Here is a 70,655-nt window from a genome sequence, read left to right as displayed (position 1 = left end):
GGAAGAAAAATCAAAAAAACAAATGTTTCACTTTCACAGGATAAATTCCCAAAAGGGTAAGGAGAAAATCTTAGCAAATAATGCAACCATTTCTAAATACAAACCCCACCAGAGCAAAGGGTAGGATTGCATGACAGATGATTTAGGGCTATTAATGTTTAATTTATACCATTTGTGCATAAGATATTCCTGCAAATCTTCCCTCCATATTTTAAGACAAATGCATAAATGTCTCCTTGTCATTGCCTATATGCATTTCCAGTTAAGTGACTAACCCCTTCATGCTTTATTCATGCCATGGGAGGGTATGGAACCAACTACTTTTTAAGTTAGATTTTAGGTCCTGTAGAAGTGTAGAATTGGGTTATATTTTTAGGCAGTCACATACTAATTTTGAAAAAAAAACAGTAATAATGTTTCTAAATCATTTGTTTTAAAAAAAAAGAAGATGTAGCTTATGATGGACTCATACATACCTTCAAAGTTATGTACCAGGTATGTCACCTTCTGGGTTCCATCACTTGGTGTGTAGGTTATCTCTACTTTTCCAGGCCCAGGAACGACAAAATCAGTTGCTCTGTACTATATAAGTAGGAAAAAGGTATTAAGAAAAGAAAAATATCCCAATAGGAATTATAAGGAAATATATATATATATCTGAGAGAGAGAGAGAGAGACAGAGAAACACACATGAGCACAAGAAGACACCAAGATAAACAAGAGAATATAGCTTGTCCTTTTTTTGTTATTAGGGATTGAATTCAGGGGTGCATAACCACTGAACTACATTCCAAGTCTTTTTTATTTAATTAATCTGAGACAGGGTCTCCCCAGTTGCTGAGGCTGGCCTTGAAGTTGGGATCCTCCTGCCTTAGCCTCCTGAGTTGCTGGGATTACAGGCTACCACATCTGGCAGATCTTTAAAGAGATAGAAACCAAGATAGTCCAGAGTTCCTCTAGTTAGTGGTAATGCACATTAAAAAGTCAGTCAGTATTTATTAGAAGGCTACCATGTATGTGACAGTTTTATGGGCACTGATACAGAGAATACAGAGAATAACACAAGATACTTTCTTTAGGAAGCTTACCAACCTAATAAAGACAATACTAAGTGAGAAGTGACAGAGAGTTTTCAAATGTCAGAAAGAGTCATAAGCCAATAAATCAATAAAAATGCTGCAAGGTGATGAAGAGATACAACCTGGCCCATGGGCTGAGAAAGCTGTCCTGCAGGGAGGATTATAATACTACTTGTGCTGAAAATTATGATAGAGCTGATGCTTTGTCCTTACTATGTATCAAATGCTTTAAGATGATCTCATTTGATTCTCACATCAATCTTACAAAGATATCAGTGTGATATAATGAAAATAATGCATCCTGAGTCCAGAGACTTGGGATCATTACTTAGACTTTCAGGGGTCAGTCGTTCCAGTTATCACTTGTCCACATGAAAAAAATCATCTGGAAGCTGCTGTGACAGTTGATGAACCCCCCCCCCCCAAATCCTGCTCACCTCCCTCATGAGCATAAGCCATTCCAGTGGAGAAATGTGCCTGGTACACATGAGGTATTCACAAGTCATTCGTGCACTGAAACTTACTCAAAGACTTGGGTTAATTGGGAGACTTGGAGTTAGGAATTAACAAGCACCAGCCACACCTATTGGTTGATAGTAATACTAACAGTAGGTAAAAGAGTATTCAGATAACAAAAAAGATTAAATATCTACTCTACAAAGAACACTTATGACATATAAAGTCATTAACTATGGGTTGCTGATTTGTTTCCATTTCTCAAAAGGAAGAACTGAGACATCAAGGCACTGTAAATGCTTTGCATAGGGTTTATGCACATTTACACAGCAAATCAACCTGGCATTTGAAAATTTTAATCTTGACTTTAAACAACAGAATGTCCATTATTACAAATGACTGATGCTACAATTAAAAAAAAAAAGACAGACTGAATTGGTAAGAACTGCCACCTATGCATCCTTGCCTGGGACTCTGGTACCTGTGAGGGTTCTGGCCAGGATGAAGGGACAGTATGAACCACAGGGTGGAACAAAGTTAACCAACTTCTTGGGGACTGAGCTGGCAACCCTGTCCCCAGAAACATCTTCCCTGGCCACACCATTTAAAGGGATGACTACATAGAAGTGCAGATTTTGGATTTTAGCATTAGGGAATTCCTGTTTTTAAGGTTCTTGTAAGACATAAGCTTCTTTCTATGAAAATCTGAAACCTGCCTCAACACAATTTGGAATTTGTTTAATTGGCAGCTTTTCTGCTTAACTTGGCAATGAGTCTATTTGTATAGAAATACAGAATCCATTTTTGGTTTTCAAGTAGGAAAAAATGTTCTAACTAGATTGCTTTTAAATACTAAGCCAGTTATCATGTTTAATATCATATTTTGTGGTTTTCAACCCTATCTGTACATTAGAATCACTTGTGGAACTGATTCAAAAGCCTGAATTCAGATTTCAGCTGGTGGAGATGGGACTCAGATATTAGACAAAAACCAAAAAGGTAAAGCTAAACCTAACCAAACCAATGAATCATTCATAAGTGGATCTTATTATGCAGCCAGCATTGAAAACCACTGACCTGGTTGGATCATATGATACTACTAAAAAATAAAAAAAAATAAAAAATAATTGGGCATTTGTGTGATATAACTAACAAAAGGATAAAGAAAGAAAAAAACATGTTTGGCAAAAATCATGTGTTGAGATGGGTATCTACAGTAAGTTTATCTGTATTTACCTCTACCTAAATGTGGGTAAATATACAGCTATACATACTAGAATTTCTAAATTTTGCAACTTTGCTTAATAGGTGTAGAAACCAAAAGATAAGGATAAAAACCCATATAAATCAGAATTGCTGGGTCATGTAAAAATATATGGAAAGTTATGCCCAAATGACTTACTTGGTCCCCATAAGCATGATGGCCTATGATGATGGGTTTTATCCATCCATTCACAAGTCGTGGGATATTTTTGCAGATAATTGCTTCTCTGAAGACAGTGCCACCCAGAATATTTCGGATAGTGCCATTTGGTGATTTCTACATTTGCTTCAACTTGAACTCCTCAACCCTCTTCTCGTCAGGGGTGATAGTATCACATTTGATGCCAACATTATACTTCTTTATAGCTTCTGCAGCATCCTTGGTGACCTGGTCATTGGTGGCAACACTATTCTCTATGCCTAAGTCATAGCTAGAAAGGGAAAAAAGTATCAATACTTCAGGAAAATAAATAAGTTCTAATCCATGACCCCACTGTTGACACGCAGAGGTTGCTATGCAGAAGATAAAGGCCTCAAAGACACCTAAATCTGTCAAGTTTTAGCACTGATGTATTCTAAACATAGAAGATGACTGACAATTCAAGAAGGAAGTAAAGAGTCAAGAGAACTAGGCTAGTGGGCAGTTGTCTATCTGGAAATTGAATGGAAAACAATGAACTCTGCCAAATTGCCCCCTATTTTTTACCATCTTGAGGCAATAACAACACATGAACAACCCTTTGGCATGGCTTCCCTCTATATAATTAGCATACAAGTTAAACCTAAGCACTACCTAATTTTCCCTTAGTAAATATTGTGCTTGAAAAATAAAGGTGTGGAAGGCTTAAAGGATGTTTTGTATTCTGACATTAAAGTGGTGAAGGGTATAGAGATTACTGTTGTGCAAAAAATACTAATGACTGCTTCATTTATGCCAGTTAGTCATAAGGTGAACCTTCCCCTAATTCTTGGGCAAGTCTCTATGTTCTGGAAACAAGCCTGCAGTTTATTGGATAAGTAGTAGAACCCATCATCAGTTTCATATGCACCAGAAAGTTTTAGCTCAACGTACACCAACACCCATACTGCAGGTCATTCAGAGCTGAATGAATGTTGGCTGTTCATGGAACACAAAAACATGATTTTATGGAAAGTAGTAAAAATAAAATAATAGAATAACTTATTTTGTTCTCTAAGAATTTAAAGTTTTTCAGCTCTCAAAAAAATTGCTAAACCAAATAGGCTCTAGATTTCTGTTCTTAGTTTTCACATCTTCTTTCCTTAGATATCCCAACTGCTGATGCAAACACAGAAATAGCAATCTTGATTGATTCACAAATAAAAAAAATGTCTAATGCTTCAACTTTAGATAATTCACATAAATCTAACAAAGCCATATACTTTCTTATCTTCCTGCATAGAAAATGCTGAATATAGACAACGTCTAATCCCAACTCCACAAGAAGGATGGCCACAGTTTTCATGTTCCTAGGTATGATTCTCATCAGAAGAATCTACCAGAAAATTAGTGGATTTTCTGCTTCCCTTAACATTTCTAAATGAAAATAAGAAATAAATAGCCAGGACCACTACTGAGTCTTCATAAAAACAACAACAACAAAAACAAAATAAAAAATCAAAAAACAAAATCAAAAACAATCAATCACTACACTTCTTTCAAAAAGAAGCAGAAATAACAGCAATTTTGGAACAACTTAAAACTTATTTGAACTTGCAAGAATTCTTTAGTTTGTAGCCACTGACTTTTTTTTTCTGCCTAGGCATAAAGACACCCCTTTAAAAGGCCTTATGAGTCTATACTAAAGAGGCTAGCATTATTATTCTGGACCCTGTAACCCCTGCAAGTTCACATAATGTCATGAAAAGTTCTGAAAAAGGAGAGAGTTTGTGAAATGCTTCTTCAACCCACTTGGAAACTGTTTTTATGCTCTGTTTCCTGTATGTTTGGTGGACTCCTACAAGCACAGTCTTTACACCACATGGTGGCTGCAATACAGACATTATCAGCAGCTTAATTTTAGAACAATTAAAAAGGGCATCTAATGACAGCATGAGAACTGAATGTCTAAACCAAAGCAAGTTAACAGGTCCTCAGGACACATTCTGAATACTTCTGGATGGAGACAGACACTTAATAGTTGCCAACAATTTGACTGAAACGTGTTGTACTATACCAGGCTTTAGCCACTTCACCTTTTTAAACATTCTTCCTCTACTTAGTTTGAATGTTCAAAAACAAGAGCTGCTTATAAAAGACACAAGGAAAAAATGAGAGAATTACGAACATACTTTCACATCTGCCCCCAAACACTGTAAAGATGGGGCAAAGAGACAAAGATGACCTAAGGGAACTGGGGCTTGAGGTGGGTGTCTCAGAGAACCATGAGGGTTCTTTCAGTGCAGCAGCTGTATGAAAGGGTGAAAGGTCAAGAATGAAAAGGAAACATCCACTGACTGATTAAGAGAATGATAGAAAATTGAGATTGAAAGGATAAAATTTACTTTACTATTTTTTACACCCTCTCGTTTTTTTCTCTTCCACAAGTAATACATTGTGCTACTCGTGGGCACTGATTTATTACAAATAAAACCATCACTGGAATCAAGGTAAGAAAGCCCTCAAAATTTGTTCCCCTTATGATTCTTGAGTTCTAGATAATGATAAATCCAGTTTTTCTACTAGAATGTTAAATTAGAAGGTTCATTAGGTATATTTAAGCCTGTTCACAAAACATGGCTACATCTATTTTTTAAAAGCCAATTGCACCCTGAAATAACTTAGATTAAACTTTCTGAATCTGCTAGCTTCATGGACGAATAATTCATTTACCTATGCAGATCCAATTCCACATAAGGAAAAATGAGTTTTTCTTTAATCAGTTCCCAAATGATTCGTGTCATTTCATCTCCTTGCATTTCTACCACAGAACCGCCATGGATTTTTTGGGACATTTTTACTTCAATAAATCTAAAAAGAAGAACAGATTGGATATATGCCTTGTCATTATTTCATTATAAAGTGGAAATGAAATATAAACAATCTCGTGACTACTAAAAGAACAGTTCATAATAGTTCTTACATGCAAAGCAAATAACAATTATATTTACCATCAGAATCGAGAATTTTCTCTGTATAAAGCATTGTGTTGTGTTCTTTATATGTGGTTTGTGTCAGCCCTATTAGCCCTATAAGATGGAAATTGTTTAACCATTTTACCTTTAGAGAAAACTAGCTTTGCCCAAGGCCACCTTGCTAAAGGGTAGGGGTGTCTGACCTTGTACATGTCCTTAATAATGCAATCACTATTCTCAACTATTGGTTTGTCTTATGAAATGAGATTATTTTCACAATATCATCCTATTTGAACATATTTATCCAATTCAATTCCTCATTTTATTGGGCCCATAAGATGAGCAGAACGGCAAGTGCTAGTATTTGTCCTAAAAAGCTGTTTTGGTGAAAATAACTACCATTGAGGAGATTCAACTGGTTCTTATGACCCATATTCCAGATAACTTCAGAAGTGCAAGACAAAGAATTCCTGGTGGAACTGTGCAAAATAAAGAATTCCTGGTAGAACTCTGCTTTCCCAGAGACAACACAGGCTTCAGAGATGTGAAGCTAAATACAAAAGTGACTTCTCAATTAGAGAAATCTGAATAGGAAAGGTCCACTTCCCAGGACCCAAGCATGTACCTGTCTTGTTCTTTAGTATCCTAACTCCTCCATGGTTCCTCTGGCCCTTCACAGGCGAGGATAAGCTACCAGTGGGTGGGATGGGGGAAACAGCATTGTTTTAGGGAGGCATGGCCCTTTAAAAAATGGCATGTGGGGGTACAAAATACCAATTAATCTAATCCCATAAAGAACAAAGCTGGATCCTTTGGAAGAAATGAAACTGTGAGCCTTCAAAGAAGACCATGGTTTATGCTTATTCTCGAAGAGACACAGGCCTTGAGCCTGCTAAAAGAATCTGTTCCTTCTCATGACACTTTAATAGAAACTTTGCCCAGCAACACAACTGCAAACTACTTTTAACCCCTTAAGTTAGAGTGAGGACTGAAAAGTCAGGAGAAATCAATTGAAAAAAATAAATACAAAAATAAATAAGAAGATTAGATGAGAAGCTGAAAAACAGTCTCTCTTGAACAGTTGAGCTAAAGCATTCTGGCCTTTAAATAAAAAATTATAAGTAAGCTGTAAACCTTAGTTTCTTGTGATAAATGAGGATATAATCCCAACCCCAGGCGCACTTTCACTTCTCAAATTTGTAGTTCTAGATTCCTGCTTATTAGTATTCAGGAGGCTCCCTATATCTTACCAGGGAACTTAGAACTCAACTAGAATAAAAGAAATGAGCAAACTTGTGGATGAGTTAATTACTTCTATCAGTAATTTCAAGAACATTTTATAGTATAGCTTTAAGTGTATGAATCTGTCATGCTTAATCCTACTTTCATACCTGTCTTTGCTTTAAAACATAACAAATAAAAGCAGCGGCAAGCTTATCTTGGTTTTGATAGTACATTTTCATGGCCATGTTCTTACACAGTATTATGCAATAGTTATGACTGGGCTATTTTTCCTTGATGGCAAATACAGTTAATAGATCAGACTCTGTATTTAAAATGGCAAAACTAAGGAACAGTTTTTTTTTTAGTTTCCTTCTCAGTGAATGCAAACATACTCTCTGCAATAATTTTTCTATGTGTTATAATGCATTACTGAACATTTTAAGTTTTCCCTGCATTAATTATGTATTAAATTTTCTTCTTTCAACAACAACAACAAAGAATTATTGTTACTACAATGTAAGGCATTAGTGTGTTTCTTCTGGATTTGATTTTAATGCCCTGGGCTTTAGATCTCACTGGATTCATTGAATTCTTATACCTCTCTGATTTTCTGTCTCCATCCAACCCCAACTTCTGAAAGAAGGGCTGTTTCAAGCCCAATAAATGAACAGCCACCAGTTCATTTATTGAATCTGAAGGTAGTTAAATTCCAATCTCCTGACATACTAGTGTAATTCCAGAAAACAAACTTGGAATAATAATACAGGGTAGTTCAAGTAAAAAGAGCCACTTGCTCTATTTTATTTTTGTTAACCTCAAATTTTTAGCCAATTTTTAAAGGCTATGTTTAAGAACTACAATAATTGCTGGCCAAATATAGTCTCTTGCAGATCAGAGAAGACGCTAGGCTAAAAGAAATAAAGCGGTTTTAATTTATCATTGGAAATATTCTTGACTCATTCCATTGCAGTATCTTAGCTTGCCCTCAAAACTAATTAAAGGCAGGATGGCCACATCAAAGAAAGTACAGAAGAAGAGAAATTATGAATTCTCACCTTTACAGTGAACGGACTTCTAGTCACACCAACTCCTCTCAATCTTGTGGACTCAACTGCAGTTTATCTCCTAAAACACAACAAAACCGGGAATAGAAAGTCTTAAAACAAACACACACACACACACACAAACAACACAAACACACATACACACACACACACACACACACACACACACACACACACACACACACGTCAGGAGGATTTAGCTGTTTTTAATACCAGTCAGGCTGCCTGATTTATCTGGTTTAAAGTACAGTGCTGAATATCCAGAGGAGCAAAGGGCAGCTTTGTGTCCACGTCCACCTTCCAAATAAAGGTCGAGGGAGTACAAATCTTTCTACCTGCACACATCTGAGGGTGTGTCCCTGGTCCGTAGTCTGTTAGCTGGCCTAGGGGTTTGTATGTCCTCGGGTGACGCTGTGAGCTTGCAGATGTCCCTGTGGACGTTGTGCAAGAGGGCTCCAACGGAATCTGGACGGGTTCCTCTTTCCAGATTTCCACTCTTGATGTTCCCTATTGGGTGCCGGGACCTTTAACACCCAGACACTTGGAGCTGGCAGAGTAACGCCCTCCTAGAACTTGAAATCCCATCTCAAGGGAGGAATGCTTTCCCGACCCCCACCGCGCCCAGGGTGACCTAGGGAACAGTCTTCAGATCCAAACCAGAGCTCCGCCCCCTCGCGCCCCCAGGCGGACGCAGCCTATGTGCCACTGCCAGTCCCTCGCAGCCTGAGTTCGCTGTCCACGCCCAAGTCCTCAGCTTACACCCTTCTTTGCACCCAGTTCCCCACTGTCACATGTTTTCTTCCTATTATATCCAAGACGGTCTTCTAAGCATCTTTGAAACCTCCTACAGAAAGATTTTCCTTTCCGTATGCAGATCTGGTCTTCCACTTGTCACTGCATCCAACTTCCTCAGCGCCCAATTTCTTCCTCCCATGCCCAAGAGCAGGTTTCCCTACCTCCAGCACCCTCTTCTTCCTTTTTTTCCCTTTCCCATGCTGAATACCTGGATTTGTCCCTGCTTGAACTTAGGCCTTGCCGCTAAGTTCCTGCCTCCATAGCCAAGACCCGAGCTTTCTTTCTTTTCCACATTCCAGCCTTTTATGAATTAAAGCCTCCCACAACAGCCAGGGACCTGGGCCGCCCCTCAAAGCCTGAGGTTACCTGCAGGGGAAGGTACGTTGGCGAGCAGCCCGAGGCGCCACAGTTATTCACACGCTCAAACTCACACTCACACACAGGCAATCCTCACTGGGCCCAGCTGTTTCAGCCTGTGACACCAACTCTACAGATCCAGGGACCAGTGGGCGGGTCAGGGCTTTTCCTCTTCCCGGCTTTTGTCACCTCCCAAGCCCCACCTCCTCAGCCCACCTCCCGGCCCCTCCCCTGTCTTCAATCGCTGCCTGCCGACTCCTCGGGTTGGGCGGGGCCAGGGCCTAGGGGCGGGCCCAGAGAAGCTGGGGCTCAGTACTTGGGGCGACCTCCGTGTCCTCCGGGTGGGGGAAGGGGCTTCCTTGCAGCTGGGATTCCTCTCCAAGCCCAGCTGCCTAGGAACGTGAATGCCACCTGCAGGCCGGGGAGCTGGCCGCGCTGAGGCTGCGGCAGCCCGGCCATGTACCAATCTAGAGCACTGTGAAGCGTGTTTTCAGGTCCGCAGTAAAGGCACCCAGACCAGCACCTCGGCGGGTTCCCTACCCGCTGCTGCCGGTTGGTCTGTAGATTGTAATGTGCCTTTGGAAGGAGAGTGTTCCAGCCAACATGGGGTTGCTTTGGGGCTGCCAGAATGCAAAGTATGCAACAGATATAAAAGCAACCCTGCCTGCCTCAGTAAATAATTTCCATCACAACCAATAACAAGATCTTTAGGGTTTTATGCACCTATAATTCCAGTTATTACCATAAACTATAATAAGCCCCATTTACAATTTGCATTAAAACATAATGAAAAAGATGATTATCCGGGTTCCAAGGTAGCTGCACTAAAGATGTGAAGCCTTAGAAAACAGTGGATTTTTTAAAAATTCCATTTCCTCCAGAGATTCATTTTTGTATGTGTATTTCTTAGTCTAGAAAACATGGGAAAACAGTATTTTATATTGCTATTTGTAGGATAATAGCATGATCAAGAGTCAATGTTCGAAATTTTATTTTTTAAAATAATCTTTCATTGGATTATAATTGACAAGCAGGGCAAAATGCTCAAGGTGCATTTTGGACGCTAGAGGGCACTAGCGGAGAAGAAAGCAAAAACCCAGCCAATTTATTAGTTTTTAATATGGATTAACGGATATTAGCATCCACGTCTACTTATTCCTGAAAAAATGGTTATAGAAGAGTGTAAGGGTGTATCTGCATCTCAAATCTCAGGTCTTTGGTCACCTGAGATTGTAAATTTTACTCCATATCACATCTGGTTCACGTGGTTTATTATCCCTTGCTGATTATTAAAAGTAAGCAATCATACCCATTCTTATTCAGGGCATCCTTCAAGTTACCTAAAATATAGTTTCATAAAAAATGTTGGTAACGGGCTGGGGTTGTGGCTTAGTGGTAGAGTGCTTGCCTCTCGCACATGAAGCCCTGGGTTCCATCCTCAGCACCACATAAAAAAAAATTAAATGTGTCCACGGAAAACTGAAAAATAAATATTAAAAAATCCTCTTTCTCTCTCTTTAAAATAAATAATACAAATAAAGGTATCTAAAAAAATGTTGGTAATATATGAGAAAAATGAGGTAAAAATAAAATAAATATAGGATATTATTCAAAACCACGGTGAGTTTAATCATAAAAATATTCCATCAAATCATAAACATTTGCTAGAGAAGGGCTGCAAATTTGTCTCAAAGTCAATGTGATAGGAAAGATGACATAGGAATCTCATAAAACAGTGTTTCTTAGGCCACTAATATAGGAATGAGTAGATTTCAGGTTGACTTTAAATATTATTTTCTTGTAGATTTCACATTGACTTACATTAAAATATTATTAAATATATATTGAAAAAATTAAATGTAATGCACCATATGCTGATAATTCTTACACAACTTTAAAATAATAAATCTATAGACAAAATGGTTAGAAATAAAACTATGAAACAATAAATTACCATTAATAAAATCAATTAAATTTAACAATTGATGTTTGACTGAAATTAGATTGCTGATAGAAATGTGAATATGAAGCTCCCTGCTTACATGCAGGCTCTTTTGAATTGAACTGGCCTATTCTATTGGATGCCACATTATGATTAATTTAACCCACCACTTTCCCCAATTTGGTTAATATTGCATACTTTGTCATTATTCGCCTTTCATTTGATCAATAAAAGAATCTAAATATTTTAATAATATCTAACGCCAAATACTGTCATAAATACAAACTGAAATCTGGGTCATGAAATCTCTGTTAGGATTTGGTTATGAGACTATCATTAAGATAATGAGATTCTCCTAAGTATTCAAAAGCTGTTATATTTTCATTTTGCTGATCTTAGAGAATCTGCATATGAGTAGGGCTTGATCACTGCTTATTCATGAAGATTAAGGGAGAGACAACAGTGAAGGTGACTTCTTGATTTAGAGTTTGGGTGACAGGATACCCTTCAACAAGGAAGAAATAAAGATAGAGTTACAGATTTGATGACCAATATAATGAGTTAAGTTTAAAGTTTGTTGAATTTGAAATGCCTGTGGGACAGCATGTTGATGTCTAGGAGGCAGTCATCTGTATCTGGAGTTCAGGAGGGATGTCTGAGTTGAAGAGGGAAGGAAATCTGGTAATCTTTAGCATATACTGATAATAGCTGAAAACAGCATATGAGATCATTCAGGAGTACAGAATCAGAAGAAATCCTATCTCAGTGAGAACTGTGAGTAATACTCACATTTTTAAGGGCCATATAGAAGAAAAGGAGTTCCCAAAGTAAATGGGAAGAAAAATCTGGGGGGCAGTAAGAGAATCAGCAGAGTTTTCATGTCATGCAATGTTTTCAAAAAGCAGGAAATACCACAAAGAGATAAGAAAGACAGTCTGAGAATAATTCTGGCAAGCAGAAGGACCTCATGAATGCACATTTAGTAGAATGATTCTAAGAGTAATTTTGAAAGAAATAATAATAAAAGAGTTTAAAGTATGAATGGGAGGTATAAAAAAGGAGACACAAAAAACTTTTCAAAAAAGTTGATTGTGCCACTTCTATTCAAAATGCTTTATAAAGTTTTAGTAAACATAATTTTCTGTTATCTATATTACTTACCTATCATTTGTCTTGGTTAGAACAGATTAGATCATCTTAATTTCTTGTCATTTATGTTAGTTGTGTTGTTTCCTTTTATTTCTTCATTTTATTGTTTAAATAACTATGACAGATATCTTTAACTTACCTTTTTAAAAACAGTTGAATCATTTCTTTAGGCTACATTGCTAGAATTGGAATGAATGAATAAAGGAATTTTTAAGGCTTGTTAGATCTACCAAATCATTCTATAGCAGGGATATAACAATTTATATAGTTATATAAAGGGTAAAGGGGAGCTAATTTTATTATATCCTAGCCAGAACTGAATTTCATAATTTTAAAAAACATCTTTGCAGCTAGGTGCCATGGTGCATGCCTGTAATCCCAGTGACTTGGGAGGCTGAGGAAGGAGGATCCCAAGTTTGAGATCAGTCTGTGCAATTTATGGAGACCCTATCTCAAAATTTAAAAAAAATAAAAAGAGACAGGGTCCCATTGAATTGCTTAGTGCCTTGCTTTTTGCTGAGGCTGGGTTTGAACTTGCAATTCTTCTTTCTCAACCATCCCCAAAACAAACAAACAAACAAACAAATAAATATTATAAATAGAGCTGGGGATGTAGCCCAATGATTGCACTTCCCTGGCATGCACAAGGCTCCAGGTTCAACCCCTAGTACTGCAAAAAACCAACAAAAACATCTTTGCATTACCTATTGAAGTGAGTTAGAGCTCTTTGTACAGAACTGACCGACTCCAGGCCACTGAACAGGGAAGTTCAAGATAAGCCTACTGGTCAAAAATTAGGAAGTGCTTTCAATGACAAACAACAGCTGACATCATACTCAATGGTGGAAAGTTCAAAGCTTTTCTTCTAAGATCAGGCAAGAATGCCTACTCTTGCCACTTCTATTCAACATAATATGATACAGCAATTAGGCATGAAAAAGGAATAAAAGGCACCCAAATTGGAAATGAAGACTTAAATTGTCCTTCTTTGCGGAAGACTTGATTTTACATGTAGAAAACCCTAAAGATGACACAAAAAAACTGTTAGGAATTATGAACAAATTTGACAATATTGTAGGATACATCAACATACAATGATCATTAGCATTTCTATTTACTAACAACAAACCCTCCTGAAAAGAAAATTTAAATAGTCTCATTTATGACAGCTACAAAAAATTAAATACTTAGGAATGAATTTACTTAAGAAGATGAAGGGCCTGCACACTGAAAACTACAAAACATTGATGAAATAAATTAAAGAAGACACAAATAAATGAAAAGACATTCCATGTTCATGGATTGAAAGATTTTAATATTGTTAAAATGTGCATATTACTTAAAGTGATCTATAGAGTCAATCTATATCAGTCAAAATTTTGATGACTTTTTTTAAAAAACAAAAATAGAAAAACAAAGCAATGCTAAAATTTGTATAGAACATGGAACAATAAAGGCTCTGAATAGCCAGTCATCTTGAGCAAAAAGAACAAAACTGGAAGCTTCACACTACCTGACTTCAAAATACACTACAGAGTTGCAGTAACAAAACAGCATAATACTGGCAAAGGAGCAGACACAAGACCAATGGAACAGAATAGGTACCAGAAATATATGACTTTGGATGTTTAGTATTATTTATGGTAAATGGGTTATTCAGAAAGTTGCCAAGAACACACTATGGGAAAAGGGCAGTGTCTTCAATAAATGGTATTGGGAAAACTGGAGGTCCATATGCATAAGAATGAATTAGGCCAAGTGGATTAAATATCCAAATATAAGATCTGAAAATGTAAAACTACTAGCAGTAAATGTATGGGAAAAGGTCCATGTCATTGGCCTGGGCAATAATTTTTTTGGTTATGACCCCAAAGTTTAGGCAACAAAAGCAACATAGACAAATGAGCAACACATGAAACCAAAATGCTTCTGCAAAGCTAGGCAAACAGTCAACAGAACAAAAAGACAAGCTACGGAATGAGAGGATATTTGCAACCTTGCATCAGATAAGGTGCTATTATCCAAAATATACAAGGAACTTAAACAACTTAATAATAAAAAAATGAAAAACACAACTATAAAATGGGAAATGTATGTGAATAGAATTTTCCTAAGATAGCATACAAATGGCCCATAGATATGAAAAATGCTCAATATTGGGGCTGGGGATGTGGCTCAGTGGTAGAGCACTTGCCTATCATGTGTGAGGCACTAGGTTTGATTCTCAGCACCACATAAAAATAAATAAAGGGCCATCAACAACTAATAAAATATCTTTTAAAAAATGCTCAATATAACTAGCTATCAGAAAAAATACAAATTATAACCACAGTGAAAGATACCACCTCACACCTGTTAGAATGACTATTATCAAAAGATAAGAAGCATTGCAGAGTATGAGTAAAAAAGGGAAGCTTGCATATTACTAATGTGAATGTAAATTAGTACACTCATTATGGAAAACAGTATGGAAGTACTTCAAAAAATTTAACATAGAACTACCATATGATTCAGCAACCCCACTTTTGGGTATATGAAATCAGTGTATCAAAGATATATCTGCATTCCTATGTTAACTGTAGCATGATTTACAATGACCCAAATTGAAATCAATCCAAGTGTTCATCAGGCAGGGATGGATAAAGAAAAAATGTGGTATATATGGATAATGGAATATCAGTGAGTCTTAAAAAATCTTTGTGATAATAAAGATGAACCTGGAGGACATTAAGTGGAATGAGTCAGGCACAGAAAAGTGATTAGCATCCATATTGATAGTAATCAATATAAAGAAAAAGCTATTTTCAGCAAAATGCAACTAATATATGGGGAGAAATATAAATATAGTACTATAACAATAGTCAATTTAGCAAGAATTATAAATGGAGGCTAAGATGAGTTTTCTGGGAGGATATTTACACAAATCATCTCTCTACAGATAAAATTCATCTGGAATGACTTTGGATGTTTAGTATGAGGTCAGAATCTAAACTGATTTCTCTCCCCACCACCAAATGGTAACCAGTTTTTCATCTTTTTTTCCCCACAGATTATACTGTAAGTGAATACAGATATTGGACTGAAAAACTTATTGAGGACATGGACTATAATCATGTTCATAGTTTGATCCCTAGAGTAGTGCCTACTTAACACACATTGTTGGTGACTCAAAAATGTTTGTTACAGGGTCTGGAGGCACATGCCTAGAATTCTAGGTATTTGGGAGGCTGAGGTGGAAGGATGGAAAATGAGTCCAGCCTGGGCAACTTAGTGAGCTATCTCAGAATTAAAAAAAAAAAACATTAAAAGACTGGGGATGTAGCTCAGCGGTAAAGCACCCCTATGCTGGGGAAAAATAGTTTGTTGAATAGATGTTTTATTATTATTTTTTTAATCATACATGGAGTTTCTATATACATTAAGGTGTTCTTGTCTAGTATGACTACTTTATTCATATGCTCTCTGGGTCTATTTTGTACTTTATTTTAGGTTTATGAAATATTAATATATGGTGGACTGATTTAAGAAAGGTTTTTTTTTGGTTTTTCTTCCTAGAAGGCAGAGACTTGAGCATGTTCATAGGCTGAGAACAAAGAGTCACTGGGAAAAGATTGGTTGAAGATACAGTGCAAGATACCAGGAACAGGAGAGTAGATTGGGTGCCAGGAGGATTGAACTGGGAAAGAGCAGACCTCTCTCTACCAGAGAGGAGGGATCCAGGTAGGCCAGGGTAGAAGTGGATATGTGGATGCAGGAAAAAGCTGTGGCAGGGGAGGTTAGGTTGTTAAGGATTGCACCCAAAGTAACCTTGGCTTTTTCACTTGGTTAGATAAGATTCTCTAGAGAATGCTAGTCAAGGTAATATGTGTGTGTGTGTGTGTGTGTGTGTGTGTGTGTGTTTGGCACCGCAGTAATGAAGAATGACAAGGGGAAGCTGAATACACTCTCTAGAATGATTGCTGAAGGGCCCAGTTGAGGGTAGTGACCAGGTTTTGTACTAGGACAGATTTCTGTGGTACTCTCTAGCAGATGAAAAGATCATCTCAAAGAAAGCTTGAATGAGGATTTGCCAAAACTCTCTGAGGAAAAGAATCCCCAGAATTGAATTAAAATAGAACCTCCCTTTATATTTCTTTCCTTTCTGTGCTCCTCTGCCAAGCCCCACAATTTCAGTCAGCAGGTTTTGGTATGTTTTCTACCGAATCAAAGTGACAATCCAGCTAGCCTTAGCATCTGCAACTCAAAACCTGAATGAAAAGCCTAGAGCCAACCTCACTAACTCTGGGTCAGGCACTCTGCCAACAGCTTTTCATGAACTGTTTTACATAATCTTAAAAAAAAAGTATGTGAAGTGGGTACTGCTATTATTAACTCCATTTTACACACCAGAGGTCTGACGCCTGAAGAAGTTAGCAATTTATCTAGGGGAATATGCCTAGCTATGGTCGGAGTCCTGCAAGTCTGACGCCAGCGTCTTCGCTCTCACCCACTGATCAGCGCTACATAAGTCAGAGTCCGGGTCAGGAGAACGCCGAGCACTGTCACCCATTAAGAGTGCTCACGGTGTCGAACACATACGGTAACCGCGGCCCAGCCAGCACCCGTCTGGTGCCCAGGACACCAAGCACGCATCCGGTGACCCACACTCGTGACGCTCACACCCGCTGTGATCCTGGCTTCCTCAAAAAAGGCGGAGGAGGCCTAGCTTTGGCCAAGTGGTCCAAGACGACACTCTCTGGGCTGGACTCTTTCTGCCTGAGCATCTGATCCGAACGTCGTGCGGGCGGGGAGGAGGGGGCGGAGTCGGCCCCCAGGAAAGATTGCGGATTGGTGGGGAGGAGGAAGGGGGGCGGAGCCTTGGGGGGAAGGGAGACGCCGCATCTACCACGTAAGCATCTTTGCTTCCTGCCACAACAGCCAGCGACTGGAGTAACCCTTCGCTGCGCTCCGGGGCGGGCTCCCTGCACCTGAGCCGGTGAAGCTGGGGTTGGGGTGGAGGGAGGCCAGCGGGGCCGGGGCGGGAGGCCCAGATAAAGGAGAGGCCTGGGGTGTGGCCAGCTGGGGCTGATAGTGGGAAGAAGGCCGGCTTGGGTGCTGTGCGGGCCAGAGCGGTGGGGGAAAGCTGAGGTGAGGGCGAGAGATGGGGCTCCTTCGCTGGGTTGCGGCTGGGCCAGGAAAGGCCAAGAACCTGTCCCAAGCATTAGCTGGTCTTCCTAATTCCAGGCTGCCCTGAGTCTGGCGAGTGAAACGGGAGCCGCGTAGGGCCCTTCTTGAAGAGGGTTCCTTGAAACATTTGAAGTTCCCTTGCACCTCTTTTAACCCTCATGCCCGAACTTATTTAGGAGGAGGAATGCCCACTCCTCTTCCCTTTGAGTGGACGAGCTCTGGTCCATGTGTCAGAGGTACATCATTAGGCTGGAAAAGAAAGCTCATAAGCTACAGAACTGGTAACAACATTGGGCTTTCAAATATGCGTATATCTCCTTAAAAGCTTGTTTCTGCTATTAAAGGCGATTTTATTTCAACTCAAAGTGTTTTGGGGAGACTTGGTTTCCAAATTAGTACTTCCCTTTCTTAAAGAATGTTCTCAGCAAGAGGATGAGAATGAAGTGGGTGGATACTTTTAGGAATATGGGGTCTTCTGCCTAGTTTAGAGTTTGTTGTTATTAAGACATTCAAGAAATATGAAAAATGCTAGAATTCTGTATCAAGCAGAATCGGTTATTTCTGTGTATCTGTGTATAATACGTTAAATTATTAAGATGTTAATTCCGTGCATTCATTTAGTAAAAATTAGTACAATGACAATACAGATAGTATTTTGGCATATTTGCAGTATTTTATTTCGAATTTATTTGAATCTCGTTTTCTGCCTCTCCAAAAGGTCATACTCTGTCATTCTTACAAAAAAATATTCTTAGTTTTCTTTTTCTTGAGTTTGGGCAGGTTGACTCCTTTGAGAGGCAAGACTAATTTCCTGGGAACTGCCTCTTTCTTTCTGGAAAGAGTAATATGGATCAGTTTTGGTATTCCTTTAGTATTTTTGTTGGCAAAAATTGAACAACAACAACAACAACAAAACTCTTTGTTGGTGGAAGCCAACACTACTAGTATTAAACTGTCCTGCATTATTAGATACAATTTGAGTATTTTTTATAAAAAACTACTTAGAGATAACTAGGCTGATACTTGGATATTCTAACTAAAATTTTGATATTGGCTGATAGAGCCACTTATTTCCTACGTTTAATACCCCATAGCCTACTGATTAGCTTTACTAACAAGGTAATATGCATATACTACACTAACCTTGAAATGGAAAGAGGTGGAGTGCTGGTGATACATCAGAGGTCTTTGAGTAAGTAGATAAATACTTCTAATTACCTGTCAGGAAGGAGTCCTAGTTTTTATAATAAGCAGTTATTGAGTTGTCAAAAAATTAGAGTTGTAATGTAGTTTTTTCAGGATCCCAATATCATGTAATTATTATTGATAACTCCATGTGATTGTATTTATGTTGTAGAGACAATACTTGCTATATGTTAATATTGTAATTTTTTATCTTCATATCTCCAAAACCTAATAAAAGTTTCATGTTTAGTTGATCTTTAGAAGTAATTCAAGGTAATTCTAAGGCTCTTTATGCAGGTTTTTAACTCTGCTTCTGATATTACTTTTGTGAAAGTAGAATATAGGTTGTTTTCTTAGGTCTGAGGTTGCTATTGTCATCATGTCCTTCATCTCTAGTACTCTTTTAAAAAATACAGAACAAAAATTTGAGTTTGTACTTAATCAGTCACCATCTTATTTTCTAAGTCTTGAAGCTGGAATATGGAGTGTCATGATACTTTGGAAGGATTATTAACTACTTTCCCCAATAGAAGATGATATTAAAGACTTTTTCCCTTTTTCCTTCTTCCTCCTCTTCTCTCACTTTCCCCCCTTACTCTTTTTCTTTTTCTCCCTGCCCCAGCTTCTAATAAATATTTATTGCCAAAATTATGTTTAAGTTAGTGGTTTCATTTGTGCTTGAATTAAAAGTCAATTAAATTATTAATAAAGCAAAGTCTTGAGTAGTCTTGAGTAGCTAGAAAATAGCTTATAGGCTAGACTTGGAGGTCTGTGAAAAGCTACAAAAATAATTTCAATCTAAAGAATTTTGTGGTGAGATTAGATGCAGGTTCCCAAACTATCTTTGTGACCTGCCCCCAGGAAAGTTATTTTAGATTCAGAGTACCTTGGTTGCCTTGAAGATAAAAATGTAATGAGGACTGCTTTATGTACCTTCCAGGATTGTAAAAATAAAATGAGATGGTGCATATGATTTTAGAGAAGCAAAGCATTTACAAGAGTGTAATGTCCTCTTTTTAAAAGTGTAAATTATATTAGAAACTAAAGCATTTTAATGACTAACTAGAGGTATGCATGGTTCTTCTGGTTGAACTATAACTCCGAATAGCAAAATATAAATCGGTGCTTTTTTGGTAAACTCTGATGTGGAGATTTACTGCTTTGGCTGAATTATGATTTTTGGTAATTTAGGGGAAAAAGTCCTTTAGGAAGAACTTTATCTTAATATTTATATAGGGTTAAAGGGGAAAATAGCAAGTTCATATTCCTGGGAGGAAACATGATGGAGCATAGCTTATTGATTTGAATAGTTGTCAATATTCAAATAAGGTGTAACTTGAGCTAATTGTTGAGTTTATATAGAAATGTCATTAAAGGATGACTATTTTATTTCCTTTCTTTAGGTAGATATTTTTTTTGTTATATTTTTAGAGGGAAAAGCTGAAATAAGTAAGATGGAGGAATTTATATGTTGGCATAAAACCAGTTTCCCCCTATAACTTTAAAAAACTATTAAGTACCTTTTTTCCCAAAAACTTTTACAGATACGAAAATATTTTTCTTCTTTGCCTGCTCACATTTATGCCTTACCTGCAAATTTTTTAATTTAAAAAATTTAAAATGATTTTAATAGTAATGTTTGAAATTAGGTTGACCATCAGTTTTAGGTGTTGAGATTTGATTTAGACAGCAGTGTTTTTAAACCTTCACTTGAGTATGCTAAGCTAAATTCACTGACTCTTTGGTTTTCATAGGTAAAAACTCTCACAGAATAGGACCTTCCAGATATATGCATATTGTTTGAAATTAACTTTTGGCTTCTGAAACAGTAACTTTTTTTTTTCTTTTGCAGACTCATGAAATGGCCACAGATGATAAGACTTCCCCAACATTGGACTCTGCTAATGATTTGCCTCGACCTCCTACCAGTCCTTCTCATCTTACACACTTTAAACCTTTGACTCTTGACCAGGATGAACCTTCTTTTAAGTCAGCATATAGTTCTTTTGTAAATCTTTTTCAATCTAACAAAGGTAAGACTTACTCTTAAGCATCAGAAACCTTACAGTTTTGATTCTTTATAGTTCCCTTATTCAACTTTCATGTTGTATCTTTGTGAGAAAGTGAAATATTAAGAAGGTGCTTTATTCATATATCACCAGATTTTTCTGCTTAAGAAGAAAAAGCTAGATTCCTTTTTTTTTGGGGGGGGGTACTGTTGAACCCAGGGGTGCTTAACCACTGAACACATGCCCAGCCCTGTTTTATATTTTATTTAAAGACAGGGCAAGAGCTTGTCTTGCTGAGTTGCTTACAGTGTCACTAATTTCCTGAGGCTGGCTTTGAACTTGTGATCTTCCTGTGTCAGCCTCCTGAGCTGCTGGGATTAAAAATGTGTGCCATTGAGCCAAGACTAGGTAGAATTTTTTTTAATATTGTTTTTAGTTGTAGGTGGATACAACACCTTTATTTTGTTTAACTTGTTTTTATGTAGTGCTGAGGATCGAACCCAGTGTCTCACACGTGCGAGGCAAACACTTTATCACTGAGCCACAACCCCAGCCCCTCAGTAGAAATTTTGATAGTTCTAATTAAGTTTATTAATGGTTAGGTTTAAAGTACTGTAAAAACTTGGTACATTTTTAAGATGATAATTTTTAAAAAATAAGCTTTAATTTTTAAAACAGTTTTATTAGATTTATAGAAAAATTGGAAAGATAATGCAGAGCACTTAGTTTACCCCTACATTCAGTTTCTGCTATTATTAACATCTTAGGTTAGTATTACTATACTATCAGTATTACTGGACTAATGTAAATATTTTACAATTTTCACTAACTACTGTATGTATTTTATTCAGTTTTAAAATTTTTACATAATGTCCTTTTATTGTTATAAGATTCCATCTAAGATATTATATTATGTAGACTCTTTATAAGATAATACTCTATTTAGTAAACGTTTATTGAGCAGCTACTATATTGGGTGCTATTTCAATAGTACAAGGAATCTCTTCCATAAACACAGCAAAAATTCTGGGCCTTTGTGTAAAAAGCTTGCATTCTGTTTCCTCAAATTTCAAATGAAAAGTAAAACAGAAAATCACATATACCAAGGGTGTGATTATTGGCTTATAATTTTGCTCTACTCTTTGGATTTCTTTCTTTTTAAAAAATCCAAAAGCCTAATTTTAAATTATGCATGTAATATATACATACATATATATAAGTATATATATATCTATGTGTGTGTGTATGTATGCATATATATAATATAGTTGTCTGGAAAATTTCATGTTTTCTCTTTGCTGTTTTCTCTTTGGTGAATTCTTGTGTCTCAATTTTTCAAATAATGTCAACCTTTCTTTTGCTCTACAGAGAGAGGAGAAGGGAGCCAAGGAGAGCACCCTTCTCCCAGTGGAAGTTGGTCCAGCCCTCAGCTCCCTTCAAGGACACAATCAGTTGAGGTCACCTGTTCCTTATAAAAAACAGCTTAATGAGGAACTTCAGCGACGCTCTTCAGTGTTAGGTAAAACAGTGTTCTTATTTCATTCTTCTAAGATTTTTCCACAGTCATTGTTTCCCAAGTTATTTATTGACTTAACTTTCTTGTTGTTTGGAATAGTCAGGTACTCTCCAGAATAAATAAAACTATTACTTAATTAGTGAAAGAATTTGTTGATATCTGAATAAAAGCTCTTAAACATATCACTAAACTTTGATTTAGGCAAACAACAGACCTCTTGGCTGCTTTTTGATTAATTACTTGCTTGAGTTTCAGCAGAGAACAATTTGCAGCATCCCCAGGAGAACACAGGTTAGTTTCAGTCTTGTGAATGAATTCTGTGTCTGTATTTGGGTGCTAGTGAAATGTGATGTGCATGCCTCTGGCTGCAGAATTCTTCAACTCCATTGCTGGGCTGCCACTTGCTCTTGGCCTGTGTCCTTTGTGGGGTGCAAACTTGTATTTCTAAGTAGCTAAATGCAAGGGGCTTCACAGTTTGTTATTGCCGGTATGCGGAGCATTGCCATTGTAATTCTCACAGCTTTGTCTCCTTTTTCAACTTATAATTCATGGATAGTTGCTTTATATTTTGAGACTCAAGAATAATTTGGTCGTTCTAATACTTACATTTTAGTACCACCTCTGAGGTATTACTAATGCTAAATTAAGTTTTCAAAGTGTTTAAAAGTGTTTAAAAAGTGTTTCAAAGTGTTTAAAAATAAGTGCAGTTTAGATACAGTGATTATTTCATTAAATTGTTTTAGATAATTCTTTGTAAATTTGGATTTAGATATCAACCTCTCATTTCTTTGTAATCTTTTATTTTCCACCCAACTAAAACAAAGCACACCTAATATAAATCTGGCAAATAGTGAGTTTGAGGCAGATTTTCCATTTTATTTTTTAAATTATTATTATTTTGTTGTTGTTGTTGTTGTTGTTGATGGACCTTTATTTTATTTATCTGTTTGTGGTGCTCAGAATCGAGCTCAGTGCCTGATGCATGCTAGGCAAGTGCTTTACCACTGAGCTACAACCCCAGCCCCAGATTTTCCATTTTATAGTAGTTCCCATTATCTGCAGGGATATACTCTAAACCTCCCTTCTTTTCTGTACCAGTAGAGGCTTGAAACCACAGATAGTACCAGACCCTATGTTTTTTATCCCCATATGTACACATCTGTGATAAAGTTTAACTTGTAAATTAGGCATAGAAAGAGAGTAACAAAAATAACTATGACAATAAATATATTAAAAATTATGTGATTGTTGTCTCTTTCTCTTGAAAGAATGAGACAAATGTTAAAATTTTTAGACTGCAGTTGCCTGTGGGTACTTGAAACCTTAGAAATAACTGCAGTCTGTTTAGGTTAGTGGGAGCTCCATGGGTTATTAGACTAGAGTGTTTAAGCTAATTGGATGTTCATCTTTTTTGTCAGATCACCTCCTATTCACCCTTAGATTTTGAAACAGCTGGAGTGTCTTAACTTTTTGTCACTATGACCAAAATACCTGATAGGAACAACTTTTAAGAAAAGTTTATTTTGGGTTCATGGTTTCAGAGGTTTCACTCCATAGTCAGCCAACTCCATTACACTGGGCCTGAGGCAAGGCAGAATGTTAGAATAGAAGGACATGGTAGAGGAAAGCTGCTCAGCTCTTGGCAGTTAGGAAGTAGAGAGAGTGAGTAGCTAGGAACAAAATATAAGGCCTAAGGATATACCCCTACTGGCCTCCTTCTTCCAGTCATGTCCCAGCTGCCTGTAATTACCACCCAGTAATCCATTCAGATTATTAACGCATTAAATGGATTGATTCACTGATAAGATTATAGTGTCCATAGCCTAAACATTTCATCTCTGAATATTCGTGCATTAACTAATTTGAGTTTTTCAGGAACACCTCATATCAAAACCATAACACTAATCCAGGAATAGAAACTGCAGTAGTTTTGGTCCACAAGAAAAGTACAGTTACCTACTAGTGGCACTTTTGGTGGGCATCTACCATTCTGGTTACAAAGCTAGAATCTGGGCTTGTTTTATTATAGATAGATTTATGTTTAGTATTGCCATTTCAGTGAAACAGCTGGAGTGTCTTAACTTTTTGTCACTATGACCAAAATACCTGACAGGAACAACTTGTAAGAAAAGTTTATTTTGGGTTCATGGTTACAGAGGTGTCAGTCCATAGTCAGATAACTCATCTTTTTTGTCAGATCACCTCCTGTTCACCCTTAGGTTTTGAAACAGCTGGCGTGTCTTAACTTTTTGTCACTATGACCAAAATACCTGACCCTTTCAGTTTGGAACTACAGGGTTGGGTTGGGTGCAATATAGAAGGATAGGACTAGAGTTTTAGCAATTCTCTGGCAGTTATAATATGCTTGGACATTTGTCAGATTTTATCATGGTCAAATATACCCTCTTGGATGTTTTGAATTCTATCAGAATATTTTTTTAAAAATATATTTATTTTTTAGTTGTAGCTAGACACAATACCTTTGTTTTATTTATTTTTATGTGGTGCTGAGGATCAAACATGCTAGGTGAGTGCTCTACCAATGAGCCACAATCCTGGCCCTCTATCAGAATCTTTAGGGGTGAGTTATTTCTTTTTGATGATTAGCCCCAGAAGTGAGCCATTTGATCCTATTGCTTACCTATTTGACTATAGAGACTAAGCTAAACTAACCACATTTTTTAACCTAAATTCTTAACTTTAATGTGGTTTATTTTATCAGTTTTTTTTTTTTGCTCCTTTTATGGCTAGTGTTTAATCCTCTGGAGTTGCTTTTTCTTCTGTTAAATGTCCAGCAGGTATTTATTATAGGTTGGGACCAAAGAGCAAAAGAAATCATTACTGAATTCTGACCATGTAGATGATGCTGCTGTTTTAGGCCTCCAAACCATCAGCTCAGATAGTTCTTGTCTTAGATAGCTCTTACTTGCTTGTGAAATAGTATTTTACATGGCAATAAGAAATACTTTCAACAGTCTGTTACCCTTATAAAGACCACCCTTAACTCTCAACCTATGTCACTGGTTGGGAGAATACAAGAAATAAAAGCACTTCACATCACATAGATGCAGTGTTTTATATAGACACAATGAACCGTTAACAAGATTGCCTTTGTTGCTCTCTCTCTCTTTTTTTAATATGACTCAGATACAAGAAGGAAAGCAGAACCTACCTTTGGAGGTCATGATCCTCGTACAGCTGTTCAGCTTCGAAGCCTCAGCACAGTATTAAAACGTCTCAAAGAAGTCATGGAGGGAAAAAGCCAGGTAATAATTAGTGCTTTGGAAGATTTCTTCTTACATACTTTTTGGGATCATACCATTCCCACTGAAAAATGACATAATATGACTTGAAAAAAATGTATTTGTTAAGCTGGGTGTGGTGGTGCAGACCTGTAATACCAGAGGCTTGGGAGGCTGAGGCAGGAGAATCTTGAGTTCAAAGCCAGCCTCAGCAACTTAGTGAGACTCTATTTCTAAATGAAATATAAGAATGGGCTGGGGATGTGGTTCAGAGGTTGAGTGCCCCTGGGGTTCAATCCCTGGTACCAAAAATAAAGAATAAAATGATAGTATATTTATTATTTATTTCAGTTGTGAAAATCACAATTTTTTAATCTAAGTTCTTAACTTTAATGTGGTTTATTGTATCAGTTTTTTTTCTCCTTTTAAGGCTAGTGTTTTTTTCTCCTTTTAAGGCTAGTTTCAGGCCAGGATCTATGATTCTTTTTAAGAAGCTTTATTATTTGTGTGAATAAATAGGGTCAAGTTTCCTTTTATTTTCATGTCTATTTGGATATAATGGACATGAGGATAGCACCATAGTTTTTGAAAGACCATCTGTCATTGATTGTGCTGTAAATCTTATCACAAAAATCATGTACACACTAGTGTATGCTAAGCTACTTTTTTCTGTTCCATATCTCCATTTTTTTTTGTCCTTGCACCAGTATTATTTAAAATTATATAGCTTTTGAATAAGTCCTGAAGGATGGTAATGTAAATCCTGTTTTATTCTTCAGGATTGTTCTTGGTCATTTTGGTCTTTTGAATTTCTTATGAATTTTAGAATTAACTTCTCATTTCTGTAAAAAAAAAATCTTCAAGGATTTTATTTGCCATTACAATATAAAAATCAGTATTTTCAAGAAGTCTTCACACATTTTTATTGTTATAGGATAGTGACCTGAAGCAATACTGGATGCCAGATAGCCAATGTAAAGAGTGCTATGACTGTAGTGAAAAATTCACAACCTTTAGGCGCAGACACCATTGCCAACTATGTGGGCAGATTTTCTGCAGTCATTGCTGTAATCAAGAAATCCCTGGAAAATTTATGGGCTATACAGGTAAATGCATTTTATTGACAGTATTACAATTTTTAAAGGTCATAAGTATAAAATAATTATAATACAGGACCAACAATAAGCCAATTTTTATTTTGGGCCTTGTGTGTAAGGCGTGGAGATGCAATAGTGAGGGCGACAGCGCTTCACAGTCAAGTGATAAAGTAGATGGAAAGTTAAAAAATAACTAGAATAAAAGACAGTGTATCATAGATACTAGCAGAAAGCTCTAGGGATGTTAAAAGTTATCAGACAAGATGGTTAGAGTAGATTTCTAATTTATATTATTATGAGAGTTCTTATTTTTAAAGTTTTTTATTGACACTATGTTTTGGCAAATTGTATCTTACTCTTATTCTTCCATAAGGAACATAGTCAAATTTTAGCAATACTGAAAATTCAAGTTATTTGTTGAAACAGAAGAAAGCTGACAATGGTGTGTGGATTTATGCAGTGATTTGGAGTGGAAGGTGGACCGAAATTACTCAAGAAAATGCTCTTGACTTCTCTCATGTTATTTTTGTTATTGTATAGATTTTCCTTTTGCTTTCATTCACTTGAAAAAAAAAGAAACTAAAATTGCTACAGAGTTCATTATCTTTCATCCAGATTGACTAGAGCTTTTAAGAGATTTTCTTACTCCTAGTTTTTCCCTATCTTGAATTCATTTTTCATATTCAAGTCAGTATTTGTAGAATGCCAATAGATCATGTCAGGTTATTTCCCTGCTTAGTACTCTTAGTATAAATACTTTTTCAGGGCTACCATTACCCTTAGGATAAAATCTATCTCATACGGTTAGGATTGATTTCTTTCCTTTTTATTGAGGCACTTAACCACTGAGCTAGATCCCTGGTCTTTTTTTTTTTTAATTTTGAAAGAGGGACTTGCTGAATTGCTGAGGCTGGCCTTGAACTTGTGATCATCCTACCTCAGCCTCCTGTGTCACTGGGATTTTAGGTGTGTGTTCCATGCCTGGCTGGCATTTTAGTCTCTTAGGACTACCATAACAAAGTACAGGCTGAGTGGCTTAGAACAATAGAAATTTATTGTCTTACAGTTCTGGAGGCCAGAAGCACCATAATAGAGGTTAAGGAATCAATGTATAGATTTTACCAGTTGCTGAATATGTCTATATCAATTATATATTCTAGAACTGATGAAATAACCACAGAATGGGCTTTGGGGACCCACTAAACTCACTGTCACATGTACCTGAGCTAAAACTCCCATCAGTTGCCATGCCTCCCTAAGCCTCTGCTGTGACTGGTGAACAAGAGTGATGTTTGAGTCCTTGGAATTAGTTTCAGTTTAGAGTTAGTGCTGGTAATCCCTGAAAAAGTTGACTGTTTCCTTGCTTTAATTGTATAGTCACAGTATTCAAAGGCCATAAATCTTTTTGGCCCCTGATACCTGAGGATCCAGTTATCCCAATTGCATTTGGTTTTCCTGGTTCAGTGGTAGCAGTAATTTCTTATCTAAAAAGAAAAGCAATAGCAGCCAGAGCCCTTCAGGGTTTCTGAGTCTCCCCTCACAAATTTATGTTTCATGGTTGTGCTGAAAGGTATATCTTTCAGGGATAAGGGAGTAGGTTTTATATGGCAAATCCACTCTATTTTATGTGTGTTACCAAGTATGATTTATTATGGGCAAATCATAGAAAAAGGTTACTAATATCCATAGATAAATTCCTTAAGTCATATGTAAAGAGAGACTATTATTAAAAGTTTACTTTAGTTTTCTGTCAAATCAAACACTACTATCACTTACAACTAGATTTTTTATGCTTTCCAAGTATTAGCACAATTAGCATTACTTTATAAATAATCAAATCATAACTAGGTCCCAGTGGTTTTGTCCACATCCAGATTATTCAAGTTATCAGGAAGAAAGTCTTTTGTTTACTTTAGCTTTTAGTTCCTGGTGATAGCTCCAAATACAACAGGTATGAGAAGCTTCTGCTTCCATATTACGAGTATCTTGACCAAATAAACCCAGTAGCTGTTGAACAATGAATTGAGCTGTACTGAGTTCCTCTGCAGGTTTGGCTACGTTAGCCAAACCAGTACATACCAATCCCTGTTTCATAATTGGCGTCAGGAAAAAAAAAAAACACAAATACCTGTTTTTGTTGATTGTAGAGGTACAAGGTCTAGGGTACTCCTCTGGTGATGTCTTTCTTGCTAGCAGAGCCCAAAGGTCATGCAGAGCATCACATAATAAGAGAGAGGGAGTGTGGTTATGTATGTGCAAAATTGACTCATTCCTGTTTCCTAAGCTCATGTATTCCTTGCTCTGTAGTATATTAGGGAAGTTCAGGCATTTTATCTTCATTTTTAATATAAGCCACCTTTTAAAGATTCATATTTTTTAGCCAGTCAACTAAATAGACTTAAGAGCTTTTTTTAACTTCTCAAGCTGCAAGATTAAATCTGGAATCTCTATTTAGTGGACCCATATCAGTAAATTCAACTTGAGCCAATTTTCTATCCACTCTTATCCTATACCCTCAATAGCCATCTCACACATTCCTTGGGTTTTTGTCTATATTAATTGGAATAGTCATGTGGTTCTTCGGGTATACCACATACATCCTCATTGGTCTTATTTTGTACCTTACCTTTAAGACCTGACAGGTCTTGACTATGGGATGGAGGTACTAGGAATAGATCTTGAGGGGAATTAGAAGTGTCTTGCAAGGCACCTAACTCGAGGGAGGGCATTACAAATTCCTGAAGCACAGCAGAGTTAATTTCGGATGACTTGGAAAGGCTACTTCTGACAGGAGGTTCAGATTTGCGGGTTTAATATCCTTAGCTTCTTTTGGCTTTTCTCATATATCTTCATTCTAATTTTCAGGATCCCATTTCTTTCTAATCAGTGTCCTCACTTTATTAGCAGACATACTGCAAGATTGGTAATTGAAGTTATGGGTTTGGTATTTTTTTTAAACAACTGAAATTTGTTCTCCCATTTCTGCATTTCTGGGGGCCAAAAGCTTGGAGTCAAAGTGTTGGCAGTCTTACTTCCTTCTGGAGGCTCCAAGGGAGAATTCATCCAGGCTTCTCTCCTATTTTCCGGTGGTTGCTGGTAGTTCTTCATGTTCTTTGGCTTGTGAACAGATCCATCACTCCTGTCTCTGCCTTTGTTGTTATGTGTATTAATTCAGCCACTTGTACTTTGAGAATTGGTTAGATATTCAGCAATCTTAGCACTGAGGCCATAGAAGATAAGGGATTCTTTCAGGGAAGACAGAAACTTTTAATTAGTTCAGTTCTTGAACTGGGAATTTGAATCCTGAGGTTATTATTTTATTTCTCTACTTTGTGTAGTGCAATTAGGAACAATAAGTTTATCTTAATATACTTATTAGTTTGACAAAAATGTTCAAAGATTAAATACATAGTAACTCATAATCTTGCTTCTTATAAGTATTTGATTAGGAGTATCCATACATAGGTGATATTTTGCATGTTTGTATTGCTAAGCACACCATAGATTATCAATATTCTCTTTGCTGTTAGAAATAAAATCATTAGTGCCTTTCAGTCCAATCAGAGAACCAGTTCTCGAAACATGAAAGCCCATTCAGGAACCTTATCCTTAAAATTCTTTTCCTTTGGAACCATTCTTTTTACCAGTTTTAGTTATGTTTGTGTGTCTGGTGCCAAAAAATACCTGACAAAAACAATATAGAGGAGGGAAAGTTTATTTTGGCTCCTGGTTCCAGAAGTTTAATCCATGGTCAATTGAGTCCACTGCTCTGGGCCTGAGATGAGATGGAGCTTCATGGCAGAAGGGAGTGGTGAAGGAAAGCTGCTTAGTTCATGGTGGGGTCAGGAAGCAGAGGAAAGACATGAACCTAATGACCCACCTCCTTCAGCCACATACAAGTTACCTACAGTTACCAGGAGGTCCATTTAAACTAGGCTAGACTGATCAGGTTACAGCTCTCACAATCCAGTCATTTCACCTTATTACTGCATTACTACAGGAGCTTTTGAGGGACATCTCATATTCAAACATAACAGTACCAAAATCTGCATTAGTGAGAATTCTTTAAAGAAACAGAATGAATGGAGTTATACACACACACTGAGCAAATGAGTGAGAGAAGTTTATCTGTATTTTAAGGAATTGGCTCGAGTGATTTAATGATTGTGAAGGGCTGGCAACTCTGAAATTCTCAAGGAGGCTAGCAGGCTGAAAACTTCTATAGGATTTCTGCCTTGCAGTATTTTCTTTTTATTCTGGAAATGTTAGTCTTACCTCCTCAGACCTTTAACTGATTGGATGAGACTCACTACCTTATGGAGAATAATTTGCTTTACTTCAGTATTTGTAAATATTAATCATACTCCCTGAACCCCTCAACCCAAGATAACTGTTTAGATTACTTGACCAAACCCCTTGTCTAGCCAAGTTGACCCGAGATTAACCATCACAAATGGGAATAATATATTTAGTGCATAATTGCACATTGAGACGCTGAATAAATGTAGAATACCTGGAACAATGTCTGGCACATATCAAAGGATCCATGAATATTAAGCAATTATTATGGTAATAGTAAAAGTAATATCTATGCATTCATCATGCAGCATTTTAAATTATATATGTCCATCATCTCCAGTACACTGTGAGTTCTCTGGTGGCAGGACTGTGTCTCATCAGCCTTTATTTTTCCATCATATAATACACTTATATGTGTAGTGGCCTTTGCTGATGAATGTTCTAATGAAATGAAACTTTCCTGGTCAGGCTTGACTGTCTTTATTGGTTTGATAACTTTAGTTTTGAGAGCTGACTGGTTCAGGTAGATTTCCTTTAATAGTGTAAGAAACAAACCCACTTTTGTAATGGTAAACTGTAGGTCTTTCAGGAAGGAAGTAATTTCACATCCTCACTGAAATTCTGCCTTGGTCAGTTGATGGTAATTATCCTAGTGCTTTGATTATCCTAGACTGGTGTTCACTTTGTTGTTACTGTTTTCTGGGGTCCTGATTGAAGTGGATGCAGATCTATTTTTCTTAATAGTTTTAATAGATTTTATCTTTTAAATTGTGGTGACAGAAATTAGTATATCAACAACTGACATTTTATTTTGATTAAGATACATGTATAGTTTAATAAGATTAAGTAGTATATAATAGTAGTTTTAAAATAAAACAGAGGTATTATTATAGTTGGTGAAATTATGGCAAAAGCAGTACAGTGAACTTTTGGAAATCTTCTGTCACTTCAGATTTTTAGTAGTAGTGGTAATAAATAAGGTAGAATTGTTAAATTACATGTAAAGTTAAATATAGTCTTGTGTTGCTTAATGATGGGTAAGTTCTGAGAAGTGCATCACTTAGGTGAGTTTATCTTTGTGTGAACATTATGGAATATACTTAAACCAACCTGGATGGTGCTGGTTAATAGATCCCTATGGCCATTTTTTTTGGTAGGGTGGATTGGGTTTTTGGGGTCTTGCAGTTGCCCAGGCTGGTTTTGAACTTCTGGCCTCAGGTGTACCTTCTATCTAGCCTTCTGAGTATCAACATAGCATTTTGAACAATTGAGAGACTGCTACTGATCCAACATGGCATACTGATTTTTTTTTTATTGTTTGTTTGTTTGTTTTTTTAAAGAGAGAGTGGGAGAGGAGAGAGAGAGAATTTTTAATATTTATTTATTTTTTTTTTAGTTCCCGGCGGACACAACATCTTTGTTGGTATGTGGTGCTGAGGATCGAACCCGGGCCGCACGCAAGCCAGGCGAGCACGCTACCGCTTGAGCCACATCCCCAGCCCCATGGTATACTGTTTTATGGTAAATTTTTTTATAAATAAAAGGTTGTTCATTCTAAAATAATGATAAAAAGTGTAGAATCATAACGACGTAAGTCAGTGACATAGTCATTTATCATCATTATCAACTTTTATGTAATATATGTAATTGTATGTGCTATGCTTTTATAAGATCTACACAGTAGTAGATTTATTTATAACAGCATCACAAACATTAGAAATGTGTTGCCCTACAACATTATGATGGCTACAACATCACCAGGTGATAAGAATTTTTCAAGGGCCAGAGCTACAGATAAGTGGTAGTATTCTTGCCTCAGAAGTGTGAGGCCCTGGGTTTGATCCACAGTACTGCAGGTGGGGGGAACAAAATGGAGTTTTTCGGCTCCATTATGTGACAATTATTGTATTATGTGATCTTGTTAACCAAAACATTATGTGGCATATGACTATTTCACCTACATTTTTAATACACCAAATTGTTATGGAATCACAAAACAATGTTTTAGAAAAACAAGGTAGAAATTAACACTTATTTTTGGGCAGGACTACATCCTAAAAAAAAAAATTAGAAGTATTAAGTAATCTTGTTTGTTCTCCCAAGAACATTTCATTTCTATTTTAACTTTTCATTATAAGAATTTCAGCAAAGTTTATCTCAATATATCATATTGTGGTTAGGCCATTTTATTAGTTTATTTCAAAATTGTGTACCCTTCTAGAGGCCACTCTTCAGGGCTTCATAATAGAAACTTTAATTTCCTCACTTGTTGCCTAGGGAAATTGTGTTGTTTACATTTACATTGGTTTATTTACTGTATTGAATTTTTTTCTTCTTGAAATTCCTACCTTTGATAGATCCCTTATTTCATTTTTACAATTTTGAAAAGATATCTTACAAACAGAGTTTTTCAGTATTATTGGGTCAAATTTTCTTACCTTGTTATAAATATTTGAAGTAATTTGGACACTTGGATAAATTTCTTTTTTTCTTTTTTTTATTTTTAAAGTACTTTTTGTTATAGATGGACATAATATCTTCATTTTGTTTATTTATTTATTTTTTTATGTGGTGCTGAGGATTGAACCCAGTGCCTCACATGTGCGAGGCAGGTTCTCTGCCACTGAGCCATAACCCCAACCCCTGGATAAATTTATTATAGTGATGATTCTTAAAATATTTAACAGAGCCAGCTGAAGTATTTTACTTCTTTAAAAAATTTGGGAGGTTGGGATTGTGGCTCAGTGGTAGAGGGCTCGGCTCACACGGGCAGGACCCAGGTTTGATCCCCAGCACCACATAAAAAAATAAAGGCATTGTGTTGTGTCCATCTACACCTAAAAAATATTTAAAAAAAATTTTGGGGGGGTAGTCTTTTAAGACTTGAAGACATTTCCCTGTTATTAGATTATCTGTTAACCCAAGGATTTAAAATATTTTAAATAATATAGTATTGCTATTTTTTACGCATTTTCCTTTTTTTTTTTTCTCTCTCTCTCTCTCTTTTTTTTTTTCCTCCCAGGAGTCCTCCGAGCTTGCACCTATTGTAGAAAAATAGCCTTAAGTTATGCTCATTCCACAGACAGTAATTCCATTGGGAAAGATTTGAATGCTCTTTCAGATTCTGCTTGCTCTGTGTCTGTACTTGATCCCAGTGAACCCCGAACACCTGTTGGGAGTAGAAAAGCCAGCCATAACATATTCTTAGAGGATGATTTCGCCTGGCAAAGGTCCTGGCACTTGAATATAATTTTATTTAAACTTGAGAAATACTAAGTTTCTTGACTTATAAGTGCTTTTGGTTGACTTTTATTTTTTGAATTGTTTCAAATTCACCATTTTCTCCTTTCTCTTTGGTTCACCTCCAGCAGGATCATAGATGTTTATGGGTAGTGAGGTTATTGACCAATTAGAGTATAATCTCAGTAAGATGAGAGACTATATCTTTATTGTTCACTCACTGTTTTACTGTTGGCACCAAGAATAGCACATGGCATGTATATAAACTTCATGATATTTGATGAATAGGCAATAGAAGTCACTGAGATTAATAATTCCTAATGAAGTCTTTTTAGGGATAATACTAATGAGATTTGTATTCATATTTCTAAATGAAATTAGATTTTTTTCCTTCCAAAGGTACATTTCCTGTCTTTCTGCAGGTCTAAATGGACTGGTAGTAGGGAAAGTTACTTGGAAGTTACTTAGAATTGTTTGAGTTAGTGTCCTAGGTTCATCAGTTTCTGATTGCTTTCTCTAGCAACATAATTTTCTTAAGCATAATAGCAAATCTAACCATATCAAAGAGCTTGGAGTTTTAACCAACATTTTTCTGATGAGATATTTTCTCAGTTACATCTTAAGGAAGTGAGGAATTTTACTGTACATTATATTTAAACAAAAAAAATGAACCAATTACCACTATAGTTGAACATGTATGAATCTTAGGGACATAATATAAAATGGAAAAGATGTTTTATATAATCATACATCCACAAACCTTTCATTTATGTAAACTTCAGAAGTATACAAAATAAATCATGGTGGGAGCATAGGTACTTTGGAATCAGTGATAGTGTTCTTTTTTTCCTTAAATTACTTGATGAATCTTTTGATGTTTGTAGTATCATGATTCTTTATATCTTACATACCTATTATAAATTTAAAAAATTGATTTTATATTTAATAATATAGTACAAAGTATAGAAAGTCTTCAATTCTTGCTTATTTTAATTAGTAATATCTTTTAATTGTGTATGATCTGGCTATATGAGCCCTTAATTGGCAGGTACAATTTAATAAAACAAATTTTATAAAACAAACCAGGTATGATAGCTTCCTGAGAGGTGTTTGATAGATGTCAAAGGTAGAATAATAGTTTTAGACTTTGTGCTAATTATTTAATATTCATTCTCTTTTATTCATTATACCTCTTTGGTAGGCACTGTTTTTTCCTTTTGACAGATGCAGATGCTGAAGTTCAGAAAGATTAAATAATGAATTTGGTCACACAGCTAGTAAGAGGTGGAACCTGCTCTTAGACCTAAGTTTGCTTCCTATTTTGCTATTCCAGTGGGTTGTGGGGACAGAGAGTAAAGTTTTAGAACTCATATTTCCCAAATCATTTTCATCTTGTATGTGATTTGGGAAGTTATCATGTAAGTCACTGATCCAACCAATTTCATTATTTTATTGTTATTTGGGGGGTGTACTTGGGATTGAACTCAGGGGCACATGGCCACTGAATCGCATCCCCAGCCCTATTTTTATATTTTATTTAGAGGCAGGGTTGTACTAAATTGCTTAGCTTCTCGCTATTGCTGAGGCTGGCTTTGAACTCACAGTCCTCCAGTCTCAGCCTCCTGAGTTGCTGGGATTACCGGCATGCACCACCGTGTTTGGCTATTGGTGTTCTTAATGTTTGGTATACTTAAAAAACTTTATCATTCTTTTGACATTTGATATGATAATCACACAGTTTTCACCTTAATCCAAGCAAGTGCAAAAGTGACCCATAATCCCCCAATTTCAGGGGAAAAGATTTAATTTGCTTTTAAATATTAAAGCATCTCATTGGAATTGGGTTTGTCTTTTACTGTTCCAAGCGATCTCAATATTTTCCTATTTTCTTTGTAGTTTGATTCATCCAGACTCCTCCAACACTGCTCTGACAACAAGACTTGTATCTGTTCAGGAGGATGCTGGGAAATCCCCCCGCTCGAAATAGGTAAATGCTAAATGGAAACATTGTATTCTGTGTCTGTTTTTTATTTCCTGTCATGGTAATAACACCAAGCATTAAAAAAGGTGATTGCTTGTTATAATCCCAGTTCTAAAAGCTGAATTAAACTATCATTTTCTTTTTGTTGGTCAGCTCTTGCTTTCATTCTTTGAGTAGCCCTTTCCAGTATTCATCAATGGCTTAAGATATTGGGACCTACACCATCCTCTGTCTTCTAGTTTAGTAAAAAGACCTGAAGGATGTGAGAGAATGATGTGAGAGAACGAAACCTTGTGGACCTTTTGTATAAGAGTGTACCAAGAAAACAGGAATGACAAGTTCCAAGCAACTAATAAGAAACAATCCTATGAGTCTGAAGTAGATCAGTTTTACAGTTAATTGTCAGGACTTTTACTCTGAATGAGATGGGGAGAGTGTTTTTTTTCTTGAATTTTTAATTGTTTTAAAAAACTTTCAAACTTGCAGAAGATTTGCAAGAATAAGAAAATAAGTATCCATATACTCATTAAGATTTACTTATTTATGTTTTTGCCTATTCTGTCATTTTACACATGCACATACATTTTTTCCTGAACCATTTGAGAGTATATTTCACGCATTATTATCTTTTATTTCTTTAGTTCATCAGATTTATTTTACATGGTAATTTTAGGCTGATAACAAAATTGAGGAGAAAGTACAGAGGCCCTTTTCCATTGTTCTCCATATGCTCAACCCTTCACTACTGTGAATATCTGGGACCATGGTGGTATATTTATTATAGTATATTTATTATAGAACCTACACTGACACATTATCATTCAAAGTTTGTAGTTTCCATTAGGGTCTACTGGTATTGTAGGTTGTATGGATTTGGACAAATGCAAAATGACATGTATCTACCATTGTAGTATACAGAGTAGTAGTTTCACTGCCTTAAAAATCTGCTGTTTTGTCTGTTCATCCCTCCCTCTAACCCATAATAATCATTGATTTTTTTAATTGTCTCCGTAGTTTTCCTTTTTACCAGAATTATATACACTGAATGTAGGTAGATTTTTAAGATTGGCTTCTTTCACTTGGTAATGAGCATTAAAGTTTTCACTATATCTTTTATGACTTGATATTTTTAGTGCAGAATAATGTTCCATTGTCCAGTTGTACAGTATCTGTTTACCTACTGAAAGGCATCTTGATTGCTTCCAAGTTTTAGCAATTTAAAGAGTAAGATTACTATAAATACCTGTGTACAAGTAATTTTCACTTTATTCAGATAAATACCAAGGAGCATGATTGCTTGATCATTTGGTAAGAACATGATTAATTTTTGTAAGATATTTTCAAACTGTTCTTCAAAGTGTCTATATCATTTTTCATTCCTACCAGCAAGAGTTTCTCTTGCTCCACATGATACCAGCATTGGTGTTTCCAGTGTTGTGGATTTGGGCCAATGTTATAGATGTATATTGGTATCTCATTATTGTTTTAATTTGCCATTTCTTAATGACATACGATGTTGAACATCTTTTTTATCTGCCTTGTGGTTTGTATATCTTCTTTGGTGAGATGTCAAAATCTTTTGCCCATCTGTAATCAGTTTGTTTATTTTCTCATCGTTGAGTTTTAAAAATTTTGTTTTATTTTTTTTTAAATACAGCAAAAAACTTTATTGTTTTTTAATTCTCATTGTTAATTAAAAAAAATTTTTTTGGCATTACTCACATTGAACATTGACTCCTGAGGTGCCTTCCTGCTGAGTTATATCATCAGCCCCCATGCCCACTGTTTTTCCATTCTTTATTTTGAGACAGTCTCACTAACATGTGATCCTCCTGTCTCAGCTTCCTGTGTTGGTGGAATTAGAGGCATGTACTACCACACCTAGCATATTGTTGTGTTTTATATAATAGTGCTTTATCAGATGTGTCTTTTGCAAATATTCTCTCCCAGTGTATGGCTTGTCTTTTCATTTTCTTGACATTGTCTTTTGCAGAGCAGAAGAATTTAATGAAGTCCAGATGATCAATTATTTCTTTCATGCACTGTGACTTGAGTGTCATATTTTTAAACTCATTACCATATCCAGGATCATCTAGATTTTCTGTTATGTTATTTTCTAAGAGTTTTGCCTTTTACAATTATGTCTATGATCCATTTTGAGTTAATTTGTGAAGGGTATCAGTTCTTTTCTAGATTTATTTTTTTTTTTAATATGTGGATGGACAGTTGAGTTTTTCAGATTGGAAACTTATTTGGAAAGATTAATTGCTCCTTTGTATTACTTTTATTCCTTTGTCAAAGGTCAGTTGACAATTTATGTGAGTCTATTCCTGGGCTCTTTTATGTTTTGTTGACGTATTTGGCTATTCTTTTACCAATACCATTGCCTTGATTATTGTGTCTTTATAGTAAATCTTAAAGTTAGGTTGTATCAGTTCCCCAACTTTTTCTCCTTTTATAGTGTGTTGACTATTTGGGATGTTTTGCTGCCTCTTATATTCTTTAGAGTTACTTTTTGATGTCTACAAAGTGACTTGCTGGTTTTTGATTGGTATTGCAATGAATCAGATCAAGTTTGGAGAAACTTGACATCTTGACAATATTGAGTTTTCCTATTCATGAAATATCTATTTATTCTTTATTTTATTCATGTGTTGTAGTTTTCCTCATTTAGATCTCATACAAGTTTTGTCAAACATTCTTGCACTGTTAATTCCAACATTTGTGCCGTACCCAATTTTTTCTTATATTTGTTCTATATCTCCAAACTGGTTTTTTTTTCCCTTTTAGTATGCCTTCTGGGTTGGTAACTAGACATAATATAGTAGGTGAAAGAAACTGCAGTAAATAGGCCTTTCTTTAGTCATGTAATGATAAGGCACGGATGAGGGGAAGTATCTTCAGACTCCTTTGGTTAAGTCTCAGTTTTTTGGTGAGCCTGTGCCATGGGACTATAAACTTTTTAAGTACTTCCCTCTCCCTCTGTCCTTGTCCCCACTCCTTTGCCCTCCTTAGATGGGACAGGATGGTTGGAAGAGGCTAGAGTTGTGTATTTTTCTTCCCCTACATGGTTGGTTTAGAGGGGGCTGGTATTGGGTATTTCTCTTCTCCTGGGGAGGGGGGAGTGTTTAGCTCTGCTATTTTACTAGGTTAGGCTCTAATAAAATAGTTTCTTCTCGGGGAAGGCCTTATTAAAAAGATCTGGCATATTCAAAATTGTATTTTTTTTCTCCCTGGGTAGGGAGCTGGAGGGCCTTTTTTTTTGACATTCACCATGAGGACCTGGTAGCACTCCTGAAAATGAAACTCACAAATACATGCCCCACTCCCCAATACTTGGCCCACCTAGAGTTTTCAGGCTTATTCACATTGAACTATCTGTAATTTTTCAATTATAGTTCAGGTTTTTCCACCTAAAATGAGTTGTTTTTCAGGGAGGTTTCTACTTGTGAGTTTCTGCTCCAGTAAATTATTATTCTTTGTACGCACCTGTCTCATTCTTATGATTGAAGTAGCAGTTTGTCCTGTGATCTCATTTGTCTGACAAATCTATGAAGAATTGCTGACTTTTCAGTTTTTTTAGCTTTTTGGTTGTTGGGACAGAGTAAAAATTTCTAAGATTCTTACATGTCAGGCCAGAAACAGGAAGTCTTATTTTTTACTTATTAATATTTAAGTGTGTTCCCTTAGAACAAAAAATTAAGGTCCCTTACATAATCATGTATAAATTCTGGAAATTATAATGGTAAGAAATTTCTGTCATCTGATGTGTTGTATGTATTCTGTTTTTTATCAATGTTCCTAATAATGATCTTTGTATACATTTTGAGTATAGACATAATGACATTTGCTAGTCAATTGAATGTAGGCCACAACAGGAAGAGAATTCAAAGATGACTCAGGTTTTTGACTTGAGCAATTGCAATCACCATTAATTGAGATGGAGGAAGACAGGGAGTAACAGTTTGATTTTATTTATTTATTTTGGTACTGGGGATTGAACCCAAGGGTGCTTTACCACTGAGCTACATTCCTAGCCCTTTTTATTTTGAGACATGGTCTCACTAAATTGCTGAGCCTGATCTTGGACTTGTGATTTTTCTGCCTTAGCCTCTGGAGTTGCTGGAATTATAGGCATGGGCAGTTCTGACTAACAGGTGTCAAGCTGAATTAGACACCTTCTAGAGATCCAAGGAAGATGTCAAATAGACAGTTGGATATATGAGTCCAGAATTTAGGGAAGAGGTACAGGCTGGAAATATAAACTTGGGTGTCATTATTATGTGAATGGTATTTAAGGTTATAAACCTGGATGGGGATCGTCAGCAGAGTGAGTGTGAAAAGAGGAGATAGGACCAAGGACTGAGATTGGGGAAGTGAAGAGGACCCAATAAAGAAGGAGATGGAGAGGCCAACCAGGCCAGGTGTGTTTGCCTTACTAGACAAGTGAAGAAAGGTTTTCATGGAATTAAAATGCTGAAATGTTAAGTAAGATGAGTTAAAGCATACTAGGTAATTTTTTATATTTCTCTATAAAACCCCCTAATTTTTAATATTTTTAACAAGAGTTTATATCTACTTCCTTTGAAATATTACTGATATATAACTATATAATTATTTTTCTGTAATATTTCCATAATTACTTTCTACTTTCTTTTAAACTTACTTCTAAATGATTTTAGACTCACATAGAAATTGCACAGATAGTACAATTTCTGAGTATCCTTCACCTAGTTTTTCCTAATAATGACATTGTACATAATCATCATAACTACTTTTAAAAGTGCCTTTGAGAGCTTGTTTGGAGGTTCTAGGAGGGCAATGCAGCTACTAAGATACCCTTGACTAAAGAACAGTCCTCCACTATTGGAGAAGGTCATCCTCTTCAATCAAGCACACAGTGGGGAGGACATACAAGAAGTGGTGAGCGAGTAAGGGGGCACCCACCTAGGCAGCCAAATCAGCTGAATTAGCTCTGGCAATCAATGGGTTAACAGATGTCACAGCTGGATTGTCCTCACACCCATAAATGAGATGGCATCAACCTAAAAAGCTTCTTCACAGCAAAGGAAACAATCAAGAGCATGAAGAGGGAGCGTATAGAATGGGAGAAAATCTTTGTCACCTGCATCTCAGGGTGTTAATTTCCAGGATATACAAAGAATTCAAAAAAACTTAATATCAAAAAATCAAATAACCCAATTAATAAATGGGCAAAAAACTGAATAGACATTTCACAGAAGAAGAAATATGAATGGTCAACAAATATAGCACATTAAAACTACACTGAGAATACAGTAAACTCCAGGAAGAATGGCAGTTATCAAGAATTCAAGTAACAATGAATGTTGACAAGGGTGTGGGAAAAGGATATACTCCCACATTGATGGTGGAACTGCAAATTGGTGCACACACTCTGGAAAGCAGTGTGAAAATTCCTCAGAAATGGAACCATCATTTGACCCAGTTATTTCACTCCTTGGTTTATACCCAAAGGACTTAAAATCAGCATACTATAGTGACGCAGCTACATTAATGTTTTTAGAAGCACAGTTCACAATAGCTAAGTTATGGAGCTGACCTATGTGCTCTTCAACAGATGAATGGATAAAGAAAATATGATACATGTACATAATGGAATATTACTTAGCCATAAAGAAGAATGACTTTATGACATTTGCCAGTAAATGGATTCATCTCCTCACTATCATGCTAATTGAAATAACCTATTCCCAAAACCAAAGTTCTTTGATATGTGGATGATAAGCCACAACAGGGAGAGAGTAGGGGAAGAATAGAATTTCATTGGATTAGACAAAGGGGAATGAAGGATAGGAAAAAGAAAGACAGTGGAATGAATCTGACATAACCACAGTGAATCTCACATCATGTACATCCATAAGAATGGGGTCCTAATTAGAACAAGATATATTCCATGCTTGTATAATTATATCAATATAAATTCTACTGTCTTGTATACATAACTAAAAAGAATCAATAAAAAAATGAAATTGCCCTTAACATTGGCAAGTAAGCATTTATTTAAATATGAATGTTTACTGTATTCTATTTATAGATGAATTTACAACTGCTATTTTACTTTTTGTTTGTTTGTTTGTTTCCAGATCAGCCAGCATTACTAACCTGTCATTGGATCGATTTGGTTCTCCTATGGTACCTTCATATGAGACATCTGTCAGTCCCCAGGCTAACCGAACATATGTTAGGACAGAGACCACTGAGGATGAACACAAAATTCTTCTGGTACTAGTACACTGTCTTGGACCCATTGTTAGTTTTGATCATAAGGATGTCTATTTCATTGATTTTTTTTAAAGAAACATAAATGAAATAGCATATCAGTTAAACAGAAATGATTAGCTTAACTTTTTACTCAGCTCACCTGAGAAACTGGTCAGTATTCTTTCTCTACTTATTGCATTAATATTTTTTTTACCCCTTTCTTCTGGCAAGATCAGAATTCAGTTTCCTACATAATATAAGAGAGCTTAACTCTTAGGTTAAGCTTGCTGTTTAAAATTTGAAGCATTATTTTTTTTAACTTTTTTTTTAGAGAGAGAAATTTTTTTTTAATATTTATTTTTCAGTTTTCGGTGGACACAACATCTTTTATTTTTATGTCGTGCTGAGGATTGAACCCAGCGCCCTGCACATGCCAGGTGAGCGCGTTACTGCTTGAGCCACATCCCTAGCCCCCTGAAACAAGTTTCTTATACACATGGAGAAGCCTTTGAGACAGTTTATTCAGTTTATGTGAGATAATATTTAGTTTCTTCCATTTGCTTATATATAAAATCATGTTTTCAATCCACAGAGTGATTCAAAGAAATGAAAGATATGGCTTCTATTCTCAACTTTTAATTCAGGAGGTAGAAATCAAATCAATAGAAAGGTTTTTAATGATAAAATAAATACATATATGTCTTAATACTAAAAAGAGCGTCACGAATGATATAAAATTTTAAAAAATTGATCATTAATTAGGGTGTCAGAAAAGGTATTGAGCTGTATGTTTTGAAGGACGAAATGGATTTGGATAAGTAGTAAAGAAAGTGAATCTTATATATAGATGTAAGGAAAGGTATAGAGATAAGAATAAGCATGGCATTTCCATGGAATAAAGTAGGATTTATTAATTGGGAGAAAATTTAATTTGGAGAGTGTGGGCATTGAGAGTGCAGTTATTTGGGACTACCCAGTGAAAGGCAATGAATTTGGTCATTCAAGTTTAGATTTGAACCTGTAGTTGCTGAGCAATGGATAAAGTTTTTTTTTGAAGATTTATCTAGCAGTTGAGTGGTGCTGAAAAGGGTGGAATGAATATGGTGGAATAAAGGCTACCAGGAACAGTTACCTTAGATTATTGTGATTTGCCTGTTGTCACATCTTCTACCATTATCCAGTTTCCAAAAAAGAAGAATATATTTTGTACTTAACTAGGAGATGGATAATATGTGCCATTGATCCAAAAATATAGTACTTGGGATCATTGATTTTTAACAGAAAAGTCATTCTTGGAATTAGTTCAAGTTGTTCCTCATGTATGCATCATTTATATTAAATCATATAAATTAGTTGCTCTAAATTGGTGAGGCCAATTTGGAAAGCAGTATGGAGATTCCTGGGAAAGCTGGGAATGGATCCACCATTTGACCCAGCTATTGCACTTCTCGGACTATTCCCTGAGGATCTTAAAAGAGTGTACTATAGGGATACTGCCACATCAATGATCATAGCGGCACAATTCACAATAGCTATACTGTGGAACCAACCTAGATGCCCTTCAATAGATGAGTGGATAAAAAAAATGTGGCATCTATACACAATGGAGTATTACGCAGCACTAAAAATGACAAAATCATAGAATTTGCAGGGAAATGGATGGCATTAGAGCAGATTATGCTAAGTGAAGCTAGCCAATCCTTAAAAAACAAATGCCAAATGTCTTCTTTGATATAAAGAGAGCAACTAAGAACAGAACAGGGAGGAAGAGTATGAGGAAAAGATTAATATTAAACAAAGACGAGTGGGGGGAGAGAAAGGGGGAGAGAAGGGAAAGCATATAGAAATGGTAGGAGACCCTCAATGTTATACAGAATTACATATAAGAGGTTGTGAGGGGAAATGGGGAGGGAAACAAGGGAGAGAATTGAACAACAGCAGAGGAGGTAGAGAGGGAAGATGGGAGGGGAGGGGAGGGGGGATAGTAGGGGATAAGAAAGGTAGCAGAATACAACAGTCACTAATATGCCATTATGTAAAAGTGTGAGTGTGTAACCGATGAGATTCTGCAATTTGTATTTGGGGTAAAAATGGGAGTTCATAACCCAATTGAGTCAAATGTATGAAAGATGATATGTCATGAGATTTGTAATGTTTTGAACAACCAATAAAAAAAGAATCTTTAAAAAAATTAGTTGCTCTAAAGAAATGCAAATCAAAGTTCCTTTTATGAATGTGAAAATCACAGGAAAGCATCTGTACAGGTAAATAGCATTCTTATGAGTAACACTTGCTCTCAATGTATTGCAGGATAGTGTTCAGTTAAAGGACCTATGGAAATAAATCTGCCATCACAGTAGTGGAATGGAGTTTCAGGATCACCGGTACTGGCTGAGAACCCATCCCAGTTGCATTGTAGGAAAGGAATTGGTTAACTGGCTAATCCGAAATGGTCATATTGCTACCAGGTATTGTGATCTTAAGAAAGAGGTTTTGATATTATTTGTTAATTTATTTTAAATGAGGACATATATTTGAAGATATAGGGATAACATTTCTTTGTAGATTCCCTTTTTTAATGTATTTGATGGTTTGGGGGAACTAATTAGTCAACCTTCCTTCCATCTGGTTTTCACCAGTAGAGAATAGTTGGAAGGAGCCAAATATGGGGGGGTCAAAGTTTATCTTATTAAAAGTAGAAGCATGTGGTAATTCCTCAAACTTAGAACTCTTTAGTAAAGCAAGATTGGAGAACTTAGCTAGATTCTAAGGTTAAAAGATTCTTCTGTTACTGTTCTCCAATCTAGACATTATAACCTGTGTTGAGAATTGGATTTATAAGCCATGTCTGGAGGATCACAAATCAAAAGAATAACAGAAAGGGCCTAAAACCTTTCAAACTAACAAACATATTCCCGTAGGTTTTACAACTTGCTCAGATGAGCTGCTTCTCCTCTTATGAGAAGAAACAAATGTTTAAATAAGTAAAGAGAGAAATAACTTTAAACAGGGAAGAACTGGATTCCAATTTTTTGCTATATCTCTTTAGTTTTGTGCCTTTAGTAAAATTATTCAATCTTTTTATGACTTGAGCCCTTTATTTCCAACATGGGAGAAATATTTTGGTCCTGTGAATAAACTTTGGGAAAGAAATAAATGTTGATTAAGTGTTTTATAAACTGAAATGCCCCTAATAAAATGTTTCTTTCATACACAGATAAACACATACATACATTTTATATCTATATCTGTAATATTTACTGTTTTTTCATCAAGACTGTAAGTTCTTTGTAGGAGGCATGCTGTTTTTAGCATGTTTTTACTCTTCCATTAAGGAGAGAGGTGTGTGCATGCATTGAGTATTTCCTGTAATTAAAATAAGGTTTTTAGGACTGCCTTACCATAGGTTCTCATCCTTTACTATGGTATCTAGAGGAATTTTTTAATTTACATCCAGTCTCCCCAGTCTCTCTTTATCTGTCCAAGGATAATTTGAAATTCGAACTCTGAACTGGAAAAAAAAAAGATTATGTCTTATACTATAAAATTATTCTAGGCACCCAAGGAAACTCAAGAAAAATCCCATGTGTCCATCCAAATCTAAAAGAATGAAAAAGAATTATAATATTGGATGAAGTCTCTTGCCTTCCTCTGGTCAGGCTCCTGACTTCTATGAAGTAAGAACAGGGATCCTCTGGGTCAAATGAGTTGTTGCAAGCCCTCCAGGAACTAGCACACAGGTGTATGGCTTTTCTCATGAGTCCAGTACGCATAAAGAATCTACCCCTGGCAGGCAGGAGGCCTCTAATTTGAGAAGCAGAGCAGTATTAAGTAGAGGCCCATTTGATCTATCCTGTTTCTCAGGAAGGGTGTCCAGGCCACCATGACATTTGGCATATGATGGGCATGAGAGCTTACTTTGCACACCATCTTAGACTGCTCCCCCTATGAAAACCCCCAGCCAGAATGTTATAATGAGTGTCTGTATGGAAGAAGACAAGGGCCATGTGGGAGTGTTTCTGTTAGAATAGTGGTCTTTTGTGTGGTGGTTGGAAAAGATGACTGGGTCCACCTCAGCTTGAACTCTGGTGTGATGCCATTAGAGACTGAGTTCTGGAACTGATCTCAGAGAACTCTTGCCATGAATCGTGTTGGGATTTTCCAAGGCCAGGCATTAGAGGAGTCTTTGGAAACTGAGATCTAGGCTGAGGGTGGCTTTCTCCAGAGCGCTGGGAATCTCAGCCAGGATTTCACATGATTTTGCTGTTAAAGCCTTTTCAGCTCTAGTTGAATAACTTCTAAGAAGAACTGTACATAATCTAGACATGTTTTAGGAAACTAAGTAGCTGTCTGAGGTAATGTATGAATTATTCATATTAAGACTGCACTATATTTATGTATTCTTTATGAAGTGATTAGCTTTGATGAAGATATGTGCAATCAAATTATATAAGTATTATTTTCTCAATATGTGTAATATTTCTCAATGGTTTTTTTTGTTTTTGTTTTTGTTTGGAAGTAGTGAGGATTGAAGCCATATCCCCAGAACTTTTTATTTTTATTTTTTGTTTTTATTTGTTGAAGCTGGCCTCAAAGTTGTGATCTTCTATCCTCCCAAGTAGCTGGTATTACTAAAGGTGCAACCCACTGTACCAAGTAGAGAATTCTCGGGATAGGTAAGTATTCATTAGACATCACCTAATGAGCTATGCAGGGTGATATATCCTTTTAATTCCAGAGTGGCATAAGGATTGAAGGTTGGAAGCCAGGATGGGCAACTATCTCAATATTAAACAACAACAACAAAAAAAAAAAAAACTGGGGATGCAGGTCAGAGGTAGAACACTCTTGGGTTGTTTTCAGTGCTGACAGCAAAATCAAAGTACTACACAAAAAAGAAAATCACCAAATAAATTTCTTGCCTATGTGCCTAAAATGTATATACAATAATTATTCTGACATATATTTAATATTTTTACTAAAACAATTAGGTGAAATAAGTGTAAACAAGTTGTCTGAAGCAACACAATCTAAAGAAGTAAATTAGGCCAGGTGTGCCTGTAATCCTAGCAGCTCAAAAGGCTAAGGCAGGATGATTACAAGTTCAAACCCAGCCTCCACAATGGTGAGGCACCAAGCAAATTAGTGAGACTATTTTTGTTAGTAAAAGTCAAAATAGGGCTGAAGATGTGGCTCATTAATTGATTGCTACTGAGTTTAATCCCCAGACCTCCCCCAAAAGAAAGCAAGTACAAAATAGTCAAGCAGAAAATTCATTTGCTTCTTAAAAATGTTTGAGAAGAAAATTTCAGTTAACAATATTTGTTGGAATCACACCTGAAAAATCAAAAGCAATCTGAAAGTAGATGAAAGTGCTCAGATGATAGCTGAAATCATTGGAAATTAGTAGCACTTGTGGAGGAGAATGAGATTGGATGGTTCCAGAAAATCTCCTTCTCCCACATGCCTCTTTGGTAGTCCCCCCTGCTTTTAAAAAATTAAAGGAAAGTGTGTGGGAACTTGAAGTGAGAAAAGAAACTCATTGATTAGTTTTGATTCTTATTTAAGGACAAAATAGTAAAGGTTGGAGAGTTGAATGACTTGTATCAGAGCACACCACGCAGCCGACAGGTCTGCAGTCAGATTCACACCCAGGACTGTGGGTCTCTGAAGGTGGCTCTGCCTTCAGGGAGGTGGGCACTGGCACTGGCTGAGTGCCCTCCCAGGACACGCTGCTTGTGGTAGGGCATGGGCTGGATTTGGCAGGCAGGCAGGTGGGATTGGTGAAGCAGGGGTGCCTTCAGGGTTGCAGCTTTGAGGTGGAGTCTGTCCCTACATGTGGGGTTTCAACGGGGGTGCCTCTGAAGTTGGCAACAGAACCGCCTCCGGCCTTTCCTCTAAGAAGAAAGGCTGTCCCTGTCTTTCTGGGCCTGTGCTCATCCTGCACAGCTCCCCATGGCCTCGGGCTGCTCCTTCACCGAATACCCTACCCTGGGCCGGGTGCACCAGGCAGGAGTGGGGGCTGACAGGAGCTGCACAGACCTGCCTCCTCCTCAAGGACAAAGAGCAGCTGCTCTCCCTCCTCTGCAAGCTCCTCCCTCTGCAGGATGAGTGCCTGAGAAGGAAATGCCAGCCCAGCGCCAGGCTCTGCACTCAGTACCTGCAATTTGCACAGGGGGAGTTCAGCTATTTCAGACAGCTGAGGTGCTCCTGATACCTGAGCAGAGGGAACATGCAGATGCCTCCTTTCCTCCTCCCATGCCACCCCCAGAATCCAGGGCACAGGGCAGGGTGAACTTCCGATGAAGGTGACATTGGTTTAAAATAGAAAAATGGTGCTAGTAATTTTAAAGGCTGGACAGATAATTGGAGAATCCAAAAGACAAATGCAATACGAACATCTCAGCAGTGCCCAGCAGAGGTCTTCCTGGCCAGGGCTGCCTGGCCTCGAGGGGCACAGAGGGCTCCCAAGACCCTGTTGGAATGTGGATTCTGATTAGGTGCAGGTCTGGGGTAAGGCTGGCATTTTGAAATGAAGATTCTATTTTTTGTCCCTGGAGTCATAGCGGGTCCTAAGGGGGCCTTCTTCTCTTGGGCAAGTCCACTCTGCACAGCTGAGGGCAGCAGTCATTCAGGGTCCAGCTGTGGTCAGGGCCTGAGTCCCTGTGCCTGCCCCACCCACCTCTAAGAGACAAGCTCCACAGACCCCGGCAGCAGGCCGGTCCTGCACATTGAGCACTGCAGGGCTTCGGGGGAGCTCATTCTGGAAACACCCCGACGTCTCCTGGGCAAACTGTCTAGAATCAGTGCTCAGTGTCCCCAGAACCAATGGTGCCTTTGGTGGAGACCTGGACTGGGACCTGGAAAATTGACCCATAGCCTGCCCAGCCCCAGGGCCCTGGGGCCTGTGGCCTTGCAAGATTAGGACACTGATGACCCTGTAGCTCCAGCCCCAGATGCAAGATTTCTAATTATTTTTCCAATAATTTGTGGTTGATGCCCTGTTAGCCAGCACCATGACAGCCACGTTGTGGGTGACTGAGCTCCCCAGAAAATCCCACAGGCACTGAATTTCATCACTAGAGGAAATGTTCTGCTGCATTTTATTTCCTCTCTGTAATATTTCTGTTCCGGGACCCTGAAAGGGAAGATATTGAAAATATTAGTTCTCAGCAAGATGCCGCATCGTGAGAAACACAGAATGGGCCAGTCCAGTGTCTGCTGATCTTTCAGCCCTGTCCCTCCTCTAGGTCCCTGGGCAGGGACTGCACTCAGTTTGACACACAGAGGGACAGACTTGGGGCCGGTGTCTGCAGGCTGGCTCACCACACGGCCACCCACAGCTCTGATGCTTGTGGAGGCTGCTGCCCGCAGCAGCACCTTAGAACCTTCCAGCAGCCTTGGTGGTAGGCGTGGCTACTACAGCTTTCCACTTGAACTTGATGAACTGGAGCTGGCCTTGGCCACCCTGGGAACAGGCCTCCCTGTCTTATTCACACCCCCTGGCCAGGATGGGGCACAAGCAGTCCATCTGGTTCCCATGGGGACTCTCTCCCATGCTGGCTGCACCAGCTCCCCTGGGCGGTGACAGCCCAGGCACTTCCACACCCTCCAGTGGAGAAGAAAACCCGCCTGAGCCAGGAGCAAGGAGAGGCTTTTGGTTTTAGTCTCAGACTTGCTTTGAAGGAATCTCTGGTAAGGACAGACCTGTAGTGGCACCTGACTGTCCTCATGGTGGGTGTTTTTTTGTTTTTTTTTTTTTACTGTTTAAGTGTCCCCTGGCCTATGATCACCAGGAATGTGGGCAGCCACTCATACTTCATGGCTGGAAGGATGGGGACATGGGCAAGGGTGGGAGCAAAGCAGAGCTCTGAGTGGGGGAGCAACTGCCCAGGGCTGTGCTGCACACAGAGGTGAAACAGACTGCAGTCAGTGTGGCATCAGGAAATCAGAGCCCACCGGGGGCTGTGAGCCCACTACAGAGGCTGCCCATCACGTGAAGGTCTCTGGGAGCTGTGAAAATGTTCAAGGCAGAAGTGATGGCACTATTGTCCTTGTAGGCATGAACTTCAACTGCCAGGGGTACATACACCCCAGAGCGGACAATGTCTCTGCACAAGAGGTACAAGAGCCTCTCACCCAATGTCCAGCTCCCACCTCCTATCTGCAGAGCCCTCCGCTATGGAGGGTACCTGGATACCAATTTCTCAGCCTCTTTCCTAGGAGACATTGTCAATCAAACAGGAGAGCCACCTGGAGCCCCAGGACCATCTCGGCACCCCAAGAGAAAGAACCTGGGACTCCTCTCAGAGACGTCAACCTGACTTCCTGGAACATCTGACCAAGCTTCACAATTGTGCGCTTTGTCAGCAGGGTGAATACACCACACCAATCCAGAGACACACCTGTGGTGGCCCAGGTAGCGAGCTCACCTCCACAGCCGCCGTGGCTCCAGAGGTGGGCATGGCAGGGTGGGCACGGCAGGGTGGGCATGGCAGCAACTGAAGTCTGAGAAGCTCGGGGCTGAGCTACTCTGGTAGCAAAGTCGCCCTGGTCCCTGGTGCGTCCAGGAGCAGCAGCTGCCACAAGAAGTGAAGCCCACTGGGTGACAAGCCCTTCTTTATATGGCCAACGTGGCTCTGGAGCGATGGGGCAGGCAACAGGCTGGCAAGGTGGCTGTCGCTCCAGAGGGCTCCTGAGCCACGGCCAAGGTGGAATGAATAGCTTTAACTAAAGTCTCAGAATAATCAGGACAATCAGTGACACTCCCCAGGGAGCACTGGCAGTGACCAGCAGGGGAGGAGCTGGCCCTGCAAGGGAGGCCAGGCAGGTGAGCAGGGAGAGCAAAGGCCCAGCCCACAGGATAGGTAGCATGGCCCTCCCTGTGGGCACTGACGTCCAGCCTGGGTCTGCTGACCCTCTCCAAGGTAAGGGAAAGGGTGGGCATGTGCTCTTTGAAAGATGGATTGCAGGGTGACCTGCTCCAGTCTGAATTTCAGTTTTATTTTTGCAGAAACCTTGGAAAAAGCAGTCGTGTCTCTGTCTTGGTTTCCTGAACCACAGCATGGGGTGAGAGCTTTTCCTGATGCCTGTTAGGGTTAGGATTGGATGAGAGAGTGGACTGTGGGTCAGCATAAACTTCTGTGGACAGGTGAGATGCCATTCCCAAACCAATGTGTGCTTTCTTGGGTTGGCACTTCTTGTACAGCAGGGGTGTCACATCTAAGGCTGAAGATGGCACTGCCTGGGTATCTTCAGGGGCTATTGGCACCCACCTGGTCTCGGAGACTTCAGGGTCACTGGACATAACTCAGGGCAGCTGCTTCTTTTTACAGATCGGGAAATGGGGCCAGGACAGTGAAGGAGACCACAGCCCGGTGGCTCACAGGTGGGGGCTCTCCCTCCATGACACACCTGTGTCCCCCTGAAGGCTCCTTTCCCTGCTGTGCCAGGACGACCCAACAGCTAGACACACGCCCTCGTGGCAATCCCTGTCCTCCTGTGGCCCTCCTGGGCTGACCGTCTCCCTACAGAACAAGGTCGTGTTGTGAGTAGCAAAAACCACTCCACACAAATGCTACAGGCACTTGCTGGGGCGAGAGTCCAGGGAAGTGAGAGACCCAGGGCTAGAGGGGAATTATGGTGGAGAGCACACTGCTCTCAGATAGATGCAAACCACTGGCCTGAACCCAGTGCAGCTGCACCTCCTCACCTCCCTCTGTCTGCAGGAGGCGACCTGTGGTGATACCTGCTGCCCGTAGCTCTTCTTCTGCCCACCTCTAGGGACCACCGAAGTGCGATGGGTCCATGTGTCCAGATCATGCTGACTTTTAAGGACCAGGGCCTGATGGGCAGACGCAGAGCAGAGAGGTCTCCGAGGAGAGAGAAGCAGGAACCAACAGAAAGCATGACCCATTTAGATTGTGGGAAGGAAGATGCTGTGTAGGAGGGACCTTGAGGGTGCTCTGAGCTGAGTAAATCAGGCCAGCAGGGCAGAGGCTGGTTCTTAGGCAGAAGTCCGCCGGGCTGAGGAGGGGCTGGTGGCAGTGCACCAGGAGGGTCTTCACAGCTGCCACACAGCAGGAGCCGCGCAGGGTCCATGGGACAGGGTGCCTCTTCGATGGTCGCAGCAACAAAGCTGAAACTGCAGAGCAGCGTCCACACTGGGAACAGAGGATCATGGGGATGGGCCAGGCCCCCCTACGCGCTCAGCAGCCTTGCAGGTGTCGAGGGAGTGGAGGGACAGACCTCTACCGTTCTTGAGGTCAGTGTGACCCACGTCTTGGTCCCCAGGAAAGATGGTGAGCTGCATGGTGTCCACGCTGAGGTCCTACCTCTCACGACAACCTGTCCTTGTGTGTCCCACCGCCATTTGTGTGGCTCTTGGATCCTCCCAGTCATCTGCGGCTAAGTCCTGTAGTGCCCAATTCTTGTCCTCTCCAGTTTCCTCCTCAATTCGACATGCTGCGGAGGGAAGTGTCCTCCCTTCTTCTGCCCTCGCTCCTGGCCATCTGTCTGGCCATCCCACTGGCCTGCACCCAAGTCTACCCTTGTCCCTCAGCCCCACTTGGGATAATGGGAAAGACCAATGCCTCTGTCCTTGGTCCACTTGTGCCTTCAGCCTTGAGACCCATAGGTCTCCTGAGGTGTCCACCTAAAGCCCTGCTGTCCCTCTACTCAAGAACTCCCTCAGGGATGCCAGTGCCCACCCTCCACACTCTGCAGTCTGGCTTCGGGTTCTCGCCTTTCCACCTGATTGCCAGGACACCCCATCCTCAAGTCTGGTTAGTCGGCCCCGTGCACACCCCTCCTCTGAGCAGCAGCTCAAGCCACACTGGAAGGGCCTGGCCTCTGGGGTGGGCTCTGCCTATCCCTGAAGTTTCACTCACTGGCCACCTTCATAAGGATGTCCTCCGGCCATTCCACCCACGGGCAGCTATTCCTTACAGCTCTGAGGTCAGCACAGACCCAGGAGAGGCAAGGTGAGAACAGAGGCCCTGTGGGGCCCTCCTCCTCACTTCCACCTTCAGTGTTCTGTGAAGGCCTAGGAGAGAGATCCCAGCCTCAGCTGTGCAGGCCACCTCCATGCTGCTCCAAGCCAGAGCTCTGAGGGTGTCAGGGTGGCTGCGGAGTGCAGCATGGGCCTCTCCCCGCTCTGGGTGCAACAGCAGGTGGGACTTAACCTCCCAAAGAGACTCACAAGTTCCCACCTGCTCCTGAAAATGAAGAGAGACAGGGTCCTGCCACATGCAGTCAGCCCCCACCTCCACCCATAGTTCCCTGCTGTCCCTCAGTGCTCAGCCCCCACCTCCACCCATAGTTCCCTGCTGTCCCTCAGTGCTCAGCCCCCACCTCCTCCCAGAGTTCCCCGGTGTCCCTCAGTGATCAGCCCCCACCTCCTCTAATAGTTCCCTGCTGTCCCTAAGTGCTCAGCCCCCACCTCCTCCCAGAGTTCCCCGCTGTCCCTCAGTGGTCAGCCCCCACCTCCTCTAATAGTTCCCTGCTGTCCCTAAGTGCTCAGCCCCCACCTCCTCACATAGTTCCCCGCTGTCCCTCAGTGATCAGCCCCACCTCCACCCATAGTTCCCCGCTGTTCCTCAGCGGTCAGCCCCACTTCCACACATAGTTCCCCACAGTCCCTCAGCGGCCAGCCCCCACCTCAACCATAGTCCCCGACTGTCCATCAGTGGCCAGCACCCACGTCCACCCATAGTTCCCTGCTGTCCCTCAGCGGGGAGCCCACACCTCCACCCATAGTTCCTAGCTGTCTCTCGGCGGTCAGCCCTCACCTCCACCCATAGTTACCTGCTGTCCCTCAGCGGCCAGCTCCCACCTCCACCCAGATTTCCCTGCTGTCCCTTGGTGCTCACCCCCACCTCCACCCATAGTTCCCTGCTGTCCCTGAGCGGCCAGCCCCAACCTCCACCCATAGTTCCCTGCTGTCCCTCAGCGGCCTGGCCACACCTCCAACCATAGTTCCCTGCTGTCCCCAGCGGTCAACCCCCATCTCCATCCATAGTTCCCTACTGTCCCTCAGCAGCCAGCCCCCATCTCCACCCATAGTTCCCTGCTGTCCCTGAGCGGCCAGCCCCAACCTCCACCCATATTACCCTGCTATCCCTCGGAGCTCAGCCCCCACCTCCACCCATAGTTGCCCCCTGTGCCTCAGCGGCCATCCGCCACCTCCACCCATAGTTCCCTGCTTTCCCTCAGCAACCAGCCCCCACCTCCTCCCATATTACCCTGCTGACCCTCGGCGCTCAGCCCCCACCTCCGCACATAGTTGCCCTCTGTGCCTCAGCGGCCATCCTACACCTCCACCCATACTTGCCCGCTGTCCTTCAGCTCTCAGCCCCTGCCTCCTCCCATAGTTCCCCGCTGTCCCTCAATGGTCAGCCCCCACCTGCACCCATAGTTCACAGCTATCCCTCAGCTCTCAGACCCCCACCTCCACCCACAGTTGCCTGCTGTCCCTCTGTGCTCAGCCCCACCTCCACCCACAGTTGCCTGCTGTCCCTCAGCTCTCAGCCCCCACCTCCACCCATAGTTCCCTGCTGTCCTTCTGTGCTCAGCCCCAACCTCCACCCATAGTTCCGTGCTTTCCCTCAGCAGCAAGCCCGCACCTCCACCCATAGTTCCCTGCTGTCCCTCAGCAGCCAGCTCCCACCTCCACCCAGAGTTCCCTGCTGTCCCTCAGCGGTTAGCCCCCACCTCCACCGACAATTCCCTGCTGCCCCTCAGTGGTCTACCCCACCTCCACCCATAGTTCCCCGCTGCCCCTCAGAGGTCTACCCCCACCTCCACCCATAGTTCCCTGATGTCCCTCAGTGGCCAGCCCCCACCTCCACCCTTACTTGCCCGCTCCACCCAGAGTTCCCTGCTGTCCCTCGGTGCTCAGCCTCACTTCCACCCAGAGTTCCCTGCTGTCCCTCGGTGCTCAGCCTCACTTCCACCCAGAGTTCCCTGCTGTCCCTCAGTGTTCAGCCCCAACTCCACCCATAGTTTCCTGCTGTCCCTCAGCGGCCAGGCCAGACCTCCACCCATCGTTCCATACTGTACCTCAGGGGTCAGCCCCACCTCCACCCAGAGTTCCCTGCTGTCCCTCAGCGGTCAACCCCACCTCCACCCATAGTTCTATGCTGTCCCTCGATGCTCAGCCCACAACTCCACCAATAGTTGCCTGCTGTCCCTCCTTGCTCAGCCCCAACCTCCACCCATATTTCCCTGCTGTCCCTCTGTGCTCAGCCCCCACCTCCACCCCATAGTTCCCCGCTGTCCTCAGGGGTCAGCCCCCAACTCCACCCATAGTTCCCCTCTCTCCCTCAGCGGTTCGCCCGCACATCCTCCCATAGTTCCCAGCTGTCCCTCAGCGCTCAGCCCCCACCTCCTCCCATAGTTCCCTGCTCTCCCTCAAAGGTCTGCCCCACCCCCACCCATAGTTCCTTGCTGTCCCTCAGCAGCCAGCCCCCACCTCCACCCATAGTTGCCCGCTGTCCCTCAGCGGCCAGCCCCACCTCCACCCATAGATTCCTACTGTCCATAAGCGGCCAGCCCCCACCTCCACCCATAGTTCCCCACTGCCCCTCAGAGGTCTACCCCCACCTCCACCCATAGTTCCCTGATGTCCCCCAGCAGCCAGCCCCCACCTCCAACCATACTTCCCTGCTGTCCCTCAGCGCTCAGGCCCCACGTCCACCCATAGTTTCCTGCTGTCCCTGAGTGCTCAACCCCCACCTCCACGCATAGTTCCCTGCTGTCCCTCAGTGTTCAGCCCCACCTCCACCTACAGTTCCCTGCTATCCCTCAGCGGTCAGCCCCTACCTCAACCTACAGTTCCCTACTGTCCCTCAGCGGTCAGCCCCCACCTCCACACATACTTCCCTACTGTCCCTCATAGGTCAGCCTCCACCTTCACACATAGTTCCCTGCTGTCCCTAGGTGCTCACCCCTCACCTCCACCCATAGTTCCCTTCTGTCCCTAAGCGGCCAGCTCCCACCTCCACCCATAGTTCCCTGCTGTCCCTAAGCGGAGAGCTCCCACCTCCACCCATAGTTCCCTGCTGTCCCTCGGTGCTCAGCCCCCACCTCCACCCATAGTTGTCTGCTGTCCCTAGGTGCTCAGCCCCCACCTCCACCCATAGTTCCCCCCTGTTGCTCAGGGGTCAGCCCACAACTCCACCCAGAGTTCCCCGCTGTCCCTCAGCAGTCCGCCACCACATCCTTACATAGTTCTCCGCTGTCCCTCAGCGCTCAGTCCCCACCTCCTACCACAGTTGCCTGCTGTCCCACAGCGGTAAGCCAACAACTCCTTGCATAGTTCCCGGCTGTCCCTCAGCGGTCAGCTCCACCTCCACTCATAGTTCCACACTGTCCCTCAGGGGTCATCCCCACTTCCACACAGTTTCCTGCTGTCCCTCAGCTGTCAGCCCCACCTCCACCCATAGTTCCCTGCTGTCCCTCAGCAGCCAGCCCCCACCTCCACCTATAGTTCCCTTCCGTCCCTCAGCGGTCAGCCCCCACCTTCTCCCATAGTTTCCTACTGTACCTCAGAGGCCAGCCCCCAATTCCACCCATAGTTCCCTGCTGTCTCTCTGTGCTCAGCCCCCACCTCTACCCATAGTACCCTGCTGTCCCTCAGTGGCCAGCCTCCCTTCTGTCCCTCAGTGGACAGTCCTCACCTCCACCCATATTTCCCTGCTGTCCCTCAGCGCCCAGCCCCCACCTCCACAAAGAGTTCCCCGCTATCACTCAGCGGTAAGCCCCCAACTCCACCCAGAGTTCCCTGCTGTCCCTCAGCAGCCAGCACCCATAGTTTCTCCCATAGTTCCCTGCTCTCCCTCAGCCGTCTACCACCACCTCCACCTGTCATTCCCTGCTGTCCCACAGCGGTCAGCCCCCACCTCCACCCAGAGTTCCTTGCTGTCCCTCGATGCTCAGCCCCTACCTCTACCGAGTTCCCTGCTGTCCCTCAGTGGCCAGCCCCCACCTCCACCCATAGTTCCCTGCTGTCCCTCAGCGACTAGCCCCCACCTCCACCCAGAGTTCCCTGCTGTCTCTGGGTGCTCAGCCCCCACCGCCACCCATAGTTCCCTGCTGTCCCTCAGTAGCCAGCCCCCACCTCCGCCTATATTTCCCTGCTGTCCCTCAGTGCTAAGCCCGCACCTCCACCCATAGTTCCCTGCTGTCTCTCAGCGGTCTACCCCCACCTCCACCCATAATTCCCTGCTGCCCCTGAGTGGTCTACCCCCACCTCCACCCATAGTTCCCTGCTGTCCCACAGCGGCCAGCCCCCACCTCCACCCATAGTTCCCTGCTGTCCCTCAGCGACCTGCCCCACCTCCACCCATTGTTCCCTGCTGTCCCTCAGTGGCCAGCCCCCACCTCCACCCATAGGTCCCTGCTGTCCCTCAGAGTTCAGCCCCCACCTTCACCCATAGTTTTTTGCTGCACCTCAGTGATCTACCCCCACCTCCATGCATAGTTCCCTGTTGTCTCTCAGCAACCAGCCCCCACCTCCACCCATAGTTTCCTGGTGTGGTGTCCCTCAGTGCTCAGACCCCACCTCCACCCAGAGTTCCCTGCTGTTCCTTGGTGCTCAGCCCCACCTCCACCCATAGTTGCCTGCTGTCCCTCAGTGGCCAGCCCCCACCTCCACCCATCGTTCCCTGCTGTCCCTCAGTGGCCAGCCCCCACCTCCACCCAGAGTTTCCTGCTGTCCCTCAGTGTTCAGCCCCCACCTTCTCCCAGAGTTCCCCGCTCTACCTCAGTGGTCATCCCCCACCTCCTCCCAGAGTTCCCTGCTGTCCATCAGTGGTCAGCCTCCATCTCTACCCTGGCTCCATGCAGTGGCCGAGGGGCATCCTGTATTCACACTGACTTCATTAGAACCCTGTACATCGGAACTCTATCTACAGGGATTTTGCCCCAACTTTTCTGACTTTAGAATCTACCCAGGTACTTGTCAGGGTGTTCAGTGGTGACATTCAGGTGAGAGGTGGCATTTTCTTGGGGGGTGGAGTGCCAACATTCACTAGTCTCTGCCTGGCACTTGGCTTATTTCCTGCTCATGACCTTCGTGAATGTCTGCATCCAGATCTTGGTGGGGATATGTCTCCTTGCTAGTGGATAAGGCCCAGGAGCGAGGTCTGGGGCCCCGTGGCACGTGTATTCCAAGCCTAGAAGACATAGCTGAGCTGTCCCTCCCACCCCCACCCGCCCACCTGCCCATACACCTGCTCCCATTTGGGCCCGTGTTCCTCTATGGCCTCCAACATGTGCCTCAGAGGCCAAGGTGCAGAGGACCACCCCCACCTTCTTTCTGACACAGTGCTCCACCCCGTCCCTCCTGCAGTTGCTCTCTGCCTCTTGACAGAGGGGTCATTTGTGTCCAGAGTCCGAGACACTTCCCTCACCTGTGGCTAGCGCTTTTGTTTCTTAATGGCGTCCTTTGAAGAAAGGCCAACTCAGCCCCCTTCTCTCCTCTATGACTCGTATTTTTCATGACTTATTTAAGAAACTTTGCCTAATCCAAGACCACAAAGGTTGGTTTTCTCCTATTTTCCCCCTAATATTCGTAGTTATAAAGTTTTGACCTCTGACTCGTTTGAATGATACCTGTGTGTAGTGTGAGGAAAGGGTCAAAGTTCTTTTTTATCCACACAGATACCCAGATATTTTAGCACCATTTATTTAAAAAGCAATTCTTTTCTCTAAAAATAACCAAGGCACATTTTTCAAAATTCAGCTGAGCTCATAAGCTGATTCGTTTCTGGACTCTTAATTCTGTTCTGCTGACCTGTGTGTCCGTCCTTCTGTAATACTTGCTGTCTCGAACATGCAGTATTTAGAGAAGACTTAAATCAGATAAACTTCTCAGGCTTTGGTCATTTAAAAAACTGAGTATCCTTGGTGTCTTGAATTTCCATATACATTTTAGGATGAGCTCATGAATTTCCACAAAATTCTACATGTATTTTCAAGGATATTGATTAAGTTTATAGGTCAGCCTGGAGAAGAGTTCCATCTTCATGATAATGAGTCTTCCAGTTGGTGGATTCAGGATCTTTCTCCACATATTTTGACACTGTGAAATTTCTTTGTTTATTAGCATCCAGGGCACATGTGATTTACATAGTTTGTTAAATTTATTTCTTAGTACCTTATTTTTATATCATTGTAAATGGGTGTTTTGAATGGTTTTAAGATTAGCATTAAAAAGTAAAATGGATTTTGTGTGTTTCCATAATGTCCTGAAACCTTGTAAAATGCACGTAGTAATTATAGCTTATTTTGTAATTTCCTCAGGATTTCTGTGTAAACATTCATATCACCTATGAAAAAAAAATAAAATATTTCATTTTCAGGCCCAAATTACTTTAGATTTTTCTTGTCATATTTGTACGATGACTTCCAGTGAAACTTTAGATAAAACAGTGAAAGGAGACATTTTGCCTTGCTCCTGACTATAAGCAGAAACCTGCAGGTGTTTTTTCCACTAAATACAGACTTAGCTGTGTTCACAGACTCCTTGCATCAAGGTGAAGGGTCTCTTACTCCTGTGCATGAAGAGCGCCACCTCGAATCTGGGCTTCCTGTGGTCGGGTGTTTCTCTGCATCTCTTGAGAGGATCTGAATCTGATTACAGTAGTGAAGCTTCCCATCAGTCTACCCTCGGGTGGTCACTGAACCTTGCCTTCCTGGATGCGCCCACCTCCTGTGTGTCTGGCACCCTTTTTATATGCGGTCTCCTTGGTTTGCACATACTTTGATAAGAATTTTCACAGCCGTGTTTTTTGAGAATACCAGTATTTACATTTCTTGGGAGTTTTTCCCCTTTGGGGGGACTGAGAGAAAATTGAAGTCCTAGATGTGGGAGTGCTTTCCTTCTCTCGCTTCTTAGAGAGCCTTCACTAGTGGAAGCGTCTGGGCCTGGAGGTGCTTACACGGGCACGCGTGGGTCTAGTTTTAATTCTTATTTAAATGTCCATAGTAGACATAGGTGGCTGGGATTTCTCTGCCTCCTCCAGTCCATCTTATAATTCCTAGTTTTTGAAGAATTTGTCGACTTCATCTAAAGTATCAAAGTTGCAAACATGAATTTTTTCATATAATTTCTTTATTACCATTTAAAAAATGTCCACCAGGTCCGTATTGATGTCGAGCAAAGTCTAATGTGATTTCCTCTTTTAACCAGTCTGAAAATGGCTGATCTTTGCCAGTCCAAGTGACAGCAGTCCAAGTGTCACAGGGGGCTGGTAGTCCCATTGCGGCCATAGGGTGGTTGACATCAGGAGCACTTCTACTCGTCCCCTGCCCTCCCTCTTCATGGTCACCAGCGTCTTCATCTTCCTCTTCCTCACCCAACAGAGCAATGCTGAACTCACAGAGCAATGACAGCAAACTTCAGGCCACATTTAACCGTGAGGCCACAGTCCCAACCGCTGACCTGGAGTGGTCATCGGAACTGTCTGGTTCTACTGTAAGTCTAGACTGTGGCTCTGTGATTTAAATGGGTCTCGTCCCTTTCGTGTCTCCTATTCAGTTGCTGTTTCTTTCGTGTCGAATGTCTCACTGTGTCTTTCTAATTTCTCTGTTGACTATTTAGCTGATTTTCTTTGATGCTGTAAGTGATGTTTCACCTCCAGTTAATACTGACATTCACCCACAACCAAGTGAGAACTTCATGTCAGAGCGTCCTCATTTGTCCACTCCTTAGTGACTTATTGCCATATATATCATATCAATATACATCATAAACCTTAAATGTACTTTATAAACTTTGTTTTAAGTGGTCATGTGTGTTTAATAAATTCAAGAGAATCAAAGAAATACACAACATGTATTAAGCCACTACTGTGTTTCAAAATAAGGTCAAATCAATAAAGTCTGATTTCTACTGCGTATTTACCAGTCCCTGTGTTGGTCACTTCTTTTGTGGATCTGAGGGTTCATCTTGAAGCCTTCACTCTGAAGACCTCTCTGGATGTTTTTATACCGCAGGTCTGCTGCAAGAATTCCATCAGCATTTGTTTATCCAAGATCCTTTTCTGTCTTTGTGTGTAAGAGATTTGTGGGCTATATGATTTTTCTTTAAGTACTTTGAATATTTTATCCCACCCTCCATGCTTCCCACTCTTCTGGAAGAAAACACCCATAAGTCACATTGTTCCTTTCAGAGCATGAATTGTCCTGACGGCTTTCAAGGTGTGCTCTCTGAGGTTTGTGTGGCAGGAGCGTAAGGCGTCCAGACGCATTTCTTCTTCTAGGGCACTTACTTAGAGTGTTATAGATTTGCAAATCGATGGAGAATTCCAGGCACTAGTGCTCTGATTGTTCTATGATTCCCCACTTGTAGGTGTGTTGGAAAGCCTCATCCTGTTCCCAAGACCTGAGAGTCTCTTCAGCTTTACTCCGTCTTTTCCTTGCTCCTAACATTGGATTTTTATGGATCTGTCCTTTTTAAGTGGACTCCTTCGTCCATGTCCATGTGCTGACAGACCTATTCAGCTGATTTTTATTCCACGATGTGCTTTTCAGCTCTGGAATTTGTGGCTTTTTAATATAGTTATGTAGTTTTATACAGTTTTCATGTCTTCATTGGTTTATTATATCACTCACTAATCATGTATTTTTATTGAGTTATGGATCATCTTTGATTATTTGAATGTATGTGTGAGAGCTAATCTTCAGTTACTGACCACTAGCTCCAAGTCAAGGACCACAGGAAGGACCTGGTTTGGGGTGGCCTGTCCTCTCTGTGCCCAGGGTTGATCATTCTTGATTGCAATGGGACACTGTAGATGACACATATGGCAACTTTGGATTTCGTGTTCTTCTGAGGCTGTCTGCCCTGTCTTGCTAGAGCACTAATGTGCCTGCACCAGGGTGGAATATGGTCATCCATGGCCTGCTGGGTTCCTGAGTACTCAGGTTGTCAGCCAGGGGTTTAGCCAGAGGCCATGCTGTGGCTTCTGAACCCGCTCGCCCTCTGCCCTCGGGCCAGCTGTCTCCAGTCCAAGGAGCCTGCAGGGCGCCCAGGCTCTCCAGGGTCTTGCACACCAACGCGTGCCGCCTTCAGCAGAGGAGGTGTGGAGAGCTCTCACTTAGTCCCTCTCCAGCGGCCAGTCCTGCCCACTTTCTCTCCCCATGTCCTTCTGTCTTGCCACCCTAAGCAAATGCACTACCCCTACTATTTAAATTTTCAAGATTTTTTAAAAGAATAACAACTATTTTCTTCCAGGTGCCTTCAGATTATTCTTTCACAAACATCTTATATATAAATTGACTAATACTATGCAGTGAAAATGGGTTCCACAGGGCATCTAAGTACATTTAAGAATACTAATGACATTTTTCTCCATGGGGCACTAGTATGAGTTTCTGAAAGTGTTAGAAGAGCTTTAGACACACTGTGAGGGATGAGCAGCCAGCTTTTGGGATGGCCTTTTTATTCCTTTGTTTCCACCTTTTCTGACTTTCTCTCTGATAATGTGAAGAGATGGTCCACTCACCTCATGGGATGGTTAGTGCAGACTCCTCGGCCTGGTCACACTGACCTCTATCCTCACATCTTCAGGTAAACTCAACAGGTTCCCGGGGATTTTCATCTGTGTTTGAATCTGCCAACGGGGGCCCCGAGTTCAAGGGATCATTAGGAACTGTGTTCCTAGGCATCTGCTTTTCTTATTCCTCAACACATTTTATTTAAGGAAATGAAGAACTGTAGCTCCTAGGGCGTGCGTTGCACCCTTACCTAGGAAGCAGGCCCGGAGAAGCAGGCCCCATGGAGGACAGAGCTGGGAGGCCGGTGAGGGAGCCAGGGTGCAGCCGAGAGGGCCGTCACGCAGGAGAGGGACGTGGCTTCGCAAAGTGGCAGACCGCGGAGCCGGGGTGAGCACCCTTGTCCCACCTACGTGGACAGTGGGGCCGCAGGCCAGGAGGAGCGGCTCAGGGCTCCAGGCCAAGGCAGTGTGGACCGTGAGCAGCTCTCCTTCACCTTCAGCAGCTTGATTCGTGTTTCAGAGAGAAGCTCAGGAAAACTTGTGAGTAGCAGTTGAACTAGGAAACACTGAACCTCTGGCTCAAATCTTCTCTCTGCAGAGCTTCCTGGGAGCACGCCTTCTCTCAGCTCCGTGGACTGACTACATGTGACATTCACCCAGATCTCCTGGTACGGAAGTCCAGGATTGCCCCCCAGGGAGAGAGGGTGCTGGAGGGTGCTAGAGGCTCCCAGAGGACGGAAGGGCCCATGCCTGGGTGGGGCCCGGGAGCCAGGTGGGAAAGCAGGCAGGGCCTCAGGGCCACCAGGTGAGTGTGTCTTCTCCAATGGGTGGATATTTGCACTGGTTGGAGGCAGAGGCACCTGGGAGGCAAAGGCTGCGGGAGGTTAAGAGGAGGCAGTGGGTATCCCTGGGCTCTGCCTGACCGTGAGGCCATCCCTTCCTACCAGCAGTGTTTCCCACAGGACGGCTGCTGGAGGGTTAGAGTGCTGCTTCCTAAATATCACTTGTGCCAAGAAGGTTGCTGCGTCTGTGCTAATTTGGACTTCCTTTCAGATTGGAAATTTCTTGGAAGAAATCACATTTGGGAAGTGACTTGGTTATAAATGGAGTAAGAAACCAAACATCAGCTGTGGGTCATGAAATGGTACTCCTTTATTACTGCACGGAAAGAATCTAGCATTTCTAGAATTTCCAGAATTAGACCTGGCAAGTGTCCTGAATTCATGGCTATAATTTTGAAATGTATGCCTGGATCAAACCCTTTCCAGGTTTAGCTCAGTTGTCCTGACACAGTACCTGGTTATCTGTAGAATTAAGCCCTGAAGGTCTTGACCACACATTCCTAAAACCAAACACCCCAAACCTCAGAACTTGAAATATATCTTTATTCCCTTTTGTGCTCAAAAGGGGAGAAAGCTGAATTCTGTGCTCAGGCCTTCTGTAAATATTTACTGAGCACTTATTCTATTTGTAAATACTTACCAAGCACTTACGACATCTACAAAGACTCACTGAGTACTTACTACATCTATAAGTACTTACTGAGCACTTACTACATTCAAGTCCTGGCTAAACCACTGTGAGAAACAAAGGTGGCCCTGTGGTTCTACAACTGAGGAGGACCTGAATTCAGTCAGCTACCTGGAAATCTGATTGCTTCTTAGACATTCAGTGTCCTATAAATCACTGCTAGGAAGGACAGCACCAATCCTACCCAGGTAGCATCCACACAGATGATGTAGTTTTTAAAAATCTACCCGTGGTCTGCACAGGATTTGCCAGGACTGAGCCAGACTTGGCACAAGTGGGAGTGACAGCATATGGTGCGGGTCCCTCCTTCACCTCTAGATCTCCTTCCTTTTGGCCCTTCCCTTTCCTCTCTAAAGCCCAGGTCCGCTTCCCTCTGCAGGCCCCACCCCAGGGCTCCTGCTACTTGGCCGATTTGGAAGGCAAAGCTCTTGCCAACCCCTTCACTGTGCTTCTGTGCCCTACACTCTTGCTAAGCACGGCCTGAGCTGGGTCACTTAAGCATCTAAAATTTAAGCCCCCTCCTGGGGCCAGAAAGGTGTCCTTTGTTCAGCAGGATTTTGTCTTTGTCCTGCACAGTGCACATTCACTGAGCAAGTAGAACACAAGTGATCACAGCCCATGCCCTCAAGGCAACGCACAGGCCAGTGGCCTGCTCCCAGGTGCCCGCCACCAGCAGGAGCTTTGACAATGGCTTGTCACCTCCACAAGGAGGGTAGCATTTAAACCCACCTATTTTTTCCATTATGTGAAGTCATTTAAGGAGGCTTATTTCTTTTTAATAGCAAAAAGAGACAAATGAATATTTATCCTTTTAAGCATCTTTTGAAAATCAAAATTACTCTTTAATCCCAATTGTGGTTATTAACCAATTATTTCTTTCACATCTCACTTAAATAATTTATTGCAGAACAAACTCAAGGACAATTCTCAGACCCAAGCACTGCTTCAAGTTCACATAATCACAGCAGCCTTGGAACAGCATGCATTCCCAGCCCGAGGGCTCCCGCAAGGCTGCATGGCTTTGCAGGGGCAGCTGCCTACCTGCCCATGGAGGGGACAAGAACCCAGCAGCAAGCCAGGCTGCACCGTGCCAAGTGTAAGTGCCACGTGGTAGGAGCACTCGCAAAACCACCCGTGGGCCTGAGCCGGAGTGTTTGCTCCTGCGCAGGTCTGTGGGCTGGGCTGGTAGCGCTGTGCAGAGGGCGCAGGTCGCAGGGTAAAGAGGCGGACAAGCAGAAGCTGAAGGCTCTGAAGGACAGTTTGGTACTGGCTCCCGACCAGGTTCTGTGGTGGGCAGGCAGCAGAGACCACTTCTGTGGTTGCCCTCCTTTTCTTGACACATGATCAGAGTAAGATATCCATAGATACTATGGCCACTGTGAACCAAGACCATGGATCTCTTGGTATGTCGGAGAGAGGAATTTGCATATTCCTGAAACCCTTAGAATCACTATTTTGTTTGTTGTTGTTGTTGTTGTTGTTTTTAAGGGAGAGAGAGATTGAGGAGGAAAGGTTTTGGAGGAAGCTGATAAGACCCAGCCTGCCCTAACTGGCCTGTGGACCTGTGGCCTGGAAGCAGGGCGCCCACCCCTGGCAGGCTCCAAAGACAGAGGACAGCCTGGGCCACCCATCCACCTCCTGCAGGCCGTTCCCCTTCCCTGGATGGGGCCCTCTAGGGGCCGGCAGCAGGCGCAGGGAAAGGAAGCCTGCTCTTGTGCCAGGCAACCCAGCGGGCTCACAGCTCCTGGGGAAGTGGGAGGAGGCGCATGGGATCTAGAGTGCAGGATTGCCTGGCCCCACAGGGTCCTCTTTTCCAAAGTGTGTTGCTGCCCTTCCTCTGCAGTGGACCTGCACCATGGGCCTGAGAGGACCCAGGAGAAGTCCACAGTGGGCATTTCATGCTGAAAGACACTGTTGATAGATGACTTCACATGAAAACACTTCTCAACACAAAAATGCCAAAATTTATTGAGACCTTGAAGGTAGAGTGTAAAAAAAAAGTTTTATGAATGTGTAAATTTTATATTGAAGACACTCTGGGAGTCAGAATTAATACGGCAGAGCTGACTGACAAATGTGAGCAAGATTATCAAGCAGGTCAAGAATTCTGAACTCCAGTAAGGCATAAAAATCACATTTACAAAATAAAGGTTTGGAAGAATCATTACGTGATCAAGGTGTGTGGTTTTATATGAAGAGACATAGTTTGGAAGACTTCTTTTTGAAGAAGGGCATCCTTGAGCTATAGAATGAAGTCACAGGTGTCCAGCACACATACAGTGGACTTTCATGAGCAGAACACGCCTGCCTTTCCCGGAATTCTCTTCTAGCCCCTTGGGCCCACCGCTGCTGCCTGCTCCAGCGGCAGCCACTGCTCTGACCATGATGCTACCTTGGTTTTTCCTCTTGGAATTCTCACAGTAGAGTCTTGTAGGAGGCAGTTGCTGGGCCTGGCTCTTCATCCTAAGATCTGTCACATTGCTGCTAGAAGTCACAGCTCAGTGGTCCTTGCTGCCTTAGAGCTTCACGTGTAACACTGGCTCAACCACGAGTCCCTGCATGGTCTGCAGCTCCCAGCTGCTGAGACGTTGCTGTTCAATATTCAGTCCACCAATTCCCTGTTTTCCAGAGTGTTACCATTTACAAGATGATGGGCGTCACCATTCCACAACCCCCGGAGCTGACAGTGAATCTCTGTTGCATGTTATCTTTTCAGATGGGGAATTCAGTTTTCCTCTGAAATCTGATGTGCATGTTCCTGATGGTAAAGTCTGGTGCCTTTCACTGTGATCATTGGCCATCTTGGCCTGTGTTTTTTCCCAATGATGTTGTTTTTTTTTTTTTTTAATTTGGTCAGATGTGTTACATTTTCGGGTGTGAATCTTTTGTTGGATGGGCATGTGGCAAGTATTTTTTCCCTTTCTCTGGGGCTTATCCTTTGGCTCTTTCAATAGTGTTTTTTGATAATCACAAGTACTTAACCTTATTGTGTCCAAATTCTTCAATTTTTTCTCCTTTTTAAGAAATCTCTGCTTACTCCAATCATAAAGATGGTCTATTGTTTCTTCTAAAAACTTTGGCTTTATTTTTCACATTGAGATCTGCAGTGCACCTGCACTTACCTGTGAATTGATAGGGATAATCGGCTTTCCCTGTGGACGGCACATGGCCCCAGACCCTCGCCCTGTGCTGTGCATATGGGGAACAGACTGGCCCCACACAGATCCCACCTGGGGACACACTGGTGCTGGTTGCCTTCAGGGATGTGGCTGTTTTCAGTGTCAGGTCTTGCACACTTGCGTTTGATTTATTTTTGTATGTTTTATACGTGTAGTTATAAATTTTTCCCACTATGCATTTTTTATTTTATGGGAATTTGATTGATTTGTGCAGAGAGTAACCTTGCTAACTTGACTTTTAATTCTAGTAGCTTGCAGAAACTTCTGAACTTTCTAAACTCATAATCATGTCATCTGCAGAGTAATTTAGTTTTAAGACAATAAATACATCAGCCGGATTCTAGGCAAAGAGTGCTGAAAAGTGTGAGATGGAAAGAGTTCACTCTTATCCCTCTACCTGTGTTTCTTTTATAAACTCTTCTTCATTCGGGAAATACAGAGAGCACACAGATACACATGCGCTAAAATCTGCAGGTGTGCCTGGAGTGGAAGAGGACACAGAGTAAAGCTGAAGAGGGGACTTGGGCATTTCCGTTGGCAACTTCTGTGAGCTGTTTGATTGGCAATGCAGTGAGATGCCGCAGGGGAGATGAAGGGGCTCCTGTGCCTGAGATGGCATGTGGTCCACTTTGCATCTGAATTCCTTCCCATCGTCATGAAAAATGTGTATTCAAGAGATTGATCTGCATGAGAATATTATGGCTCTCCTTTCTCAAAGAGGAAATAAAATCATAAACTTTATAGCCATTCTTTTTTTCTGATTATCGTTACTTTTAATTAAAACATCTTTGAGTTTTTTTCCTGATAAGGCGATATGAAGAAAACCTAGGACTAAGGCCCGGGGCAGGTAGCACTTTTCTCAGATATTGACCTTAGGCTCTTGCATCTGGAGCCTGGAATTGCTTGGGGCCAGAGGCACAGTGAGCTAAAGATGCAAGTGGACCAGGGACCACCATGTCCAAGTGCACGTGGACTCGGCTTCTCTCGGGAGATGGAGTGTGCCGCTTGGCCCAGCACTTCAACACAGAGTGCTCGGTGCTGAGACTCCGAGCAGTGGATCAGGGCCCAATCCTGGGCTGGCAGCTCGGCAGACAACTTGGAGGGCCGCTTGCCCCACACTGTTCTCCTGGAGCCTGGTGGCTTTCTCCATAAAAAGTTGATAGAAAAGGAAAGGAGAGGAGGGTAAGGGATGCTGGAGGCACTACAGGAGGACGGCGAGGAAAGGGCAGACATTAAATTTTTTGTTAAGTAAGAAATAGGACCGGAGCAGCTCAATGAAGAGCACTTTCCTGGCACATGCAGCCCGGGCCAACCGCAGCCCTGCAGGTGCACACATGCACACATGTGCACACAGAGAGATGGGCACACATGCACACATACACATGCTCAGGTGCACAGAGACATGCACACACATGCACACGCACAGGTGTACACAGACACACACATGCACACACGCATTCACAGGTGCACACAGAAAGATGCGTACACATGTGTATGTGCACACATGCATGTACATGTACACGAACACACACATGCACACAGAGACACATTCACACACACATGCACTTACACATGCACAGGTGCACATAGAAATGCACACACATGCACATGCATACACGTACACGCACATGTACACAGAGAGACATGCACACATGCACACACATGCATGCACACATGTACATGCATGTGCACACAGAGACATTTACACACATATGCACATATACATGCACAGGTGCACATAGAGGTGCACACACATGCACATGCACACACATACACGCACATGCACACAGAGAGACGTGCACACAGGCATGTGTGTACATACATACAGGCATGCATACTCATGAACACATGTGCTTACACAAGCACACATATGTACACACCTGCACAAGGAGGCAAAAAGAGCCATAATTCCTTCAAAAGACTAAAGAGCATTCATCTCTCTCCTGATTTGCCGAAGGGAACCATAATTTGGACAAACATGAACAGAAATCCTAGAAAGAAGTTGACTCTGCCCAGCACATAAGGCCCCCCAGGCTACCCCACCTACCTGGTGAGTTCCTGTTATTGTTTTCTTCTGTTTCATCTTATTGGTTGTTTGTTTGTTTATTTGTTTTTTGGCATTTTCCAGAAGATGCCTCTGTAGGACTGTCAAACAATTAATTATAGTGTAGAAAAATGTAAAATGTCATTTCTATGTCCTTAAAAATAACTGGACATATAAGAAATAGGAGAAAAGTCTCGACTTCAAAATAGAAGTTGGAAAAAGACCCTTTATTGGATGAGAGCAGTGAGTGATGGCCATTCTCTCTGCAGCAGGCTTGTGGGGCTGCTCTCTGGGGTTCATCTCATCTGGTTAGACATCAAGAGGGACCAACAAGCGTGGCCTTTGAGGGTTGCAAGAAAAAGCTTAGGGCAGATCCTGGAGGGCAGTCTCAGAGTGGGGGTTCACTCAGGACAGGGAGCATGGTTAGTAGTCCTGGAGGGACGGCCAGGGTGCATAGCACAGCCTGGTGACTGGCACCTTGGGGAGGGACATGTGACACTGAGTCCTCACAGAGCTGCGGTGGGCAGTCTTAGAGGGAAGAGCGTGGAGGTGCAGGGAGCAGAAATGTCAACCCAGAAATCCTATGGGCAGGGACAGCATCAGGGTCCTCCACGCCAGGACACCTGTCCTCGGTGAGTCAGGGAGTGGGGAGGACGTCCCTCTCCACCCCAGAAGTGCCCCAGCCACTGGGGCCACTTTCCTGCTTCTCCAGGGTTTGTTCTGGCCTGATTCATAGTCAGCTGGTTTGTCCAAGCCATCCCTGAGAAAATCGCACGCATTTCCCCATCAGAGACCAAATCGCCCTGAAGGCCTCCATGATTAGAGCTTCTGTCACTTTGGGTACATTGTCTTAAAATTTGGTGAATCCTGTCTATTTTTACTCCCCAAATTGTGAACACACACCCAGGTACCCACTCATGCCCACCCCACCCCCCGTGCGCTGTGCTAGGTCCAGAGACCCTGGAAGACCTGTGGGGTTGAGGGTCTCGGTCACAGCCGAG

At 41.4% G+C, this 70,655-nt stretch overlaps 1 protein-coding gene and 2 pseudogenes across 9 annotated transcripts; 1 reads left to right on the top strand and 2 right to left on the bottom strand.

The window, feature by feature from the left end:
* LOC144372832 (isocitrate dehydrogenase [NADP] cytoplasmic-like) overlaps positions 1 to 9,512 on the bottom strand; it is a 17,965-nt pseudogene extending 8,453 nt beyond the window's left edge.
* Positions 9,513 to 17,278: 7,766 nt separating this feature from the next.
* On the top strand, positions 17,279 to 68,357 carry LOC144372836 (1-phosphatidylinositol 3-phosphate 5-kinase-like; annotated as a pseudogene).
* On the bottom strand, positions 47,947 to 52,866 carry LOC144372835 (uncharacterized). Of its 9 annotated transcripts, none has more exons than XM_078036071.1 (5): positions 52,735 to 52,866; positions 52,113 to 52,563; positions 51,815 to 51,927; positions 50,806 to 50,979; positions 49,490 to 49,538 (listed from the first exon to the last, which is right to left on the bottom strand). In XM_078036071.1, exons 1-5 carry the CDS (start codon positions 52,799 to 52,801, stop codon positions 49,504 to 49,506), a joined length of 840 nt encoding a protein of 279 aa, XP_077892197.1. In that variant the 5' UTR covers positions 52,802 to 52,866; the 3' UTR covers positions 49,490 to 49,503. The 9 variants fall into 9 exon arrangements, with proteins under 9 accessions (XP_077892195.1, XP_077892196.1, XP_077892197.1 ...); XM_078036072.1 differs by having other exon boundaries at positions 50,833 to 50,979; XM_078036069.1 differs by lacking the exon at positions 51,815 to 51,927 and having other exon boundaries at positions 47,947 to 49,538; positions 50,833 to 50,979.
* Positions 68,358 to 70,655: the final 2,298 nt, after the last annotated feature.

This window comes from Ictidomys tridecemlineatus, unplaced genomic scaffold, assembly GCF_052094955.1.
Source record: "Ictidomys tridecemlineatus isolate mIctTri1 unplaced genomic scaffold, mIctTri1.hap1 Scaffold_170, whole genome shotgun sequence".
Classification (NCBI taxonomy): Eukaryota; Metazoa; Chordata; class Mammalia; order Rodentia; family Sciuridae; genus Ictidomys; species Ictidomys tridecemlineatus.
This window is presented reverse-complemented; position numbering and strand designations above follow the sequence as displayed.

What these genes read in the sequence shown, in the direction of transcription:
- LOC144372835 (XM_078036065.1), bottom strand. Translation starts at nt 52,801, where the DNA reads ATGACTGGGAGGATCCAAGAGCCACACAAATGGCGGTGGGACACACAA. An exon ending in AGGACAGGTTGTCGTGAGAG is followed by an intron (nt 52,564 to 52,734) that starts GTAGGACCTCAG and finishes CTCTGTTCCCAG; the next exon opens with TGTGGACGCTGCTCTGCAGT. An exon ending in CCTCCTGCAGACAGAGGGAG is followed by an intron (nt 51,928 to 52,112) that starts GTGAGGAGGTGC and finishes CTTGTTCTGTAG; the next exon opens with GGAGACGGTCAGCCCAGGAG.